The sequence below is a fragment of the Chiloscyllium punctatum genome, chromosome 5 (assembly GCF_047496795.1).
Source record: "Chiloscyllium punctatum isolate Juve2018m chromosome 5, sChiPun1.3, whole genome shotgun sequence".
Classification (NCBI taxonomy): domain Eukaryota; kingdom Metazoa; phylum Chordata; class Chondrichthyes; order Orectolobiformes; family Hemiscylliidae; genus Chiloscyllium; species Chiloscyllium punctatum.
The window spans coordinates 12,156,704-12,228,792 of NC_092743.1; positions in this window are offsets into that span (position 1 = coordinate 12,156,704).

Sequence of the window (72,089 nt, forward strand, 5' to 3'; positions counted from 1 at the left end):
TCAATGTTTCGGGCAAAAGCCCTTCCTCAGGAACCATCATAAAAGCCCTTCATCACTCCACTTCTGGAGTGTTATTGTAGCTGCCCCCATCCAGGCAAGCAGGGAGCATTCCATCACACTCATAGCTTGTATCTTGTAGACAGTGGACAAGCTTTGGGGAGGCAGGCATTCAATAGAATCCCTATAGTGTCGAAACAGGCCCTTTGGCCCAACAAGTCCACAGCAACCCTCCAAAGAGTAATCCACCCAGACCCATTCCCCGACTACTACACATTCCGGAACACTATGGGTCAACTTAGGATGGCTAATTCACCTAACCTGCACATCTTTGGACTGTGAGAGGAAACCAGAGCACCCAGAGAAAACCCACGCAAACATGGGGCGAATGCACAAACTCCACACAGAGTCACCTGAGGCTGGAATCGAACTCAGGTCCCTGGTGCTGTGAGGCAGCAGTGCTAACCACTGAGCCACTGCACCACATTAAAGGATAATAATGTGAAGAAAAGCTCAAAGAGTTGGGGGTGGCACATTCACATGGATAGATGATTGGTTGGCTAATTGGGTTTAAAGGAGCCTGTTTCTGATTGGCAAGATTTAATGAGTGATGTGCCTACTCCTGCTCCTAATTGTCATGTTTGTATGAAGATTTTTTGAATTAAAATTAGAGTTCCAGTGTTCTATGTGTCTTGTTTCATGGAGCCAGCATCATGATTAGAATGGTGGAGGAGTCAGAGTCGACAATCACATGTTGTTGAAGACCTCTATTGTTGTAGTGTGGTCCACGGGAACCTTTCAGATAAGGTAGGAGCCTACAAACTCCATCTTGATATCAGGAGTGGAATTCACAGTGACTGAGAACTCAAAAGGGATTTCAAAATAGTTTACAAGATACTGCTATACTTCATGACTAATATTGCTGTAGTCTGGGGTGAATCATAGAATCATCATAAAATTCCCTACAGAGTGGATGATGTGGAGGTGCCAGTGTGGGACTGGGTTAGACAAAGTTAAAAATCACACAACACCAGGTTACAGTCCAACAGGTTTATTTGGAAGAACTAGCTTTCAGAGTGTTGCTCCTTCATCAGGTAACTCGTGCGGCAGGATTATAACACATAGCCGGCCATTTGGCCCATCAAATCTATGCCACCACTCTGAAGAGTATCCCTGTAACCCTGCATTTCACATGACTAACCCACCTTGTCTGCACCTCCCAGGACACTATGGGCAATTTAACTTGGCCAATCCATCTAACCTGTGAGGCATCATTGCTAACCACTGAACCACTGTGCCATCCTGTGGCATGAAAGCACAGTGGTTAGCACTGTTGCCCCAAAGCACCAGGGGCATGAGTTCGATTCCAGCCTTGGGTGACCATCTGTGTAGAGTTTGCATATTCTCCCCCCTTGTCTGCATGGGTTTCCTCCGGGTGCATGGATTTCCTCCCACAGTCCAAAGTTGTTAGGTAGGTTGGCCTTGCGAAATTACTCATTGATGAAAGTGAGGATTGTAGATGCTGGAGATCAGAGTAGAGAGTGTGGTTCTGGAAAAGCACAACCGGTCAGGCAGCATCCGAAAAGCAGGAGAATCGAAGTTTCGAGTCCTTACCCGTGGTGTCCAGGGATGTGCAGGCTGAGTGGGTTAGCCACGAGAGATGTGGAGATATGGGGACAGGGTGGGATGCTATCTGGAGGATTAGTGCAGATACACTGGCCTCTCTCTTCACTGTAGAGATTCTGTCCACCACTACAAAATATGACTGTATGTCATTGCAATGTAGAATGATGAGTGATTGACATTGTGGGCACCTGCCCCGTGCTCATTGAGTAGAAGAGTTTGAACAAGTGATTGAAAAAGGGACAGACACTCTCCAGAAATACCATTTTTCTAAAGGGTGCCTGGAGGCAGGGATCGGTCCCTGACAATCACAGCAGTGCTATGGCACAGAAGAGAACATTTGGCTTACTATATCCACACCAGCTCTTGAAATAAGCATCGTTACTTGGTGTCCAAAAATCTCTTGCTTTTCTCCATGTCCTAGCACTTAATCTCCATTCACGTTATCATCTTGAAACCCTCTGAATACCTCAGTTGAACCAGCCTCCACCACATTTCCGTAACCTAACCACGCTGAGTGAAAATGTTTGTTGCTCCTTTTGCAAATCACTTTAAATCTGCGCCCTCCCATTCTTGTCCCTTTCATTAACAGGAGCAGTTTCTCCCTATTCACTCTATCCAGACTGCTGATGATTTTGAAAATCTCTTGAGTTCACTGATCACACACGATGAACAGACAGAGGGTGCAGAGGCCGTGCATCTTTACGGTGTGTGGGGACAGCCTTACGGTCAGAGGTCAAAGTGTTCGGGAACTCTTTCCTCCTGTGGTCTTCCTCCATCTGCCCTGGTCTGCCTTCCGTCTGACAAAGGCAGCAGCTTGCTGGAGACTAAGCACCCTTTAAGGAACATTATTTCTGGAGACTTTTTGGTCGCTTTGTCAATCACTTGTTGAAATCTTTCTGACCAACAAGTACGGGACAGACCCCCATGATGGCAATCGCTTATCACTTTGTTTTATAATAGCATACAGCCATGTTTGGTGATAGTGTATAAAACAGTATTTTGTATTGGCATACAGCTATGTTGTTTAATATTATACAAAGCAGTATTCAGTAATGGCAGAGAGCTATATTTTGTAAAAGCTGAATAAAACAGTATGTTTTTCATGGAGTAGAACAATATTTTGTAACATTGTGTAAATGCTATATTTTGGAATGGTTTAGAGCATTACGACAAGGCGTTGCTTGAAGGGAGAAAATGTGATGGATGGAGAAATCCTTTCCCATGCAGTTCACTCCAATATGCCCTGTCTCATTCTTAATGTTTAATCCAAGTTTCTATTTTGTGTTGACAACTTGAAATTCTATTAGTCCCACAGACCCTGCTAAATATCTGTGCGTTATTTCACAAAACATCTTTTTTCTCAATTGTCAAGTGACTCGTTATAAGTGTTTCTGTGAGAACTTGGTTTTTACTCAAGGTTAAGGTTATTTTCCCTTCTTCAATGTGTTTATACGCTGGCCCGCCTCACCCCTTCCTTATGCCTCTGTCTGAAAGCTTTCACAGCTCCTTTTGAGTGGAATGTTATTACGATGGAAGATGACTTATTTCATGATGATTTGGATACTTCACCTTGAGTTCCTCTGAGAGACAATTCTTGCCTTGAATTGAAAGCCCAATACAGTTACATTGGAATTGAACATGTCCTTGGAGAATATAAAGCAAATGAAATGTTGCATTCCTGTATGAAATGATGATATATATCTACAAAGACAGAAGTAGACTTCAGTCCATCAGGCCTGGTCCATCATTTAACAAGGTCATGGCTGAATTGTTTGTGCTTTGAATTCGACATTCCCATTTATCCCATTTAGTCCCTGATTTCCCTTACCTACCATGAATGTATCCACTTTTGCCTTAAAATATTTAAAAGGCACCACCTCCTTTGTCTTCTGAGACAGAATGTTCCGAAGTTGCATAAGCTGCCCTGAATTCAGGGTGTCACAAAGGGTTTTTACATGAGAAGTTAAGAGCGTAAAAGATAATGAGAGGATTTGGAGATGCCGGTGTTGGACTGGGGTGTACAAAGTTAAAAATCACACAACACCAGGTTATAGTCCAACAGGTTTAATTGGAAGCACTAGCTGTCGGAGCGCTGCTCCTTCACACCCTCGATAAAGGAGCAGTGCTCCGAAAGCTAGTGCTTCCAATTAAACCTGTTGGACTAAATCTTGGTGTTGTGTGATTTTTAACTTAATAATGAGTGGAGGTTGTCATGCAGATTTTTAAGCCTGCTCCCATATTCAATTAAATCATTTTATTTTTATACTAATACAATGGTGATGTACATAGCTACTGAAAGTTATACCATCAGTCATTCACGAATGACATTGGGGGTTTAATTACTCCAAATAGACCACAGTGATTCAAAACAGCTCACCACCACCTTCTTAAGGGCAGCTAAGGAAGGGCTTGTCCCTTGAACGAATAAACAAAAAATTCCAAGTCAGAATGGTAATTGGCTTGGAGGGGTATTTGAAAGTGGTGGTGTTCCCTGTATCGGCCCCTTCTCCTTCTAAATGTCATGTTTTGGAAGATGCTGTTTAACAAGCCTTGGTGAATTTCTCTCGATTTGATTTGATTTATTTATTGTCGCATCTATCTTGTTACAAAATGCAGCAACTCATGGTACATATGGTGTCGCCACACTTTGATGCCATCTTAAAGCACCGAAACATAAACCAAAACGTTGAATATAAAGGCAGAAGAATAAAGAGACACATTTCATCTTTACAGTCCTTCTTGTTAAGTGCCTAGCCATGAGCCTGGAGTGCTATGCTGCCAGAGCAGGAGTTGCTTGTAGATGGTACACAGTGCTGCTACTGGGCATGAATGCTGGAGGAAATAGATCCTGTTGGGTGTGGTGCCATGCAAGCGGGCTGCTCTGTCCTGGATGATGTCAAGCTTCTTGTGTGATGTTAGAGCTGCACCCATCCAGGCAAGTGGGGAATATTCCATCACACTCCTGATGTGTGCAAGGTCAGGCAGTGAGTAACTTATTGCACGATTCTTTGCCTCTGACATAGCTTATAGTCATAGAATTTATCTGGTTCATCCAGTTCAATTTCTGGCATCCTCAAAATGCAGATAGTGGAGGATTCAGTACTGGTACTGAATGTCAAGAGGCAATGCTGAGATCTTCTCTCGTTGGCAATGATCATTGTTTACTAGTTGTTTGGCACAAATGGTACTTGCCACTTTTCAGTAGAAATCTGGGTATTGTCCACAGCTTGTTGAACTTGAGAATGGATCGTTTCAGTATGTAAGGGGTAGGCCTTCCAACCCTCTGAGCTTGCTCCACCATGCAATCTGATCATGGCTGATCATCCAACTCAGTCCTCTGTGGCTGCTTTCTCCCCAGATCCTTGGTCCCTTCAGTGCTAAGAGCCATATTTTAGTCCTCCTTGGAATCATTCAATGTTTTGACTTCAAACGCCTTCTATGACAGAGAAATCCACAGGCTCACTGTTCCCTGGTTGAAGATATTTCTCCTCATCTCAATGCTTTATTGTTTATTCCATATCCTTGGGAGAAAGTGAGGACTGCAGATGCTGGAGATCAGAGCTGAAAATGTGTTGCTGGAAAAGCGCAGCAGGTCAGGCAGCATCCAAGGAACAGGAGAATCGACGTTTCGGGCATGAGCCCTTCTTCAGGAATGAGGAAGGTGTGCCAAGCAGGCTAAGATAAAAGGTAGGGAGAAGGGACTTGGGGGAGGAGCGTTGGAAATGCGATTGGTGGAAGGAGGTTAAGGTGAGGGTGATAAGCCGGAGTGGGGGTGGGGGCGGAGATGTCAGGAAGAAGATTGCAGGTTAGGAAGGTGGTGCTGAGTTCGAGGGTTGGGACTGAGACAAGGTGGGGGGGAAGGGAAATGAGGAAACTGGAGAAGTCTGAGTTCATCCCTTGTGGTTGGAGGGTTCCTAGGCAGAAGATGAGGCGCTCTTCCTCCAGCCGCCGTGTTGCTATGGTCTGGCGATGGAGGAGTCCAAGGACCTACATGGCCTTGGCAGAGGGGGAGGGGGAGTTGAAGTGTTGAGCCACAGGGCAGTTGGGTTGGTTGGTCCGGATGTCCCAGAGGTGTTCTCTGAAACATTCCGCAAGTAGGCGGCCTGTCTCCCCAATATAGAGGAGGCCACATCGGGTGCAGCGGATGCAGTAAATGATGTGTGTGGAGGTGCAGGTGAATTTGTGGTGGATATGAAAGGATCCCTTGGGGCCTTGGAGGGAAATAAGGGGGGAGGTATGGTCGCAAGTTTTGCATTTCTTGTGGTTGCAGGGGAAGGTGCCGGGAGTGGAGGTTGGGTTGATGGGGGGTGTGGACCTGACAAGGGAGTCACAGAGGGAGTGGTCTTTTCGGAACGCTGATAGGGGAGGGGAGGGAAATATATCCCTGATGGTGGGGTCTGTTTGGAGGTGGCGGAAATAACGGCGGATAATACGCTGTACTTGGAGGTTGGTGGGGTGGTAGGTTCTGTCCTGGTGGCGGTTGGAGGGGCGGGGCTCAAGGGCGGAGAAGTGGGAAGTGGAGGAGATGTGGTGGAGAGCATCGTCGACCACGTCTGGGGAAATTTGTGGTCTTTGAAGAAAGGGGCCATCTGGGTTGTTCGGTATTGGAACTGGTCCTCCTGGGAGCAGATGCAGCGGAGACGAAGGAATTGGGAATATGGGATGGCATTTTCACAGGGGGCAGAGTGTGTGGAGGTGTAGTCTAGGTAGCTGTGGGAGTCGGTCGGTTTATAGTAAATGTCCGCGTTGATTCGGTTGCCTTAGATGGAAATGGAGAGGTCTAGGAAGGGGAGGGAGGAGTCTGAGACTGTCCAGGTGAATTTGAGGTCAGGGTGGAAGGTGTTAGTAAAGTGGATGAACTGTTCAACCTCCTCGTGGGAGCACGAGGCAGCACCGATACAGTCATCGATGTAGCGGAGGAAAAGGTGGGGGGTGGTGCCAGTGTAGCTGCGGAAGATGGACTGTTCCACATATCTGACGAAGAGGCAGGCATAGCTGGGGCCCATGTGGGTGCCCATGGCTACTCCTTTGGTTTGGAGGAAGTGGGAGGATTGGAAAGAGAAGTTGTTCAGAGTGAGGACCAGTTCAGTCAGTCGAAGGATGGTGTCAGTGGAAGGGTACTGTGGAAGGGACCACTCCCTCCGTGACTCCCTCGTCAGGTACACACCCCCACCAACCTAACCTCCACTCCCGGCACCTTCCCCTGCAATTGCAAGAAATGCAAAAGTTGCGCCCATGCCTCCCCCCTTATTTCCCTCCAAGGCCCCAAGGGATCCTTCCATATCTGCCACAAATTCACCTGCACCTCCACACACATCATTTACTGCATCCGCTGCATCTGATGTGGCCTCCTCTATATTGGGGAGACAGGCCACCTACTTGCGGAACGTTTCAGAGAACACCTCTGGGACACCCGGACCAACCAACCCAACCACCCCGTGGCTCAACACTTCAACTCCCCCTCCCACTCCACCAAGGACATGCAGATCCTTGGACTCCTCCATCGCCAGACCATAGCAACACAACGGTTGGAGGAAGAGCACCTCATCTTCTGCTTAGGAACCCTCCAACCACAAGGGATGAACTCAGACTTCTCCAGTTTCCTAATTTCCCCTCCCCCCACCTTGTCTCAGTCCCAACCCTCGAACTCAGCACAACCTTCTTAACTTGCAATCTTCTTCCTGACGTCTCCATCCCCACCCCCTCTCTGGCCTATCACCCTCACCTTAATCTCCTTTCATCTATCGCATTTCCAATGCACCTCCCCCAAGTCCCTCCTCCCTACCTTTTATCTTAGCCTGCTTGGCACACTTTCCTCATTCCTGAAGAAGGGCTCATGCCCGAAATGTCGATTCTCCTGTTCCTTGGATGCTGCTTGACCTGCTGCGCTTTTCCAGCAACACATTTTCAGCTCTATTCCGTATCAATGCCTTACAACTCCTGTTCTATCCTGCTGGTGGGACATGACATTCCCATGGTTGGCCATGGTGTTGTCTGAGATATTGTCTGTAAGGTATGATTCAGTCATGTCCAGCAGTCCACTTCCTGAAGTCAATGACCAGCGCCTTCATTTTCATCATTCGACTTTTAATTCCATAGGTTTATGGACTCACCTTTCACCATCAGACATGACAGGATTTCAACCTGGATCTCCAAAATAGTATCTGGCCTCTGGATGACAAGTACAGTGATCAGACCACTATATCATCCTCTTCATCTTGGTCCAAATGCTACCTCCCTGTTGATTCCTGGAGGAATTTTGTATGTTTAGATGCAGCGTTACAAGAGACCAGCTTACCGCCCACCTTTTCAAGGACAATAAATGCTAACGCAGCCAGTTGAACCCACCTCCTGTGAGTTTGTTAAAAAATGAATTCACAATCATTTCTTGAGAATACAGACCTGTTAATTTTGCAAAATCCCCTCAGTCCAGGAATGAATTTGGTTAACCTTTGTTGCTTTTTCTCTATGGAAATGCTGCTTTGAAATCTGCCAATCCAACTCACCTTGACAACTGTGTAAACAACCACTGCTGAGCTATCAGTCTCTATGGCAAGTACATCTTTCTAAAGGCAATGAGGTGCTCGAGCTGATATAACATGTCTGTGTGACTCTATGACTCTATCTCCAGATATCCCATTAGCAACGATGTGATGTTCATCAGTTGCTCTGTTGTTGTAGTAATAGTTACATGCTCAGTGTTGTCTAGGCCACCCTCCATCTATGTTCAAAACAGTATTTAATTTTATTCATTCATAGAGTTTGGGCATCACTGGCTCAACTGGCACTCCATTTTACGCATCTAATCTCAGTGTGGTATGCATTAAACTTACTAGCACTGTATAAATGCTATACATACATTCGAGCACTGAATGCAATAAATGAACTGCCCTTTGTTTTCACCAGGACAACAATTCTAACTTTAACGAGTCATCTGGACACAGTGCTTTATTTTTTACATTGAATAAAGTGAGGTATCAATCAAATCTTCCAAACAAACTGAACAGATGACAGAATTCTCAATTGCATGCCCATTTATTAAATATTTAAAATAGATGACAGATGGCCGAGCAGATGTCACAAAGGACTTGATTATATTGAGCTCCAGAAAGTTTGCATTAAGCTGTGCAGTGGAATCTCAATATGAATGCATGGCTGACTTCCAAAACCCACTAGTGGATATAGCTCAGCAGTGGTTATTTACACAGTTGTCAAGGTGAGTGTCCGATACACAAAAAAGCAGGACAAATCCAATCCAAACAATTACTGCTCCATTGGTCTACTTTACAGATGTAAAGTGATGGAGGATGTCATCAATAGTGCAATCAAGCAACACCTGCTCTGCAATAACCTGCTCAGTGGCACCCAGTTTGGGTTGTGCCAGGGCCGCTCCTGACCTCATTAAACCTTGCTTCACCAGTGGATATCAGTTAAGAATCATCTTATCTCCAGGACATTTCTGCAAGAGTTCCTCGGGGTAGTTTCCTATTCCCAACTATCTTTATCAAAGCTTCATCAATGACCTTCCCTCCATCACAAGGTCAGAAGTGGGATGCTCAATATGCAACACCATTCACAACTACTCAGACACTGAAGCAGTCCACGCTTTAATGCAACAAGATCTGGACAATGTTCAGGTTTGGGCTGATAATTGTGAGTAACATTCTGACCCAGGCTCAGAATACTCCAGAGGACCATAGAGTGCTCTATTGTTAGAGAGAGAGAGAGAGATAACTAATGGTGGTTTAACCTGAGGGTTAGCACTCAGTTTTCATTGTAAACACCCCATGGCATTCTAATTTATGATGTGGGAGTAGAATTCAAACCTAGCATACGTACATCAGGACAGTAAGAAATTACAGAAGATTGTGTGCACAGCCCAGACCACTGCGGAAGCCAACCTCCCATCCATGGACTCCATTGACACTTATAGCTGCCGCCAACCTTATCAAAGACCCCTCCCAACCCAGGAATGGTCTCTGACAACCCCTTTCATCAGACAGAAGGTTCAGAAGCTTGAACATACGCACCAACAGGTTCAAGAAGAGCTTCTTCTCTGCTGTTATTAGACTGCTGAACAGACCTCTCTAATTTCAAATAATGTTGATCTTGCTTTGTGTCCTTCCTATGCAGTAGTAACTTTGTAGGCCTCATTCTGTCTAAACACCCTAGGATCTGTATGACCTTATTTGCTATGATCTGATTGCACTGCTCGCTGCGTTTGGGTATATGTGACTACAATAAATCAAATCAAATCAAAGTTTGTTTAAAAAAAATCTACTGGAAAATGTTTTTCTCTAGAGAATGGTTAGAATGTGTAAGTCTCTGACAAGAAGTAATTGAGTTGAGTCATAGAGATGTGTCTAAGGGCAAGATGTATTTAAGACCTACCCACCTCTGCCACTTCCTCTGGCAGCTCCTTCCAGATATGCACCACCTTCGATGTGAAAAACTCCCCCTCAGGTCCCTTTGAAATCTTTCACCTCTCACCTTAACTCACGCCCTCTAGTTTTGAACTCGCTTACCCCGGAGAAAAGATTTGAGGGCGGGGCTGAAGTTTAACTTGATTTTCTTTTGTTGACTGGCTTGATGTAATGTTTCAGATGGAGAGTAGAGATCACTGAGTTCCTTTCTGCTTAAAGCTCATCGTGATTAGAAACATGAACACTGCCTTTCTCTGCACATGGTGTCTGATCTACTGAGCGTGGAGGTTGTGGTAGTGACACTGAGGGACAGAAAGTGCTGGAGAGACTCACCAGGTCTGGCAGTATCTATGGAGAGAAAAGCAGAGTTCTGAGGAAGGGTCACTGGACTTAAGACATTGTCTCTCTGCAGAAAGTAACAGACATGCTGAGTTTCTCCAGCACTTTCTGTCTTTGGTGCATTAATGAATTGCTTTCCCATGTGATTTTTAGACTGCGAACATTTTTAGAACTTCTGTCATGTAATCCAACTCAAAAACAAAGATTTCTTCCCCTCCCTTCTGTTTTTTTTTTGCCAATTATCCTAAATGTGTGGCCCTTGGTTCCCAGGCCATTTGCCAGTGGAAACAGTTGCTTCTTATTTAATCCATCAAAACAGCTCATAATTTGGAACAGCTTGTTCCATTTATTACTGAATGGAACAGTAGACGAATTAGATGTATTATTTGAAAGTGTGCAGGCACGATTACAAAGCTTGAAGCAGGCTGATGTCTGTTTTGTGTGTTGTAAAAGTAGCAGGTTCTGACAGTTTCAGGGTGAAGAGTGGCATGAAACGGGGCTGGGACTTCGATACTCTTTGTCATTTTCCTCTTCAGGCTCCTGACCAGTGCCTTCCCTGCAGAGATGGGAAGAGTTGACCCAATTATTATCGCCCCAATCTGACCAGACTCACTGGGGTAGAGTGCTGAGAATCAAGTCCACACACCCCCCGCCCTACCCCACTTTTCCCTGACTCGCCACAAAACTTAAAGGTTTCATAAAATGTGCAAAGTTGCACAAATTACCTGATCTTCTGAGTCATGGGCCATGTTTCTGTACTGATCAAGAATCACTTTTTATTGCAAGTAATTAAAAAATGGCTGCAGGTAAATAATTAGAATGCAACTATATTAATTTAAAAATCTAATTCCGGCTATAAACTACACCTGACATGAGGAGAGAAAGACAAACGGGGTTAAGAGAAAAGGTTATGGCAGAGGGGGAAAGCTCCAAAGATGGCTCAGAAGTCTTTGTTCCCAAGTTCTGTTGTTAAGGTGATCTTTATGATTCTTCTGCTTGCATGTTGCATCAATCATCTTTCTCCAGATGCTTCCACTGGCTGGTAAGAGACACAAGGTGGTCTGTTCCCTTATAAAAATATCTCTGACCTATCAGTTAAGGGTCACAGCTTACAAAACAACAGTTGCCAAACAGTTTTTGACAGGAAGTTTTGACTGCAGAGAACAGAGAAACCACACCCGAGTTGGAGAGGAACTCTCTCTTTCTCTACAACCTGTTTCCACCTCCAAGCTGTTCAGTGGCCTGAGAACCAACCACAAAGGTTTTGACAGCCAAAAAAGGTCTCTGTTGTCAATAGCTGGTCACTAGTCTACAGACCAATTAAATTCTTGTTGCCAACAAAAACTGCATCTGTACACCACCTCAGTTCCAAACTGATTATAACTCAAGCTTCAAGTATTGCTTGTTCAAACCCACCTGGCTTGCAATACAGGCCAGGTCACTTGCTTTCAAAGATTAGTTACCCTTTCAAACACAGGTCTTAAAACAACTCTTTCTCATTTCAATCCACAGTTTTGAAAACACAAAATAAAGGAATTGTTCTTACAAGACCATTTGGGGGCGGCACAGTGGCTCAGTGGTTCTCAATGCTGCCTCACAGTGCCAGGGACCCGGGCTCGATTTCACCCTCGGGTGACTGTCTGTGTGGAGTTTGCACATTCTCCCCATGTCTGTGGGGGTTTCCTCCGGGTAGTCTGGTTTCTTTCCACAGTCCAAAGATGTGTGGATTGGCCATGCTGAATTGCCCATGGTGTCCAGGGGTGCATGGGCTAAGTGAGTTAGCCATGGGAAATGCAGGGTTACAGGGATAAGGTCGAGAGTGAGTGTGGGTGGGATGGTCTTCGGAGGGTTGGTGTGGACTCAATGGGTTAAATGACCTGCTTCCACACTGTAGGGATTCCATAAAGACTGAAAGTGAAGCTGAAGATATAGCTCATTTGAATCAAAGAATTCCATTATGTTGATGATGCCATGTTAGTCAGCTACATGGAAATGCGACTACAGTGACAGACTGTTTTATCCCATGCCTGTGGGTTGGCCCAGCTGACAACAGTCCATCTTCCGCAGTTACACTGGCACCACCCCCCACCTTTTCCTCCGCTACATCAATGACTGTATCGGCGCTGCCTTGTGCTCCCACGAGGAGGTTGAACAGCTCATTCACTTTACCAACACCTTCCACCCCGATCTCAAATTTACCTGGACCGTATCAGACTCCTCCCTCCCCTTCCTAGACCTCTCCATTTCTATCTGGGGCGACCGAATCAACACGGACATTTACTATAAACCGACCGACTCCCACAGCTACCTAGATTACACCTCCTCCCACCCTGGCCCCTGTAAAAACGCCATCCCATATTCCCAATTCCTTCGTCTCCGCCGCATCTGCTCCCAGGAGGACCAGTTCCAATATCGTAGAACCCAGATGGCCTCCTTCTTCAAATACCTCAATTTCCCCCCAGACGTGATCGACGATGCTCTCCACCGCATCTCCTCCACTTCCCCCTCCTCCGCCCTTGAGCCCCGCCCCTCCAATCGCCACCAGGACAGAACCCCACTGGTCCTCACCTACCACCCCACCAACCTCCATATACATCATATCATCCGTCGTCATTTCCGCCACCTCCAAACGGACCCCACCACCAGGGATATATTTCCCTCCCCTCCCCTATCAGCATTCCGAAAAGACCACTCCCTCCGTGACTCTCTTGTCAGGTCCACACCCCCCACCAACCCAACCTCCACTCCCGGCACCTTCCCCTGCAACCGCAAGAAATGCAAAACTTGCACACGCACCTCCCCCTTTACTTCTCTCCAAGGCCCCAAGGGATCCTTCCATATCCGTCACAAATTCACCTGCACCTCCACACACATCATTTACTGCATCCGCTGCACCTGATGTGGCCTCCTCTATATTGGGGAGACAGGCCACCTACTTGCGGAACGTTTCAGAGAACACCTCTGGGACACCTGGACCAACCAACCCAACCACCCCGTGACTCAACACTTCAACTCCCCCTCCCACTCCACCAAGGCCATGCCGGTCCTTGGACTCCTCCATCGCCAGACCATAGCAACACGACGGTTGGAGGAAGAGCGCCTCATCTTCTGCCTAGGAACCCTCCAACCACAAGGGATGAACTCAGACTTCTCCAGTTTCCACATTTCCCTTCCCCCCACCTTGTCTCAGTCCCAACCCTCGAACTCAGCACCACCTTCCTAACCTGCAATCTTCTTCCTGACCTCTCTGCCCCCACCCCCACTCCGCCTATCACCCTCACCTTGACCTCCTTCCACCTATCACATTTCCAATGCCCCTCCCCCAAGTCCCTCCTCCCTACCTTTTATCTTAGCCTGCTTGGCACACTTTCCTCATTCCTGAAGAAGGGCTGATGCCCGAAATGTCGATTTTCCTGCTCCTTGGATACTGCCTGACCTGCTGCGTTTTTCCAGCAACACATTTTCAGCTCTGATCTCCAGCATCTGCAGTCCCCACTTTCTGGATTAGTGGTGCTGGAAGAGCACAGCAGTTCAGGCAGTATCCGAGGATGCTGCCTGAACTGCTGTGCTCTTCCAGCACCACTAATCCAGTATTTGATTTTCAGCATCTGCAGTCATTGTTTTTACCTTGTTGATTTTAGTCCCCACTTTCTCCCAGTTGACAATAAGAAAACTATAGCTGACGTGAGATGAGCCATGATCGAATTATGAGCAGCGCAGCATCGAGGGGCTGAATTACCTTCTGCAGCTTCTGCTTTTTGCCTGGTTATGGGGCAGTGTCATGGAATCACAGAGCCACAGATGTGCACTGCACGGAAACAGACTCTTTGGTCCAACTCATGCTGACCAGATATCCGAAACTAATCTAGTCTCATTCCCCAGCATTTTGCCCATATCCCTCTAAACCTTCCTATTCATATACCCTTCCAGATGCCTTTTAAATGTTGTAATTGTACCAGCCTCCTCCATTTCCTCTGGCAGCTCATTCCATACACATACCACCCTCTGCCTGAAAAAGTTGCCCCTTAGATCCTTTTCAAATTTTTCCCCTCTCACTTTAACCCGATGCCCTCTTGTTTTGGACTCCCCCATCCCAGGGCAAAGACCTTGGCTGTTCACCCTATCCATGCCCCTCATGATTTTATAAACTTTTACGAGGTCACCCCTCAGCTTTTTCCCTCGAGTTTTTGAGATAATACTCTGCCTCAAATCCTGGTATTCTGTCTCTACAGCGACAACAGCCTGTTGTCTAATGCAGAACCCATTGTACACATATCTCAAAACAGCTTTTGGCTCACTCACAAAACATGCACCATAAACCATCAAGCTGACTGTTCAGACCCATGGATTATGAGACCTGGCTCCTCAGCACCTTTCCAAGTTATTCCCAAGAGAAACTGGACAACATTTATTTTTGATGTCTGGGTCTCATTCTCTTGAACTCATGGAAGGCACAAGGGTGACAAGTTTCCCCAAAGACAACGCCAGGCTTACAGTTAGGAAGCAGGGCTGCTTTCTCTGGATCAGATACCTGACACAGAATGCAAAATAGACATGTTCCCAAGGATATTCTGTGTTTTTTTTTGGTTATTCACTTGGGGGACATGGCATCACTGGCTTTGTCAGCATTTATTACCCGTCCCTTGTTGCCCTTGAGAAGGTGGTGGTGAGCTGCCTTCTTGAACCGCTGCAGTCCGTGTGCTATAGGTAGACCCACTGTTAGGGAGGAATTTCCAGGAATTTGACTCATGAAGAGTCATGGAGTCAAACAGCAGGCCCTTAGCCCACCAGGTCTATGCCGATCAACAAACACCAAACTACACTAATCCCACTTACTGCAGTTGGTCCCATAACCAATAATGCCTTGGCATTTTAAGTACTCTTCCAGATGTTCCTTAAATATTGCGAGAGTATTTCCTTCCACCACCTGTCAGACAGCATGTTCCATATTTCCCATATCTCATCTAAAACACTTGCTCCTCCCCTGTACTTTCTGCTCTTAGACACATTTGCCATGGGGGAAGAGGTTCTCACAATCTACTCTTCCGATGCCTCTCGTAATTCTGTAGACCGCAATCAGATTCCCCCACCCCTCAGTCTCTCTGTTCCAAGGAAGACAATCCAAGTCTATCCAGTCTCTCCTCATATCTGAGACTTTCCACCTCAGGCAGCATCCTGGTGAATCTCCTCCATAACTGCTCCAATACAATCACACCCTTTCAATAGTGTGGTGACCAGTACTACACACTGTACTCCATCTGTAGCCAAATCAATGTTTTATGAGGTTAGAACTAGACATCCTTGCTCCCATATTCTATGCCCTGGTTAATGAAGGCAAAAATCTTGTATGATTTTTTTTCACCACCCTATTGATCTGTGCTGACGTCTTCGGGAATCAAAGGATTTGTACACCAAGGTCCCTTGGTTCCTCAGTACTCCCTAGGGAGCCACCATTCATTGAGTAGGTCCTTTCCTTATTAGACCGACCAAAATGCATGACCTCACACTTATCAGGATTAAATTCCATCTGTCACTGCTGTGTCCGATTTCCCAGCTGATCGATATCAGACTGTAACCTGAGATCATCGTCCTCACTATCAACAACACCACCAATTGTCCTGTCATATAAAAACGTACTCATTTTACGTTCGACGTTCACATCCATGTCATCAAAGTGAATAATAAACAGTAAGGATACTAGCACCGATCCCTGTGGTACACTGCTAGTCACAGGCCTCCAATCAATAAACATCCCTCCACCATCACCCTTTGCCTCTTGTTTACAAACCAATTCTGGATCCAGTTTGCTAAATTGCCTTGGATGCTAACTTACCCTCGTCCTTCTAGAGGGTTGAGGTAGTTGGGTCAGAAGATGCTATTGAGGAGCTTGAGTCACTTGTTGCCCTGCGTCCTGTGGACAGTACACACTGCTGTGACTCTGCCTCACCAATGAAGGGGAGTGAATTTTGGAGTCTGTAGATGGGATGCCAATCAATTAGGCTCCTTTGCCCTGGCTGGGGTTGAGCTTCTTGAATGTGACTGCAGCTGCACTCATTAAGGCAGGCCAATGGGCGACCTCATAGAGGTTTATCAAATCGTGTTGGACATGGATAGGGTGGATAGACAAAGCTTTTTTTCCTAGAATGGGGGATGTCCGAAACTAGAGGGCATAGATTTAAGCTGAGGAGGGAAAGATTCAAAAAGGACCTGAGGGATAACATTTTCATGCAGACGGTGATGTGCAAATGGACTGAGCTGCCAGGGGAAATGGTGGAGGCGGAAACAATTACAACACTTCAAAGGCATCTGGATGGGTGCATGAATAGGAAGGAATTAGAGGGATATGGGCCAAATGGGATGAGGTCAGATTGGGATGTCTTTTTGGCATGGATGAGTTGGACTGAAGGGGGTGTTTCTGTGCTGTACATCTGTATGACTCTGAGAGAGTGGTATTTGATCACATTCCTGGTTTGTGCTTTCTAGCTATGGACAGGAGTTAGTGAGTCAGGAGGTGGGCTACTTGCTGAAGGAGTTTGAGTGTCCCACTTGCTCTTGTAGCCACATGGCTACATGGCTATTCCAGTTTGGTTTCAAGAAAATGAAAACTCGCAGGAAGTTGATAATACAAGTGGCTTTTCTTTTGGCCAGAATGCCTTGACTTGTTCTGAATTTAAGTTTTTTTTTCCCCTTTTGCCTCTTTGGCTGAAACTGTATTAGTGTATTTCCAAGGCTCACAATCACGGGAATATTTTTTTTCCCATATGTAATTCTCAACAGCAAATGCCAGCCAGTGATTACACCATAAGGGCTATTGTAGCTGAACATACATAGATGAAGAGCCAGAATATAATATATACACATTGTGTATTTATTTTCAAGCACAATTAATTGTTCTGATCTGGAAGGCCTTAGACACTAGTGAAAGCTAATCAAATCATCATTTTCAATGACTTCATCATTCAATATATCATAGAAGCACTACAGTGTAGAAGCAGGCCATTCAGCCCATTGAATCCACACTAACACTCTGAACAGCATCCCACCCAGATCCACCTCCCCTTATCCTATGACCCTCCATTTCCAACTGCTAATCCTGCTAAACTGCACATCTTTGGACTATGTGAGGAATCCAGAGCACTTGGAGCAAACTCATGCAGACACGGGGAGAATGTGCAAACTCCACACAGACAGTCGCCAGAGGATGCGATCAAACCACTGAGCCACCATTGGGTGATCATGGCTGATCATCCAACTTAATAGCCTGTTCCTATTCTTCCCCATAGCCTTTGATCCCATTCGCTCCAAATCCCCAGCTATATACCACTCCTTCTTGAAGTCAGACAATATTTTGGCCTCAACTGCTTTCTGCGGCAGTGAATTCTAAGGCTCCCCACTCGCTGGATGAAGAAATTTCTCCTCATCTCGGACCGAAATGGTTAACCCAGTCTCCCTAGACTGAGACTAGGAGAAAGTTAGTACTGCAGATGCTGGAGATCAGAGACAAAGAGTGTGGTGCTGGAAAAGCACAGCAGGTCAGGCAGCATCAGAGGAGCAGGAGAATTGACGTTTCAGGCATAATTCCTGATGTAGGGCTTATGTCCGAAATGTTGGTTCTCCTGCTCCTCGATGCTGTCTGACTGGCTATACTTTTCCAGCACCTCACTCTTTGTCTCTAGACTGAAACCCCTAATTCTGGTCTCCACCACTTTCGGGAACATCTTTCTTCCATCTAACCTGTATACTCCGATTAGAATATTACAGGTTTCTATGAGACCTTCCATCATTCTTCTGAATTCCAGGGAATGCAATCCGAACTGATTCTCCCTCTTCTCATTCATCAGTCTTGCCATCATTCCATGATAGAGTCCAGTACCTTCACAGTTGATGCATTATCTTCCAGATAAAAGAACAACTGAGTCAAGACCCAATTCAGGCATTCACAACTGATTCCCAATTCAGGCCTTCACAACTGATTCACAACTCAGGCACTCAGAGTGGAGATAGTACCCATTAGTCACATTGATGTTGCCTCCAGTGATAAATTGAGCAACATTTCTGCACTCAATACATGTCGAACAATTGCCAGCTTGAATTTTTCATATTTGTCTCAAAGTCTTGAGTGTAGAGGCTGACTTTCAGAAGCAAGGTGAGCCCCTCAACATGAGGTAAAATCATTAATCCACCCACAGGAGGCGCAATTGTCTCTTGTTCCTAACACATGCCTGCGATGTAATTAGTTATGATCAAATTTAACCTAGTGGTGCCATAAGTCATACAACACCACGTTAAAGTCAGGTCAGGCAGCATCCAAGGAGCAGGAGAGTTGATATTTCGGGCATAAGCACTTTATCTGATGAAGGGCTTATGCCTGAAACATCAACTCTCCTGCTCTTCAGATGCTGATGACATGCTGTGTTTTCCAGCACCACACATTTCGACTCTGATCTCCCGTATCTGACTTTCTCCAGGTTATAGACCAACAGGTTTATTTGAAATCATAAGCTTTCAGAGCACTGCTCCTCCAGGTGAACCAAAAGCTTGTGATTTGAAATAAACCTACTGGACTATAACTTGGTGTCACATGACTTTATCCATCCCAGTCCAACACTGACACCTACACATCCTGGTTAACCTAATGGTGGATAGGAAGAGCAGGACAGTTCAATGATGCATGGATTGAGGTAACTGATATTAGATATTGTCTTGGCAGAGGTAGCAGGAGAAAACCCTCCTGCTAAAAGCACATTGTTAAGGGTTAGATTTCTCCTGCAAAGATCACTGATTGTTCATAGGCAATACATTGGAACAACGTTTTGCATACTCAGATCTTTTGTTCCTGTTTAAGTTTGCTCCTTCTTTTTGGGGCATGGCTCCTTTTACAAAGTGTTTCTTATTTGCCAAATATATTTTTAACTATCAGCGTTCAGCCGAATTGTCACAAATTGGCAAAATGAAGCTTCTGATGTCATAAAATGCAGCCTACTGAGGAAATGCATTGCTGAGGGCAATTCAGGATACTCTGTGCGATGTGCCAAAGTTGTACTCAACGCAAGGGATGTTTGTTGAAAAAAAAAGGCATCCAATTTCGGAAATACAAGACTGGAAATTTAATGCTTTAAGTCAATAACACCAGAAGAATAACTTAGCTTGAGATTATGTAAATAAATGTTTGCATAAACATAATTTGTGTATCCTTATCACAGCTCCTTCAACAGCGCCTCCCAAACCCACAACCTTTACCAGCGAGAAGAATAAGGCAGCTGAGTAATGGGAACACCATCACTCTCAAGTACCCCTCTAAGGCATCCTGACTTGGAAATGTATTGATGCCCCTTCAGTGTCGCTGGGTCAAATTCCCTCCCAAAGAAAATTGTGGATTTACTACAGCATGTGGACGCTCTTTGATCTGCCCATAATTTATTGGTCTTCATGAGTCAGGAGTTGACCCCCAGCCAAGTGTTGCAGACACGGCGTGCTGTGGGACATACTAAAGCCTGGAGTAGTTGCCACCAAGACACAGTGGGGAAAGATCACCGTCTGAGGTCTTTCGGCCAAAGTTAAATGGGGATCCATTCAGTTATATGTAAATCCAACCTTGCACAGGGAAGGAATACTATATGTTTGTTTGTTGGATAGAGTCAAACTCCAATGTTTATTTGTTTTCTTCATATGCTACTGAACTGAACCCAAACTGCTTTAGTCACTAGCTATATATATTTTTAATGAATAAAATATATTTTTGAAGTAAAACAATGCATGGACTACAGCGGTTCAAGAAGGTAGCTCATCACCATCTTCCCCAAGGGCATTGGCGATGGACAGGCAGTGGTACCCACATCTCAGAAAAGAATAAGCACTTTGGTAGTGGGATAGCACACTAGTGCCACTTGCAGCCAGTTAAAGGGCTGAATTTTATTCAGGGTTGTGGGATTCTGAGATCAGGGTGGAACACAGCTGGCAAACATATTCGATTGGCATGGAGTGGTCTCAGTGTTTTGTTTTCCGGAGGTGTTCTCCTCCGAAAGAGACCCCTGTGGGCATGATATTCGATAAGGGAGGTTTAGAACATAGAACATAGAACATTACAGCACAGTACAGCCCCTTCAGCCCTCAACGTTGCACCGGCCTGCGAAATCATCTAACCTACATCATTCCATTTTCATCCATATATTTATCCAATGACTATTTAAATGCCCTTAAAGTTGATGAGTTTACTACTGTTGCAGGCAGTGCATTCCACGTCCCTACTACTCTCAAGGTAAAGAAACTACTCTGACATCTATCCTATATCTATCACCCCTCAGTTTAAAGCTATGTATCCTTGTGCTAGCCATCACCATCCAAAGAAATAGGCTCCCACTGTCCACCCTCTGATTATCTTGTATGTCTCAATTAAGTCACCTCTCAACCTTCTTCTCTCTAACGAAAACAGCCTCAAGTCCCTCAGCCTTCCCTCATAAGACCATCCCTCCATACCAGGCAACATCCTAGTAAATCTCCTCTGAACCCTTTTCAAAGCTTCCACATCCTTCCTATAATGCGGTGACCAGAATTGTACACAATACTCCAAGTGTAGCCACACAGAGTTTTGTACAGTTACAGCATGACCTCTTGGCTCCAAAACTCAATCCCTCTCCCTATAAAAGCTAACTGTATGCCTTCTTAACAACCCTATCAACCTGGGTGACAGCTTTCAGAGATCTATGTACAGGGACACCAAGATCTCTCTACTCATCTACGCTACCAAGAATCTTACCATTAGCCCAGTATTCTTTATTCCTGTTATTCCTTCCAAAGTCAATCACCTCATGCATTTCTGCATTACCCTCCATTTGCCATCTCTCAGCTCAGCTCTGCAGCTTATCGATGTTCCCCTGTAACCTGCGACATCTTTCAGCACTCTCCACAACTCTACCGACCTTAATGTCATCCACAAATTTACTCACCCATCCTTCTACACCCTCATCCAGGTCAGTTATAAAAATGACAAACATCAGTGGACCCAAAACAGATCTTTGTGGTACACCACAAGTAACTGAACTCCAGGATTAATACTTCCCATCAAACATCACCCTCTGTCTTCTTTCAGTTAGCCAAGTTCTGATCCAAACCGCTAAATCACCCTCAGTCCCATGCCTCTGTATTTTGTGCAATAGCCTACCGTGGGGAACCTTATCAAATGCCTTACTGAAATCCGTATACACCACATCAACTACTTTACCCTCATCCATCTGCTTGGTCACCTTCTCAAAGAACTCAATAAGGTTTGTGAGGCACGACCTACCCTTCACAAAACCGTGTTTACTATCCCTAATCAAAGTATTCCTCTTGAAGTGATTATAAATCCTATCTTTTATAATCCTGTCCAACACTTTACCCACAACTGAAGTAAGGCTCACTGGTCTATAATCACCAGAGTTGTATCGCCTCCCCTTATTGAACAAGGGGACAACAGTTGTTATCCTCCAGTCTTCTGGCACTATTCCTGTAGACAATGATGACATAAAGATCAAAGCCAAAGGCTCTGCAATCTCCTTCTTGTGTCTCAGTATTTTCCGCGACCTCATTGTCATTTTCCTGTATGAATACTGACTAAAAATATTCATATCATGCTTCTCCTATCTCCTCAGACTCCATGCCCAACTTTCCACTACTGTCCTTGATTGGCCCTAATCTACTCTCGTCATTCTTTTATTCATGACTTAGCTATAGAAAGCTTTAGGGTTTTCCTTGATCCTATCTGCCAATGACTTCTTATGTCCCCTCCTGGCTCCTCTTTGCTCTATGTTTAGGTCCTTCCTGGCTAACTTGTACCACTCAAGCGCCCTAACTAAGCCTTCACGTCTCATCCTAACATAATCTTTCTTCTTCTTCTTGACAAGAGATTCAACTTCTTTAATAAACCATGGCTCCTTCTCTCGACAACTACCTCCCTGCCTGAAAGGTATATATTTATCAAGGACCCGCAATAGCTAATCCTTGAATAAGCTTCACATTTCAATTGTGTTTCCTTCTCCATCCTAAGTCTTGCCAAATTGCATCATAATCACATTTCTCACAGCGATAACGTTTGCCCTGTAGTTTAGACCTATCCCTTTCCATTGTTAAGTAAACATAACCAAATTGCGGTCACCATCACCAAAGTGCTCACCTACCTCCAAAGCTAACACCTGGCCCGGTTCATTACCTAGTACCAAATCCAACGCAACCATGCCTCTTTTAGGCCTGTCTACATACTGTGGATTAGTGGTGCTGAAAGAGCACAGCAGTTCAGGCAGCATCCAAGTAGCTTCGAAATCGACGTTTCGGGCAAAAGCCCTTCTTCAGGAATAAAGGCAGTCAGCCTGGAGCATGGAGAGATAAGCTAGACGAGGGTGGGGGTGGGGAGAAAGTAGCATAGAGTACAATGGGTGAGTGGGGGAGGGGATGAAGGTGATAGGTCAGGGAGGAGAGGGTGGAGTGGATAGGTGGAAAAGGAGATAGGCAAGTAGGAAAAGTCCGGATAAGTCATGGGTTCAGTGCTGAGCTGGAAGTTTAGAACTAGGGTGAAGTGGAGGAAGGGGAAATGAGGAAACTGTTGAAGTCCACATTGATGCCCTGGGGTTGAAGTGTTCCGAGGCGGAAGATGAGGCGTTCTTCCTCCAGGCGTCTGGTGGTGAGGGAGCGGCGGTGAAGGAGGCCCAGGACCTCCATGTCCTCGGCAGAGTGGGAGGGGGAGTTGAAATGTGGGGCCACAGGGCGGTGTGGTTGATTGGTGCTGGTGTCCCAGAGATGTTCCCTAAAGCACTCTGCTAGGAGGCATCCAGTCTCCCCAATGTAGAGGAGACCGCATCGGGAGCAGCAGATACAATAAATGATATTAGTGGATGTGCAAGTAAAACTTTGATGGATGTATAAGGCTCCTTTTGAGCCTTGGACAGAGGTGAGGGAGGAGGTGTGGGCACAGGTTTTACAGTTCCTGCGGTGGCAGGGGAAAGTGCCAGACGGGAAGGTTGGTTGTAGGGGGGCGTGGGCCTGACCAGGTAGTCACGGAGGGAACGGTCTTTGCGGAAGGTGGAAAGGGGTGGGGAGGGAAATATATCCCTGGTGGTGGGGTCTTTTTGGAGGTGGCGGAAATGCCGGCAGATGATTTAGTTTATGCGAAGGTTGTTAGGGTGGGAGGTGAGCACCAGGAGCGTTCTGTCCTTGTTACGGTTGGAGGGGTGGGGTCTGAGGGCGGAGGTGCGGGATGTAGTCGAGATGCATTGGAGGGCATCTTTAACCATATGGGAAGGGAAATTGCGATCTCTAAAGAAGGAGGCCATCTGGTGTGTTCTGTGGTGGAACTGGTCCTCCTGGAAGCAGATCCGGCAGAGGCGGAGGAATTGGGAATACGGGATGGCATTTTTGCAAGAGGTAGGGTGGGAAGAGGTGTAATCCAGGTAGCTGTGGGTTTGTAAAAAATGTCAGTGTCAAGTCGGTCATCACTAATGGAGATGGAGAGGTCCATAGAGGAGAGGGAGGTGTCAGAGATGGTCCAGGTAAATTTAAGGTCAGGGTGGAATGTGTTGGTGAAGTTGATGAATTGCTCAACCTCCTCGCGGGAGCACGAGGTGACGCCAATGCAGTCATCAATGTAGCGGAGGAAGAGGTGGGGAGTGGTGCCGGTGTAATTACAGAAGATCAACTGCTCTACGTAGCCAACAAAGAGACAGGCATAGCTGGGGCCCATATGTGTGCCCATGGCTACCCCTTTGGTCTGGAGGAAGTGGGAGGATTCAAAGGAGAAATTGTTAAGGGTGAGGACCAGTTCAGCCAAACGAATGAGAGTGTCTGTAGAAGGGTACTGTTGGGGACGTCTGGAGAGGAAAAAACGGAGGGCTTGGAGGCCCTGGTCATGGCGGATGGAGGTGTAGAGGGATTGGATATCCATGGTGAAGATAAGGCATTGGGGGCCGGGGAAACGGAAGTCTTGGAGGAGGTGGAGGGTGTGGGTGGTGTCTCGAATGTATGTGGGGAGTTCCTGGACTAGGGGGGATAGGACAGTGTCGAGGTAGGTAGAGATGAGTTCAGTGGGGCAGGAGCATGCTGAGACAATGGGTCGGCCAGTGTGGTCAGGCTTGTGGATCTTGGGAAGGAGGTAGAACCGGGCAGTGCGGGGTTCCCGGACTATGAGGTTGGAAGCTGTGGGTGGGAGATCTCCTGAGGTGATGAGGTTCTGTATTGTCTGGGAGATGATGGTTTGGTGATGGGGGGATGGGGTCATGGTCGAGGGGGCAGTAGGAAGATACTGAGTCAGGAAACCCTTTTGCACACATTGGACAAAAACTTACCTATCTAAAGTACTCAAACTATAGTATTTACAGTCATTATTTGGAAAGTTAAAGACTCCATAACAACTATCCTGTTACTCCAGCTCCTATTGAGGATCATCTTTGCAATTCTTTCCTCTACATCCCTGGAACATATCGAAAACTCCCAATACAGTGACCTCCCCTTTCCTGTTTCTAACTTCAGCCCATATTACTTCAGTAGATGAGTCCTCAAATGTCCTTTCTGCCACCGTAATACTGTCCTTGACTGACAATGCCACACCTCCCCCTCTTTTACCATCTCCTCTGAACATCTAAACCCCAGAACCTGCAACAACCAGGCCTGTCCCTTCTCTACCCATATCTCCGAAATGGCCACAACACTGAAGACCTCAGGTACCAACCCATGCTGCAAATTCACCCACCTTAGTCCATATGCTCTTGCCGTGGACACACTTCAAACCAACTTCCTGCTGGCCGGTGCCATCTTGTGATCTTGAAACCTTATTTCTGACCTCATTCCTCTCAACTGCCTGGACACTGGAGCTACAATTCAGGTTCCCATCCCCTGCTGAATTAGTTTAAACCCTCTCGAAGAGTATTAGCAAATTTCCCTCCCAGAATATTGGTACCCCTCTGGATCAGGTATAGACCATCCTGTGTGTAGAGGTTCTACCTACCCCAGAATGAGTCCCAGTTATCTAGGGATCTGAATCCCTCCCTCCTGCACCATCCCTGTAGCCATGTTGTTCAACTCCTCTCTCTCCTTATTCCTCATCACGTGGCACGAGCAACAAACCAGAGATGACAACACTGTTTGTTCTAGCTCTAAACTTCCACCCAGTTCCCTGAATTTCTGCCTTAAATCCCCATTCCTTTTCCTACCAATGTCATTAGGGCCTATGTGAATCACAACTTGAGGCTGCTCCCCCTCCCCCTTGAGGATCCGGAAGACATCACAAACCTGAGAGACAATGCACCAACTGCGAGTCTCTCTCATTCCCATAGAATCTCCTGTCTGTCCCCCTAACTATGGAGTCCCTAATGACTAATGCGCTGCTCATCTCCCCCCTTCCCTTCTGAGCAACAGACAGACTCTGTGCCAGAGACCTGTGCCCCATTGCTTACCCCTGGTAAGTCATCCCCCTGAAGAGTATTTAAAACGGTATGCTTGTTATTGAGGGGAACAGCCATAGGGGATCGCTGCACTGCCTGCCAGTTCCCTATCTGTAACCCGTCTGCCTTTTTCTTATACCTGAGTTATGAATACCTCCCTGTAACCCCTTTCAATCACCCCCTCTGCCTCCCGAATGATCAGATGTTCACCCAGCTCCAGCTCCAGTTCCCTAACGCGATTTCCGAGGAGCTGGAGTTGGGTGCATTTCCGCAGATGATGTCACTGGGGACACTAGTGGTGACCCTTAACTCCCACATTCTGCAGGAGGAACATTCAACTGCCCCAATCTCCATCCCCACTATCCTAAATTCCCAAAGACACTATTGAAAAATTAATTAAAAGAAAGCTTATCCATCTTATTTTGGTTAGAGGAGGAGGATGGGTGGGAGATACTACCTAAGTTGTGTTTCAGGTAACGCAAACATTCAAATATATTACTTCACTTACTCAGCGGTCCCATGTCTGCTCCTGCTCAGCGTACACTCCGCCTATACACGCTGTGAGGCTGCAAGCTAGTCAGAGAGCAAGAGCGTTGGGCACTGCTAGAATGGGTCACAAACTGCGAGGGTCTCCTGATAATATGGAAGTGACTGAGTGAAAATTAAAATTCGGCATGGCCATGGGCACACTATCAGAAAGCCAAACCCTCAAGTGGTGATGGTTGAGGCTTCATGAGGATTGCATCTCACTCGTGCAGTTCTGTCTGTCGGGGCAGGAAGGTGTCAGTCCCAGTGAATATTAGCCCCCACCCCTATCCACAGATAACCACAAGGAGGCTACCATCTGAAGGCAATGATCTGCCCATGTGACCCAGCTCTTTTCCACTGTTGTCGAAATGCCAGTAGTCCCATTGCTTGGCTACACTTTGGCCTTTAATTATCTGACCGCCCCAGGGGAGAAAACATCTCCTCCATCTGCCGCTAGGGAATCTCACCAAACAACGGGACAGTGATCCAGAACCATCCCCCAGTGTACCCAGTTCCTTGCCTCTGGTCACACACTAACAAAATCCCACCCAATAAATCATCAGCAGATACTTTGCTACAAATTCTTGAGGGGGCCAATGGCCTAGACGCATTATTGGTGGACTGTTAATTCAGAGACACAGGTAATGTTCTGGGGAAAGGGTTTCAAATCTTGTCACAGCAGATGGTGGAGTTTGTTTTTTTTTTAAAAAATCAGTCTGGAATTAAGAGTCTAATGACGACCAAGAATTAATTGCCTGCTGTCCGGAAAACCAATCTGATTCACTAATGCCCTTCAGGGAAGGAAACTGCCATTCTCACTTGGTGTGGCCTCCATGTGGCTCTAAGCTGCCTTCTGGGGCAATTAGGGATGGCCAATGATACCTTAATCCCGTGGATGAATAAAATAATGCTGATTGAGAGGACAGATCGTAGTGCTTGCTAATGGCCTGAAATTGTCCCTGAGCAATTGGCAGGTTATGAGGTAGTTTTGAAAGGTGGCCATTGTATGCATGTAGCAAATCTGGCAATCTCTGAGCACATGGCCTGTTGTGTTAAGGCAGCAGTGACCAATAGGAGAGCAGATGGCTTTACATTAAGTGACATCAATCACATGGCTCTGTGCAGACTGACTTATTTCATGGTTGTCATTGCCAGGGTGTCTCCCAGCTTTACATGGAATGACCATCGTTCAATAAACTACTTTTTTTATAACAATGCATGTTTGATGTAGAGAGGAGCTAACAATGTAGAACTCCAAACTAATGGGTAGAGGGCATGAGTTTGATATTTTCCATATCAACCTGATTAGCAATGACATTACATAACTCTGGAGCCCGTGGGACGTAAACCAGGCCTTCCGGTCAAGAGATAGGACATTACCACTGGGCTACTGGAGTCACTTCAAAGCTGACAGTGACATGGACTATAACTGAAGCCTGCAGGGATATTCTCAAGGGAATTCTAAAGATGTGGCGTTGAATCCCACCATGACAGATGGTAAAATTTAAATTCAACAAAATCTGGAATGAACAAAATAAAAACTAATTTAATGGTGACTGTTATAGATTGTTATATAACTCATTGGGTAACTCTCTCGAGCTGTTCAGAGTGAGTTGGGCACTATAGGGAGTGTAGTGTATTGTTTCCTCTTTAACTCTATTTTGATTTAGTCCCTGCCCTCCCCTTCACTGTTTGATCTCGTAGCATTGATCTGTGATGAGCAGGGCATTGCTTGTCACTGGCCACTTGGGTGTTTCCTTTCTTTTGTTGGTGGGAAATGAATAAAGATTTATACACTTGTCGTTCGTCAATGTGTCCTACACCTGCACACACACACACAACATGGGTGCTGGGGAAAAATAAGCACTACCGCTGTGAGGTGGTAGTGTGGGGGCAAATCATTTAAAAATCATATAAACAGGAGATTTAGAATCTCCTCAGTAAAAGAAAAAGAATATTCAGGAGAAAAAAAAAATAAGCTCATTGGGTTCCAATTTGTCCATTTCATAAGCATGTTCTCAACACCGGTCCAACCAACAGTGTGATAATGTCCAAGTAATCTGCTCTTTGTCTCTCTTGTTGATTGTAAGAAGGAGAAGCATTCACTCGGACTACTCTTTGTGTTTTGTCATTGGATAGTTTACAAATATCAGAGAGTATTGGTTGACAATGCCATTGTGGAGATATATTGAAGAATGTTATCTCTAGCTGGGTGTGAATAATACAGATTGAACCATGTAACAAACTGTATTCTCCACTGTCAGCTAGTGGCAGCTGTTCATTACGCTTCCCGTGAAATTTTATGGTCTAATGAGATAATTTCCACAAACTAACTCACTGGGGAACCTGCTACACTGTCAAACATTCAAACTTCCTTCACTTTCTGAACATAATCACTATTCTATTCTTCACCATTACAAAATAATAACATTTCAGACACCCTGTTAATGAACCTGCTTAAATAAAATCAAACTGTGATTGTTATGTGGCAAAACGTAATAGGTTTTAAAGGCTTTATGCCTTGTTGCTATTGTATTTCAACCAGGCACCCTCACTCCAAAGCACTAAATGGATCATTTAACTTTGTAATCCGTAATAAACTAAATAGCGCTTTGAACTGTATTGAATTTTCTGCATTGAAACAGGTCATTAGATCCACACTGCTGTTACACTCCACATAAGCCCTCTCCTATGTCTTACCATCTAACTTGACTGCATGTCTTCTTCTGTCTGCTAGGTTTCCTTGACTACATCTCTCAACCACTCTGTGATAGCAAGATCCATGTTCTGACCATTCTGGTAGGTGAACGAAGGAAATCTAATCTAATTCAGACACTACAGGGGATTGTCATGGTAGATGTAATGCAGAAGTTTTCCCTTGTGGGGCAATTTAGAGCTCATAGTTTTAGGTTAATGGACTGCAGATTTAAAACAGAGATGAGAAAGAATTACTTCTTCCAAAGGGTCGTGAATCCGTGGAGTTCATGACCCCAAAGTGCATTGGATGTCAGGACACTTTCAGGAGAAGATGGGAGATTGGACCAGATTAGCAGGCCCAACCAGGGAGAACTGGCTGACAATTATGAACAGGGGAGCACTGGCTGACAGATATAGACAGGAATGTCAGGGGTTCTGTTCACTCTGAGAGCTGGCTCTGATGGAGTTGGATCAGTGTCAAGGTCTCTCCATGTGTAAATAAAGGGGGACTGGGTGATGGGATACCAGCCTCTCTGAAGTTATTTCAGGTTTGACGGTTATGGAGAGCCGGCAGAAAAGTGGAGTTAAGGCCAAGCTGAGATGAGCCATGTTTGCATTGATTATCGAAGCAGACTCGAGGGGCTGAGTGGCCTACTCCTGCTCCTAGTCCTTATTTTCTTATGTTCTGAGTAGATGATGTATCAGGTTCAGTAGTGATTGTTTTATATCAGTGAGCACCACTTCAGGTCTCACTGGTAAGTGGAAACCTCTCGGCATCTAAGACCATAAGAGCATAAGATACTGGAGCAGAATGAGGCCATTCAGTCTATCGAGTCTGCTTCACCATTCGATCATGGCTGGTATGTTTCTGAACCTCATTGTCCTGCCTCCTCCCTGTAACCCTGATCCTTTTACCAATCAAGAACCTATCCATCTCTGTCTTAAACACGCTCAGCGAATTGGCCTCTACAGCCTTCTATGTCAATGAGTTCCACAGAGTCACCACCCTCTGGCTGAAGAAATCCCTCGTCCTCTTGGTTTTAAAGGGTCCTGCCTTCACTCTGAGGCTGCGCCCTCGGTTCTCGCCTCTCCTATTAGTGAAAACATCTTCTCCATGTCCACTCTATCCAAGACTCTCAGTATTCTCTAAGTTTCAATCAAAACCTCCCCCATCCTCCGAAACTCTATTGATTACTGACAGAGGGTCCACACCACTCCTCATATGGCCAGCTCTTCAACTCCAGGAGCATTCTTGTAAACCTCCTCTGCATCCACTCCAACACCAGCACAATTTTTCTTTGGATACGGGTCTCAAACTGCTCACAATCTTCCAAAATGGGATCTGACCAGAGTCTTATACAACCCTAGCTGGCCATCTCTGCTCTGGTATTCTAGCCCTCCTGAAATGAATGCTAACATCGCATTTGCCTTCCTAGCTGCCATCTGAACCTACATATCAACCTTAAGAGAATTCTGAACTTGGACCAAACTCCCACTGTGCTTCATATTTCTAAAGTCTTTTCTTGTTTCGTAAATAATCTCTGCTGCTATTCTTCCGACTATTTCAACTGCCGCTTCTTTGCCCATGTTCCTATCCTGTCCAATATCCTTTTGAGGCCCCACCCCTTCCTCAACACTACCTGTCCCTCCATATACCTTTGTGTCATCTGCAAAATTGGCAACAATACCCTCAGTTTCTTCATCCAGATTGTTAATGTATGATGTGAATAGTTGTGGTTCTAATACAGGCCCCTGTGGAACTCCACTAGTCACCGGTTGCCATCCTAACAAGGACCCCTTTATCCCTACTCTCTGCTTCTGTCAGTCAGCCAATCCTCTCTCCCTGCCAGTACCTTGCCCCTAATACCGCAGGCTCTTATTTTATTTAGCAGTCTCCTATGTGGGCACCTTGTCAAAGACCTTCTGAAAATCTCCACAGATCATGTCCACTGGTTCTCCTTTGTCTAACTTGCTTGTTCCCTCCTCAAAGAATTCTAACAGATTGTGGGCGGCACGGTGGCACAGTGGTTAGCACTGCTGCCTCACAGCGCCTAAGACCCGGGTTCAATTCCCGCCTCAGGCGACTGACTGTGTGGAGTTTGCACATTCTCCCCGTGTCTGCGTGGGTTTCTTCCGGGTGCTCCGGTTTCCTCCCACAGTCCAAAGATGTGCAGGCCAGGTGAATTGGCCATGCTAAATTGCCCGTAGTGTTAGGTAAGGGGTAAATGTAGACGTAGGGGTATGGGTGGGTTACGCTTCGGCGAGGCGGTGTGGACTTGTTGGACCGAAGGGCCTGTTTCCACACTGTAAGTAATCTAATCTAATTTGTCAGGCAAGACCTTCCCTTGATGAAGCCATGCTGACTCAGCCCTATTTTACCCTGCACTTCCAAGTGTCTAACCACTTTGACAAATTTAAAGCTCATTCACTTTATCAGATCGTTCTCGCAGGTTCCACCAACTTTTAACAAATACAGCCAGTCGTTCTTCAGAGAATCTGACAGGTGTGTGTAAAATTTTTATTTTTCACACTTTGCCCAGTGCCTCCAGATCATAAGATGGAGATCAGAATGGTCCACAGTTTAACCAAGGTGCTATATAAATTCAGCTTAAATTTGGAAACAATCTCATTGGACATGCACGTGAGAAGGAGTGACCCCTACCCAGGGCAGGTGTATCTTTGCAGGGCTCAGGGGGAAGCACTGGGGTTTGGGACTGGAGTGAGAGTTTTTTTGCAAGGGCTGTAATGGACTGAATGACCTCCTTCCATGATTCTCTGACTCAAAGTTTGTTTTTAGGATAAGGGTGGCAGATTTGAAACAGAGATAAGGTCGAATGAGCTCTGTCAAAGGGGCACAATTCTGTGGAATACACTATACCAGAGTACAGTGGGCACTGGCAGATTGAGTAAATTTAAGGAGGAGACCGACATGTTTTAATTTAGTTGAAGGGTTATGGAGAGAGGGCAGGAAAGTGGAGTTGAGGCTGAGGTGAGATCAGCCATGATCATATTGAATGGTGGAGCAGGTTCGAGGGGCTGAATGGCCTTCTCCTGCTCTGAATTCATATGTTTGAAAGCTTTGTCATTCCTTCACAACCAATCTTCACTCAGAAATCATTAATTATATTAAAATGGTACTCTGTTGTAGAGTTTTGGTGTTCACCCTGAAGGTACTTCTGTCTCTGGAAACTGGGATCGAATCCAAGTGGACAGATGTGTCCGCTCAGATCCTTTACATGGTGGTTAATCCTGCTGGGTGAAAATGTTCTAATTAGCCTTAGCTTCCTGGTCCACGAGGACACTGTATGATTGGAGTCCAAGTAGAGGGCCAGAGGTGGTCACACCTTAATTGGAATCACACTTTATGAATTGAAGAGCCAAGCTGCGGGATCTGTTTGATCAGCTCAACCAGAACTGCACGTCTCTCTCACTGCCGATTGTAGACAGCAATCCATTAAATATCTAAAAGAGCAGGGTAATACCTTGTAATTAATTTCCAAACTAAGATTTACACAGAGAGGCCATTTTGCTGCAGTTGTTCTTGTTGCTAATGTTTTTAAAAGATGAAGATGGATCATCATTGCATTTTTTGAATGGGAGAGGCTATGACAGAAAGCCTTTGAAGGGTGACAGTGTTGTGGAATTGGGGAATGAGCAGCTTTGCTCACTGTTTGGTAAGGTTACAATCGACCCTAAGAGAACTCTTAGCAATGTGCTTTTCCTTGTGGACAAGCTTGATATTGGACTGTGTTTTATTCTCTCCCCTGGGACAGGTTTGGAGCTGGTGAGAGTACTTAATCAGGTGTGAGATGGGGTAGGGACCTCAGCTAGGAGGGACCAGGCTTTGGGAATAGTGGGATGATGGGAGAGGGCCCATTCCTCAAAGGTTCTGCTGCCATTACTTATCTGGGGGTATAGCATTGAGTACAGGAGTTGAGAGGTCATGTTGTGGCTGTACAGGACATTGGTTATGTCACTGTTGGAATATTGAGTGCAATTCTGGTCTCCTTCCTATTGGAAAGATGTTGTGAAGCTTGGAAGGGCTCAGAAAAGATTGACAAGGATGTTGCCAGGGTTGGAGGATTTGAGCAGGCTGGGGGAGAGGTTGAACAGGCTGGGGCTGTTTTCCTTGGAGCATCAGAGGTTGAGGGGTGACCTTATAGAGGTTTACAAAATTATGAGGGGCATGGATAGGATAAATAGACAAAGTCTTTTCCCTGGGGTTGGGGAGTCCAGAACTAGAGGGCATAGGCTTAGGGAGAGAGAGGAAAGATATAAAAGAGACCTAAGGGGCAACCTTTTCATGCAGAGGGTTGTGCGTGTATGGAATGAGCTGCCAGAGGATGTGGTGGAGGCTGGTACAATTGCAACATTTAAGAAGCATTTGGATGGGTATATGAATAGGAAGGGTTTGGAGGGGGTATATGAATAGGAAGGGTTTGGAGGGATATGGGCCAGGTGCTGGCAGGTGGGACTAGATTCGGTTGGGATATCTGGTCGGCATGGACGAGTTGGACCAAAGGGTCTGTTTCCATGCTGTACATCTCTATGACTCTATGACTCTGTCTCACCCTCCAATCAGTCCCTGGATCTCCAGTGGCTGCTATTCCAACAGCAGCCACCATTGGTCCTGTGGCAGTGCTGAGCAAAGGAGTTGTCAATTTGGCTCAGATCTTCAGTGTCCACAGTTTGTGGTTTTATTGTCGTGTTACTCCCTGCCACCTCTCTTGTCCATCTTGAAGAAGTTCTGCTCCTCTCTCCGACAGGATTACCATTCTAATCTTACTTCTTGTTCATCATCAATACTTTTGTTGTTATTCCTTGTATTTGACCATAAGACCAGTAGATATTAAGGCATTAAGATATTAAGATATTCGGTCCATCGAGTCTCCTCCACTATTTGATTTTGGCTGATATGTTTCTCAACCCTATTCTCCTGCCTTGTCCCTGAAACCCTTGATCCCTGTACTAATCAAGAACCTGTCTATCTCTGTCTTAAAGGAGAAAGTGAGGGCTGCAGATGCTGGAGATCAGAGCTGAAAATGTGTTGCTGGAAAAGCGCAGCAGGTCAGGCAGCATCCAAGGAGCAGGAGAATCGATGTTTCGGTCTTGAGCCCTTCTTCAGGATTCCTGAAGAAGGGCTCATGCCCGAAACGTCAATTCTCCTGCTCCTTGGATGCTGCCTGACCTGCTGCGCTTTTCCAGCAACACATTTTCAGTTTTTATCTCTGTCTTAAGTATATTAATGACTTGGCCTTCTTAGCTCTGTGCAGCATTGACGTCCACAGATTCATCACACCCCTGACTCCTAATCTCAGTTCTAAAGGGATCACCCTACAGCCTGAGATCTTGGGTCCTAGTGTGGCAAGGAATTTGCCAAAACTTGCTTCCACAACCATGTCTCAATGCTGAGTAACTGACTCCAGCTCAGATTCACTCCACATGGATTCTGACTAAAGATTCATCCTTCATGTTCTGAATCCACCCAGCATCATAGGTATTTCCGTGGTGTATACTGCTCATCTGACAGCCATATTTAGAGCTGTGTGATCCTCTAGGCACCCTGATCATGACATCAGGGAACCGGATTTGTTTCCAGTCTTAGGCGACTGTGTGGATTTTGCACATTCTTCCTGTGTCTGTGTGGATTTCCTCCGGGTGCTCCGGTTTCCTCCCACAGTCCAAAGATGTGCAGGTCAGGTGGATTGGCCATGCTAAATTGGCTACAGTGTTCAAGAATGTGTAGGCTCGGTGGATTAGCCATGGGAATTGCAGGTTACAGGGATTGGGTGAGGGGGTGTGGGGGGTGGGGGGGGGGGGGGGATGGGTCTGTGGGGATGCTCTTTGGAGGGTCGATGTGGACCTGATGGGCTGAATGGCTGGCTTCCATACCGTAGGGATTCTATGAAGTGTGCACTCTCAGCCACTCTCTTCATCAGCACTGCCTCACACTGGCTGAGAGCTGCACTGCACCCCAGTCCCATTTCATCCTCTCGCTCACTTGACATTCTAATAAGAAAGATTTTCTCTTCCTTTCAGCCATTAGGCAACAGTTCAGATGATAAGTCACTGGACCTTAAATATTGACTGTTTTCTCTCCATAGATGCTGCCAGACCTGCTGAGTTTCTCCAGCAATTTGTGTTCCCAACAGCCTCTGATTGTCCAGCTACTTTTAGTGGGTAGGACCTCCGGTGGAACGCCTGGTAGTGCCCACTCAACACGGCAAAGAGGTGTGGGATGGAGGTGTGCAAATGATGCAAATCACAGGGGACCATGCCATTTTGGAAGGGGAGGGCAGTGGGTGCTGGCTGTAGACATAGTGTGCCGTCTCTCAAGTGGTAACCAGTCAGAGCACAGAGTCATATCATTGTAGTGATTGTAATGAGGTCGGCCAAGGGGACCTCATAGAAAATGTGTTCTCTGTTAGTGTGGTCCAATCAGGGAGCCCTGGCTGGCAGATATAAACAGGAAGGTCAGAGGTTCTGTTCACTCTGAGAGCTGGCTCTGAGGAAGCTGGATCAGTGTCAAGGGCTCTCCACGTGTAAATAAAGGGGGAACTTGGTGACAGGGTACCAGCCTCTGTGGAATTATTTCCACTGGGACTCAAAACTTTAACTCTATATCTCTTCCCATGGATGCTACCAGACCTACTGAGTTTCTCCAGTACTTTCTGTCTTTGTTTGACCTTGATATCTCTCCATGGTCCTGTCTCTCAACCTCCTGACTGGCTTGTCAAACAGCAAAATTATTTAGTTGCCTTCGTTGTGTGTTGGGTTAGGTGGCATCTAAGACCTTTACAATTTCAGGGATGTTCCCTAGAAGCAGTTAGTTATGATTCTTGAAGTGAAAGGGATCAAAGGAGAAGCAGGAACAGGGTGTTACGCTAGATGGTAAACCATGATTATATTGGATGGTAATGTCGGTTTGAGTGGCTCTGTGATTTACCCCTGCTCCTTTTTGTGTGTTTCTAATGTCACACTTTGTGTCTGAGATTTGGCCAATCCTAGAAAATGTATTTTCCACTCGTTCCTGGGAATGTGGTGCCGTTGGCAAGGCCAGCGTTCATGACCCACCTCTAACTGCCTTCGAGAAGGGATGGTGGGTGACAGGAAGAGAACATGTCCACATTGAGCTGCAGTTCACAGACCACCCACTAGGGGTTCAGCCTGTTCGAGAGACCTGCTTTCACAGACCTGTGAGTCATTTTCCAGCATTGTATGTGGAGGTAGTCAAAAGCCATGCACATGAGGGTGGAAAATTTGGCTCATAACGTTTTAAGTGACCTTTCTTAGCTGTGTAACTTACCACTCTAAATGTTTGCACTGGTTTGGTCTGTCACTAAAATTTTCTGAGCATCCCCTGTTTCCATGAAAAAAACATATCTACCAGCCATAGATGGACAGACAGCAATGCAATGTCATGGAGGAAGTTAGCAACTTTGGAACAGGGATAAGCTTGGTCTGCCATTTAATGAGACCATAGGTGATCTGCAGCTTAACTGTATCCATGAGCTTTAATGGCATTGTCTCACCAAACATCAGTCTTCAAACTTTCAACTCCCTCCCACTCTACCTACCTCATGGCATTGTGTGCACCACCTTCCCAGCGTGGCCAGCAATGCCTGTAGGGTCTTGTGGCACATTAGTAGTGTCCTACCTCTGAGCCAAGAAAATGAATTTAAGTCCCACTTGCTCAAGAGATATGTAATAACATTAAAAATATCCCAGCCAGTGACACTCGTGGCACCAAATGAAAAACAAACTCAACAGGAAGTCTCTACATTCTCCTTTGACATTCAGTGGCATTTGCATCACTCACTCTCCCACTATCAACATCCTGGGAGTTATCATTGACCAGATACTCAACTGCACTACCCAAGAGCTGGTCAGAGGCTAGGAATACTGCGGCGAGTAACTCACCTCCTGACTCCCCAAAGCCTCGCTTCTATCTGCAAAGCACAAGTCAGAAGTGTGTTGGACTATTCCCCACTTACCTGGATCGGTGCAGCTCCAATAAAACATGAAGACCTTAACACCATCCAGGACAAAGCAGCCTGTTTGATTGGCACCACGTCCGCAACCATCCACTCCCTCTACCATCAACGCTCAATAGCTGCAGTGTGTGCTATGTGTTAAGATGCACTGTAAAGTTTCATGAAGGCTCCCTAGACAGTACCTTCTAAGCCCACGAGCTCTTCTGTCGAGAAGGACAAGAGCAACAGGACTATGGGCATACCTGCAAGTTACTTTCTAAACCACTGACGATCGCAATTTAGAAATGTATCATTGTTCCTTCAGTCTCATTGGGTCATACACCTGGAATTGCCTCCATAGTGACATTGTGGCTCTACCTACAGAACATGGACTGCAGTGGTTCAAAGAAGGAGCTCATCGCCACTTCTTTGAGGGCAACTAGGGACGGGAATAAATACTGACCCTTGCAGTGACACCAATGTACAGCAAGACAAAATAAAAGCAGATAATTTGGTTTATTATCACTTTGTTGTTTATGGGAATTTTCTATGTACAAACTGGTTGCAGAGATGACACCAGTTTCTCTGGCTACAAAAGATTTCAGTCTCAATGTTTAGAAATGTCTGCTCCATGCATCAAGCTCAGGCTCCCAGTGCTTTTTCCAGCTCTGATTATTTTACCCTCAGTCCACAGCCAGGCTTAACCAATCAAGCATTGCAAGAAATAGTAATCGGTCACAGGACTAAGGTAGTTAAGCACAGATCCATTGAACATCACCATGACTACATTTCAAAAGTATTTCATTGGCTGTAAAACTGTTGTATGGCTGCGAAAAGTATGATATAATTCGTTTCCTTTGTCTTTTCATGGCTTGTGAGTATCCCAGCAAGGTCAGAATTTATTTTTGCCCGTCTTTACTTGTCCCTTGAACTGAGCAGCCATTCAGAGTGTGGTTAAAAGTTAAACAATGTGCTGTGGGTCTGCAGTCATACCGGCTAAGAATGGCAGATTGCAGAGCATCGGAAGCTGAAGGGTGAATGTATAGAAGTTTATAAGGGGCATGGATAGGGTGAACATGGTCTTTTTCCAAGGTAAAAACAATGACTGCAGATGCTGAAAACCAAATACTGGATTAGTGGTGCTGGAAGAGCACAGCAGTTCAGGCAGCATCCAACGAGCAGCGAAATCGATGTTTCGGACAAAAGCCCTTCATCAGGTTTTTCCAGGTTAGGGGAAGTCCAAAAATAGAGAGCATATATTTAAGGTGAGAGGGGCAAGATTTAAAAGGGACCTAAGGGGCAACCTTTTCAGGCAGAGGGTGGTACGTGTATGGAAGGAGCTGCCAGAGGATGTGGTGGAGGCTGGTACAATTACAACATTTAAAAGGCATCTGGATGGGTATATGAATAGGAAGGGTTTGGAGGGATATGGGGCAAATGCTGGCAAATGGGAGGAGATTAATTTAGGATATCCAGTCAGCACAGCCGAATTGGATGGAAGGGTTTGTTTCCAATGCTGAACAGCTCTATGACTCCATTTCCTCCTCTAAAGGATGTTAGTGAACCCAGATGAATTTTTGCAACAATTGACAGTGTTTACATGGTCACCAGACAAATATGAGATTTTATTTCCAGATGTTTAAACTGAGTTCAGATTCCAGTGTGTACCAGGGTGGGATCGAACTCATGTCCTCACAGCATTAGCTCTGGGTCCAAAAGGAAAAGAAAAGAAAAGGAAAAGCACACTGATGCATGAGGTATACTGGTTCAACTCATTTTCTTCAAACTGGAGCTCCAGTATGACGAGTATGGCATCAAGGAGTCCTGGGAAAAGTCGAATCAATGGGTATCGGGGCAAACACTCTGCTGGTTAGAGTCATACCTGGCACAAAGGAAGATGGTTATGGTTGTGGAAGGTCAGTCACCTCATCTCCAGGACATCTCTGCAGGAGTCCCTCAGGGTAATGTCCTAGGCCCAACAATCTTCAGCTGCTTCATCAACGACCTGTCATGTGGTCAGAGGTGGGGATGTTCACTGACAATTGCATATTGTTTAGCACCATTTGTGGCTCCTCAGATACTGAAACAGTCAGTGCTCAAATGCAACAAGATCTGGCTTGGGCTGACAAGTGGCAAGTAACATCTGTGCCACACAAATGCTAGACAATGAAGATCACCAATAAGAGACACTCTAACCACTGCCCCTTGATATTCAACGGTATCACCATCACTGAATCCCCCACTGTCAACATCCTTGCGGTTACCATTGACAGAAACTCAATTGGACTCACCACATAAATGCACTGGCTACAAGAGCATGTCAGAGACGAGGGTTTCTGCAGCAGGTAACCCACCTTCCAACATCCCAAAGTCTATCTACCATCTACAAGGCACAAGTCAGGAGTATAATGGAATACTCCCCACTTGCCTGGATGGCTGCAGCTCCAACAACACTCAAGAAGCTTGACATCATCCAGCACAAAGCAACCCACTTGATTGGCACCACATTTACAAACATTCAATCCCTCCACCAGCAGCAGTCAATAGTAGCAGGGTGCATTATCTACAAGATGAACTGCAGAAATTCACCAAGTATCCTTAGACAGCACCTTCTAAACCCACAACCACTTCTATTGAGAAGGACAAGGGCAGCAGGTACTTGGGAACACCACCACCTGCAAGATCCCCTCCAACGCACTCACCTCCCTGAATTGGAAACATACTGCCATTCCTTCCCAGTCATTGGGTCAGAATCCTGGAATTCCCTCCCTGTCGGCATTGTGGATCAACCCACAGCAAGTGGACTGCAGTGATTCAAGAAGGCAGCTCGCCACCACCTTCCCAAGGGCAAGTAGAGATGGGCTATCAATGCTGGCCAGCCAATGACACCCAAGTCCCACAAACAAGTAAAAAAAAATGTTGATCTCCAAGTGTTACAACTTTATTTCTGGATTTTCTGTTCATATTATTGATCGAATGACATTACCACTCTGCACAAATTCCCCATTCCCCAACAATTGCAAGCATTTATTCTGTTCGGGTTAGGAATGGCAAGGCCTGTATCTAACCCTGGATGTTATGTCCGTTAGAGTTTCAGATTAAATCAAAGGGAAAGGTGTTTTTTTTTTAAAATTTAAAAAAATTAATGACAAGAAATGCCGTGAGAACATGCCTTCTAGAGATGGAGCTTGATGTTTGACAACATGAAACAATTTTGTTTGAAATACGGTCTGTTTTGTTCACAAGTAATAATACCTGTAGGGGAAATAAATTGAATTGGACAAGAGTGGAAGAAGGATAGGAAATGGAGAACAGCTTTTAAGTGACCAATGTTGCCATACCTAGTCGTTAAGGACCACCAAGCACTTTTTTAAATTTTATCTTCAAAATGTGATGCCTGCAACACAATTTCATGTCTGCTTGCTGTGTTCAGACCTCACTCTGTTTAAGCCAGTCACTAAGATTGATAAAAGAATGGAAGTATGTGTGAAGAGTACCACAGGAATTACAAAAGATGAATGACACATCAGGTCACCTTCCTTCCTGCCTTTAGTGTGATCAATCTTCTAGAGGCTGAGGCTGGAGATACTTGAGGGTTCTTGTGCCTTGGTCCAAACTGAGTATTGTACGTGAGTTTCCCACAAGATGTTACAGGTTTTTAACGCACGGGGTGGTTCTTTTCCAGGCTATTTACTGTCCTACAAACTCATGCTCACCTCTGTTTGTGTTTTTATAGGTGTGTTGATTATTTTTCCTCAGTTCAGCAGCTTTTATTACATTTATGCTCCCACTCACCTCTGCTCAGTTATCGCCTCACGATTCACTCCCAAATATGTCAGTTTTGAAATTCTGTTCCTGGCTTTGACCTGCACCTGCTCCCTCCTCCCTACCTCTGCTACCTCCTTTGACCCCACCAATCTCCAAGCTCTCTGTCAGTTCTGGCTTCTTTCCTGAGCACATCATGTTTGAAACGGTGTACATTGTTACCCTGAACTTTCTGCTCGGCCCAGGTAATGTTTTGGGGAACCTGTGCTCGAATCGCACCACGGCAGATGCTGAAGTTCGAATTTAAAAAGTAAAATCTGAAATTAAGACTAATGATGACCATGCAACCATTGTTGATTATTAAGGAAAAAAAAACATTTGGTTTGCTAACATCCTTTAGAAAAGGAAACTACTGTCCTGGCCTACGTGACTCCAGACCCACAGTGGCGTGGCTGACTCTTTACTGCCCTCTGAGCAATTAGGGATGAGCAATAAATGCTGACCTAAGCAATAATGCCTTCATCCCATGTATGAATAAAAAAAAAAGCCTTTTATTGTCTGTGTCAGTAACAAAGTGACTCAGTTTCAATTTTGTTTTGAAAACGCTACTTAGAGAGATTATACAGTCGGATCTGGGATATTAATATTAAAGACACGATAGGAATGAAAGTTATTGTAAATAGATGGACAATTTCCTCCGAGAAAGCAGAACACCCATCTATACACTAGCTCCAACCAAAAAATAAGCTTGGTTATGCTTTCCAATGCATCAAGTAGCTGAAGTACAAGAGAAAGGGACTTTTAGACAGAACCATATTGAGTTACTGAGAGTTTTCACCATTGAACCAGGCCTTTTGGCCCATCTGGCCTGTGCTAACACTCATACTTCCCTCTTCCCATTCCTCTTTGTCTCATCCAATCATCATATTCCTTTCTTCAGCACATGCTTATCCAGTTTCTCTTTGAAGGCATCTGTACTATTGACCACAATTCCTCCACATGACAGTGAGGTCTAACCACTCTTTGAGTGAAGAGGTTTCTCCTAGTTTTCCTGTTCGATCTATTTTCTCTTGATGGCCATGAGGTTTCGACATCCCCAGAGTGAAAGCGTTTTCAGATTGCCGACCCTACCTGAGCATCATGCAAGGCTCTCTATGAGGTGACTTACTCCTAGCTCAGTCCCTCTCAACCCCAGTCAGCAGTCCCCTATCTCCCCGGCATTGTGGCATATTTTGCAGTTCCTGTTTGTCATCAGGAGCTGGTGGATTACTGGTTACGTTGCTTCTTTTACTAATCCAGAAACTTAGGTTAATGGTCTGTGGAACTGGGAATGGGAGGGTGCAATATTTAATTATTAATTTGAAATATCATGAAGCATGGAATATGTACCTAGTCTCAGTAATGGTGGCCGTAAGAGCATAAGAAATAGGAACAGGAGTAGGACATTCGGTCACTCAGGCCTGTTCCACCAATCAATGGGATCATGGCTGATCCAATGCTCCTCACATCCACTTTTCTACCCTTTTCCCATAACCCTGGATTCCCTAATTAATCAAACTGTCTCAGCCTTAAATGTACACAAGGACTCTACTTCCACAGCTCTCTGTGGCAACGAGTTCCAAAGACTTACAGCTCTCTGAGAAATTAAATTCCTGCTAATTTCAGTCTTAAATTAGTGCTCCTTTATTCTTAGACTATGCTCTCTGCTCCTGGACTCACCCACGAGGGGAAACATCCTCCCAGCTTTGACCCTGTCAAGTCCCTTAAGCATCTGCGATGCTTCAATGAGATCATCTCTACAGGAAGTAGATTCCCACCTGTTTAATGTTTGCTCATAAGACAATCCCTCCATACTGGGGATCATCCCAATGAACCTTCCCTGAACTGCCTCCAACGGAGTATAATCTTCCCATAAGTAGAGGGACCAATTTGCTCAAATATCCAAAATCGACTCACCTGAATTAAAGTACTGCAGACGCTGGAAATCAGAAACAAAACCTGAATAGTTTGGAGAAGCTCAGCAGATCTGGCAGCATCATTGGAGAGAAACAGAGTTAATGTTTCAAAGTCTGGTATGACTCTTCTTCAGAACTGACAGGGTTCTGGGAAAGAGGTTGTTCTCTCTTTTGGCTGATAGGTGACTCCAGATCGACAACAATCTGATTGACTCTGAGCTGCCCCCTGGAACAGCTGAGCAAGTCAATCAATTCGAGGGTGATGAGGGATAAGCACCAACTACAGGCCTTGCCTGGGGACCCCAGCCATCGAGGAAATATAGTAAAGGCTGAACACTTTCCAAATCATCTAAGAAATACATTTAGCTAAATCGGAAACTCACCAAATTTACACCCAATTTAAAATAACTGAAATGTGGAAAATAGGAGCAGCAGTAGACCATTTGGCCCTTCTACTCTGCCTTTTAAAATGATCATGGCTGATCATCCAACTCAGTGCCCTGTTCTCACTTTCTCCGCATAACCTTTGATCCTCTTGGCCCTAAAAAACTATATCTAACTCTTTTTTTTTGAAAACATTCCATGTTTTAGCCTCAACCACTTTCTATGCAGAGATTTCCAGACTCCCACCACTCTCTGGGTGAAGACCTGAGACACTGATCCAGATATAACACCGATAGGGGCTATAAAGGTCTCCCATCACCTTCTTGGTAGCTGTTACTTAGCAATTCCAAAGAAGAACTACGCTCAACTTTAAGCTGTTTTTCTCTCTCCATAGGTACTGCTGAGCTTTCCAACATCGACGGAGTTTTACTTTCATTGCAACAGCTTTGCAGTTGATTCGGACTGAAGTGGGCTTTCTCTTTGATGAGCTGCAATGTGAGTCATTCTCATGGCAGTACTTCGAGATACTGGAACAGATTAGTCAGGCTCCAAGCAGAACTAATGGCTCCGGACATTGATTTAACCGTGTTTACAGCAAAATGACTCTTGGGACAAATCCTAGACTTGGTTTCTAGCGTGGAAACGGAGAGAGAGAAAACCGTTTAAGCGAGTTCCCGTAACAGGCCAAAACTTGCTGTCAAAAAATTGTCAAGGTTGATTGTGTTCATATTATTTATTGGCAAATGGTAAGTAATTTCACGTGAAGAGCAAATATTGGTTGAATTTGTGTATCCTTTTGTTGTCAAGTGCCAACACTTTGTATTTAACTTTGTGAAAAAGGCTTTTCTTTTCCCTTGGGTTAACATTTTTTTAATCACTTACTGTGTTTGCCAATTGAAATAATTGCACAGAGGCTGGTATCCCATCCCAAGTCACCCTTTCTTTACATGTGTACAGTAGATGGGCTCTGATCAGCTAGCTCAGAGCCAGGCCCTAGACTGAAGAGACTCTCTGAATCTCTCGCCAACACCAAAATACCTCCAGAGAGGTCAGTGTCCCGTCATCAAGTCACCCTGTATTTACACATGTATAGTACATGTCACTGACCCAGCTCTGAGTGTGAGCAGAACCCCAACCCTCCTGTTTATTTTTTTCCCCTAACATTACCCCCTAACTGCGGTGGTGCTTATATTTTCCCCACCACCCATGTTGTGTGTGTGTAGGTGTGAGAAACAGTGAAAGACACAAGGTGTACAAATCTTTATTTATTTTACTCCTGTACTTTTCTTGTTTGTTCTTTAATTTCTCTTTTTTAAAAACCCACATTGTGTGTATGTAGGTGTCAGACGCAGTGAAGAACAACAAGTGTGCAAATCTTTGTAATGTCCAGTTAGCCAGAGCTCCCTGATTGGGGCAGGTTAACAGCCGCAATCAAGGATTTCATAGTCAATGAGATCCACCTACCCCTCTTTCCAATCGCTATACCAGTCAAAGTTGTCACAGAACGTTAAGCTCTAATATTGCGAGTGTAAGGTCCTTTTCAATAATTCAGCAAACTCTCTGGCCTTGAGAATGAGCAGTTACAAATGTGGAGCCTTGGAAATCCAGTCTTTGGACACTTTCTGGAGAGATCCTAATATGACAAATGTCAATATTTTTAGTGAAAAGATAAAATGCAGTACTTATTCTGACATGATCCATGGGGAGAGCAACAGACTTAATGTTCCAGGTTGATGACTTATCAGATTTTCACTCTTGCTTTCGCCTGACATTTTTCACTTTTTCTTACTTCTCCTTTGTCTTTTCCTCTTTCTATTTGCCTTAATTCAATCTTTCTTTCCTGCTCTTTATTTTTCTTGCCAAAGCTGATTTAATATTGATTATAACTCATTTAACACAGCTTCCTTTCTCCTTTCACAGTTTATTCTCAATCTTTCATTCTCACTGGTTATGTTTATCTGTGCAGCAAGTCTTGAATCCCTGGACAAGCTCCACACAATCCTTTAAATTATGCCGTGCACATGCTTGTGTTAAAAAGTAAACATTAGCGGAGTTCCATTACATTATTAGCCTTTGCACTGGACAGAAACAAATAGCGGGAACATCATGTTCTGACTTGGAACTGTTGTGTTAACTGTATTATCCTCTATCTAAGGTAATCAGAGGGTTAGATCGGGTGGACAGTGAGAGCCTTTTTCCTCGGTTGGCAATGGCTAGCATGAGGGAACATAGCTTTAAATTGAGGGGTGATAGATATAGGACAGATGCCAGAGGTTGTTTCTTTACTCAGAGAGTAGTAGGGGCGTGAACGCACTAGCTGTAACAGTAATAGACTCGCCAACTTTAAGATCATTGAAATGGTAATTGGATAAGCATATGAAAGAGAATGGAATAGTGTAGGTTAGATAGGTGTCAGATTGGTTCCATAGGTTGGTGTAACATCGAGGGTCAAAGGGCATGTAATGCGCTGTGTTGTTCTATGTTCTATGTTCGATATCTCTTGACCTCAGCTTCCTGTAGTGATTGGAACAAGGTGGATCTCATTGACTGTGAGATCATTGAAGGGTGTTGTTAAGCCGGGCCAATCGGGAAGCCCTGGTTGTCCAATATAAACAGTGCACTCCCTCTTCCGGGGTTACGTTAGAGCCCGGGTGTCCTTGGAGAAGGAGTCGTTCAGGGAGAGGTGGGCGCCGCAGGGAGTGGAGTGCATCATTTCTCCCTCCAACTCTATTTTGATTTAGTCCCTACCCTCCCCTTCACTGTTTTGCTCACACAGCATTGCCCTGTGGTTTGAAGGGCAGTGCTTGTCACTGGCCACTTGGGTGTCTTTCCTATCTTCCTGGTGGTGGAATTGAATAAAGATTCGTGCACTTTGTGTCTTTTCACTGTGTCTCACACCTGCACACACACACCATGGGTGCTGGGGAATAAAAATAAGCACTACCGCACTTAGGCGGTAGTGTGGGGGTTAAAAAAAAAAAGAAAGAAAAAAAAAAGAAAAAAAAAGATATAAACAGGCTTCTAGCACGCGGGTGTCCACTGACACCCTGGAGAAAAAAAAGAAATAAATTGGTGTCCTCTCACATCTGCACACAAAAGAAAAAAAAAGAAAAAAAAAGAAAGGAAAAAAAAAGAAAAAAAAAAGAAAGAAAAAGAAAGAAAAAGAAAGAAAAAGAAAGAAAAAAAAAGAGGAAAAAAGAAAAAAAACGAAAAAAAAAACAAAAAGAAAAAAAAAAAAATAAACAGTGCACTCCCTCTTCCGGGGTTACGTTAGAGCCCGGGTGTCCTTGGAGAAGGAGTCGTTCAGGGAGAGGTGGGCGCCGCAGGGAGTGGAGTGCATCATTTCTCCCTCCAACTCTATTTTGATTTAGTCCCTACCCTCCCCTTCACTGTTTTGCTCACACAGCATTGCCCTGTGGTTTGAAGGGCAGTGCTTGTCACTGGCCACTTGGGTGTTTTTCATATCTTCCTGGTGGTGGAAATTGAATAAAGATTCGTACACTTTGTGTCTTTCACTGTGTCTCACACCTGCACACACACACCATGGGTGCTGGGGAAAAAAATAAGCACTACCGCACTTAGGCGGTAGTGTGGGGGTTAATTTAAAAAAAAAAGATTTTAAAAAAAAAGAAAAAAAAAGAATAAAAAGAAAGAAAAAAAAAGAAAAAAAAAAAACTTAATGTTCCAGGCAGTGGGCTGTTTGGGCTGTTAGGGCTGACTGCTTGCCCGCCTGCCCCTCTAAAAGAAAAGAAAAAAAATAAATAAATAAACAGTGCACTCCCTCTTCCGGGGTTACGTTAGAGCCCGGGTGTCCTTGGAGAAGGAGTCGTTCAGGGAGAGGTGGGCGCCGCAGGGAGTGGAGTGCATCATTTCTCCCTCCAACTCTATTTTGATTTGATCCCTACCCTCCCCTTCACTGTTTTGCTCACACAGCATTGCCCTGTGGTTTGAAGGGCAGTGCTTGTCACTGGCCACCCGGGTGTTTTTCCTATCTTCCTGGTGGTGGAAATTGAATAAAGATTTGTGCACTTTGTGTCTTTTCACTGTGTCTCACACCTGCACACACACACACCATGGGTGCAGGGGAAAAAATAAGCACTACCGCACTTAGGCGGTAGTGTGGGGGTTAAATTTTAAAAAAGAAAAAAAAAGAAAAAAAAAGAAACAAACTATAAACAGTGCACTCCCTCTTCCGGGGTTACGTTAGAGCCCGGGTGTCCTTGGAGAAGGAGTCGTTCAGGGAGAGGTGGGCGCCGCAGGGAGTGGAGTGTATCATTTCCCCGTCCAACTCTATTTTGATTTAGTCCCTACCCTCCCCTTCACTGTTTTGGTCACACAGCATTGCCCTTTGATGTGAAGGGCAGTGCTTGTCACTGGCCACCTGGGTGTTTTTCATATCTTCCTGGTGGTGGAAATTGAATAAAGATTCGTGCACTTTGTGTCCTTCACTGTGTTTCACACCTGCACACACATACCATGGGTGCTGGGGAAAAAAAATAAGCACTACCGCAGTTAGGCGGTAGTGTGGGGGGTTCAACAAAAAAGAAGAAAAAAAAAGAAAAAAGAGAGAAAAGAAAAAAAAAATAAACAGTGCACTCCCTCTTCCGGGGTTACGTTAGAGCCCGGGTGTCCTTCGAGAAGGAGTACGCGGTGTCCACCAACACCCTGGAGTTGTTCAGGGAGAGGTGGGCGCCGCAGGGAGTGGAGTGCATTATTTCCCCGTCCAACTCTATTTTGATTTAGTCTCTACCCTCCCCTTCACTGTTTTGATCACACAGCATTGCCCTTTGATGTTAAGGGCAGTGCTTGTCACTGGCCACTCGGGTATTTTTCATATCTTCCTGGTGGTGGCAATTGAATAAAGATTCGTGCACTTTGTGTCTTTCACTGTGTTTCACACCTGCACACACATACCATGGGTGCTGGGGAAAAAAATAAGCACTTCTGCAGTTAGGCGGTAGTGTGGGGGTGAAAGGAGAGATAAACAGGACCTGGGGCCCGGGTATCCTTGGAGAAGGAGCACGCGGTGTCCACCAACACCCTGGAGTTGTGACTGGCCACTCAAGTGTTTCCTTCCTTTTGGAGATTGGATCAGTGTGTGACTGTGACTGTGTATGTGCAAGGACTCTCCCTGTTGCTGTTTGGGGCCTGCCTCACTGCTGCTGCCTGGGACTTGCCTTGGGGCCCCTCCCCAGGACCTCCATCACTGCTGCTGTTGCCTGAGGCCCACACAAAAAAAAAGTGCACTCACTGGCCACTTGGGTGTTTCCCTATCTTCCTGGTGGTGGAAATTGAATAAAGATTCGTGCACTTTACTCAGAGAGTAAAGGGTTCAGACAGAGCAGTGGAGGGATACAGGATAGCCAGAAGGGACCTGAAGAAAGGGATTAGGAGAGCTAAGAGAGGGCATGAAAAATCCTTGGCGGATAGGATCAAGGATAACCCCAAGGCATTTTATGCGTATGTGAGAAACCTGAGAATGACGAGAACGAGGGTAGGCCCAATCAAGGACAGTAGTGGGAGATTGTGTATTGAGTCAGAAGAGATAGGAGAGGTCTTGAACAAGTACTTCTCTTCAGTATTTACGAACGAGAGGGACTGTATTGTTGAAGAGGAGAGTGTGAAACGGACTGGTAAGCTAGAAGAGATACTTGTTAGGAAGGAAGATGTGTTGGACATTTTGAACAACTTGAGGATGGACAAGTCCCCCGGGCCTGATGGGATATATCCTAGGATTATGTGGGAAGCAAGAGAGGAAATTGCAGAGCCGTTGGCAATGATCTTTTCGTCTTCACTGTCAACGGGGGTGGTACCAGGGGACTGGAGAGTAGCGAATGTTGTGCCCCTGTTCAAAAAAGGGAATAGGGATAACCCCGGGAATTACAGGCCAGTTAGTCTTACTTCTGTGGTAGGCAAAGTAATGGAAAGGGTACTGAGGGATAGGATTTATGAGTATCTGGAAAGACACTGCTTGATTAGGGACAGCCAGCACGGATTTGTGAAGGGTAGGTCTTGCCTTACAAGTCTTATTGAATTCTTCGAGGAGGTGACCAAGCATGTGGATGAGGGTAGAGCAGTGGATGTAGTGTACATGGATTTTAGTAAGGCGTTTGATAAGGTTCCCCATGGTAGGCTTATGCGGAAAGTCAGGAGGCATGGGATAGTGGGAAATTTGGCCAATTGAATAGAAAACTGGCTAACCGGTCGAAGTCAGAGAGTGGTGGTAGATGGTAAATATTCAGCCTGGAGCCCAGTTACAAGTGGAGTTCTGCAGGGATCAGTTCTGGGTCCTCTGCTGTTTGTAATTTTTATTAATGACTTGGATAAGGGAGTCGAAGTGTGGGTCAGTAAATTTGCAGATGATACGAAGATAGGTGGAGTTGTGGACAGTGAGGAGGGCATTTGTCATTTGCAAAGGGACTTAGATATGATGCAGAGCTGGGCTGAGGAGTGGCAGATGGAGTTCAACCCTGCCAAGTGTAAGGTTGTCCATTTTGGAAGAACAAATAAGAATGCGGAATACAGGGTTAATGGTAGAGTTCTTAGTCAGGTGGAGGAACAGAGGGATCTTGGGGTCTATGTACATAGATCTTTGAAAGTTGCCACTCAGGTGGATAGAGTTTGTAAGAAGGCCTATGGTGTATTATCGTTCATTAGCAGAGGGATTGAATTCAAGAGTCCTGAAGTGATGTTGCAGCTGTACGGGACTTTGGTTAGGCCACATTTGGAGTACTGTGTGCAGTTCTGGTTGCCTCACTTTAGGAAAGATGTGGAAGCTTTGGAGAGGGTGCAGAGAAGATTTACCAGGACGTTGCCTGGAATGGAGAATAGGTCGTACGAGGATAGGTTGAGAGTTCTTGGCCTTTTCTCGTTGGAACGGCGAAGGATGAGGGGTGACTTGATAGAGGTTTATAAGATGATCAGAGGAATAGATAGAGTAGACAGTCAGAAACTTTTTCCCCGGGTACAACAGAGTGTTACAAGGGGACATAAATTTAAGGTGAAGGGTGGAAGGTATAGGGGAGATGTCAGGGGTGGGTTCTTTACCCAGAGAGTGGTGGGGGCATGGAATGCGCTGCCCGTGGGAGTGGTAGAGTCAGAATCATTGGCGATCTTTAAGCGGTATTTGGATAGGTACATGGATGGGTGCTTAATCTAGGATAGAAGTACGGCACAACATCGTGGGCCGAAGGGCCTGTTCTGTGCTGTATTGTTCTATGTTCTATGTTCTATGTTCTTTGTGTCTTTCACTGTGTCTCACACCTACACACACACACACACACACACACACACACACACACCATGGGTGCTGGGGAAAAAATAAGCACTACCGCGGTTAGGCAGTAGTGTGAGGGTTAAAGAAAATAAAAAGCAAAAAAAGGAAAAAAAAAGAAAAAAAATAAACAAAAAAAAAGAAAAAATAATAAACAGTGCACTCACTGGCCACTCGGGTGTTTTTCATATCTTCCTGGTGGTGGCAATTGAATAAAGATTCGTGCACTTTGTGTCTTTCACTGTGTCTCACACCTGCACACACACACCATGGGGGCTGGGGAAAAAATAAACACTACCGCAGTTAGGCGGGAGTGTGGGGGTTTAAAAAAAAATAAAAGGATTGGTAAGGGCTCTGCTTGTCACTGGCCACTCAGGTGTTTCCTTCCTTCCTGGTGGTGGGAATTGAATAAAGATTTGTACACCTGTTGTGTTTCACTGTGTCTCACATCTACACACACACACACACACAACATGAAAAAAAAATCAGGAGATTTACAGAAAAAAGTATATAACCAGGAGATTTAGAGTCTCCTCTGTTTAGGGTACTGACTCTGTAAAAGATAAAATGAGGAAAAACATAAAAAGACATTCAACATGGGTGTTGGAGAAAATATAAGCACTACTGCAGTTAAACAGTATTGGGGGGAAAATATTCTGTTTAAAAAAAAAGGAAAAAACATACAAAGAATGGATTTAGAATCTTCTCAGTTCAGCAGCCTGACTCTGAGCTAACTGGCCACTGTCAGTATACTGTGCACAAAAAGAAGAAAAAAAAATAAAAATAAACAGGGTATTCAACATGGGTGCTGGGGAAAATATAAGCATTGCTGCAGTTAGGTGGTAGTGGGGGAGGGGGGCGGGTGGGGGCTGAGGGGAAATAAATAAATAGAAGTTTTCAAAAAGAAAAAAATATATATATATATAACAGGAGATTTAGAATCTCCTCAGTTTAAGGGACTGACTCTGAGCTGGCTGGGCCAGTCAGTGTGTTCCTGCTGCTGTTGGTTCCTATGTTTTGGAGAAGGAGGATTTTATTTTTCTTTCCCCTTGTTTAGGGAAGACATTTGTTCTTTTGGTTTTCTTTTTTTTTGGAAAAAATAAAAAGTATAAGCAGGGGGATTTAGAATGTCCTCAGTAAGATCTGATAATCCTCAACTCTACTTTCTTGCCTTATCCTCATAAACTGACTCTGAGCTGGCTGGCCACAGGCTGTGTACTGTGCACAATAAAGGGGGCCTTGGTGACAGGATATCGGCATCTGTGCAGTTATTTCACTTCCTCACCAACAGCGTTGTAGGTAGCCATTTGCCAGAAAGACAGCAGTTCAAAAAGGCTGTTCACCATCTTCTGAAGGGCAATGAAGGATAAAGTAATAGGGATATTAAAGGGCTGATGTAGGAGCTAATCTGAAGCACTGCCTATTCAGATATAAGACAGGCTCTAGCTGCACTATCAGAAGCACAGGCAGACAGTTGAGTATGGCCCAGTCTGCTGATGGCGATACATGTGGCTACTCTACCTCTTATTGGTGATGGTTAATATGCTGAAGTTCTAATGTAACTTGTGGATCATTACTGAGAGATAATAAGCTGTATTCTATTATCGAGGACAAACTAACCTTTTGCTGAGACGTATTATTGGTTCACCCTCCACCACAGACATGGAAACATCAAAAATAGGAACAGGAATAGGCCATTCTGCCCTTCAAGCTTGTTCTACCATTCAACATGATCATGACTGATTATCCAAGTGAATGCCCTGTGACTGGTTACTCCTCATACTCTTTCATTTCTTTCAACCAAAGAACTATATTGAGCTCCTTCTTGATGCTGTACAGCTATTTATAAGAGTGTAGGAAGGAGACAGCATTCATCCTCAAACACAGGTTGGGATCCTGGCGTCATTAGGTTGCTGCTGGGTGTGGAGGGATTTTCTGATTGGAAGAGGTTGAGTGTGTTGGACGTATATGCATTGTACTTTAGAAGAATAAAATGCCAACCTTTTTTGAAGCATGAAAGATTCTTAGGTGGCTTGACAGGGTGGATGTGGTGAGATTGTTTCTGCTTGTGGAGGTGTGTAAGACCAGAATACAGGGTTGCACATGTAAGACTGAGATGAGGAGGAATTTCAGAGAGTTATGAATCTGTAGAATTCTTTGCCGCCAATAGCTGGGTCTTCAAGTATGTTTAAGGCTGAGATTGATACATTACTAATCTTTAAAGAATTAAGAGTTATGGGGTAAGTTAGGAAAGTGGAGTTGAGGATGATCAGATCTCACTGAATGGTGGGAGTGGACTTGATGGGCTGAATGGCCTAGTTCTGCCACTATGTCTATGTCTTAAGATCTCACATCCAATTGTAACATATTGACAATGATGAATTTCCCATCACTGTTATAACAGAGTGGGTCTTACCAGTGACATCAGTGATGGATTGGTTAGCTCAATTGGCTGTATGTTTGGTTCCCTGACCAAGACTGACACCAGCAGTGAGGGTTCAATTCTCATGCTGTCTGATGTCACTATCAAGTACTGCCTTTTGAACCTGTCCCTTTGCTTGACATGTGGCAATCCTCAGGTTAAACCACCCCCAGCCAACTCTCCTGCAATGAGAGAGGTCCCCTATGGACCTCTGGATCAAGGCTGACTTCACTAGCCAGTGATGCTCACATCTATGAGGCCCTGATGTAAGATGTGTTGAAACAAATGCCTCATTGTTGCTTTTTTAATTGCTGATATAATGAAGTTTGCTTGTACCAACCATTTTTGCCTTTTTTGCCACAAATGGATGACAGCTGTGGATGGAAATGGGCACCTATTCGACAAAGGCTGCTCTGTCATTGCCATAAACTCTCCTAGCGTGTGGTGAGCGATGGGCAGCAGACACGGCAGGAACACATCCAAGCAGGTTATGAACCTCACAGAGAGGATATTTGACTACACTTTTCTTTATTCATAATGTTGCTTAGTTCCCCAGCGGCCTGGGAACAGGGCACATCCAAATTCCAGCTTCCAAGGAATGCTCTCTCCAGCTTGCTGGCTAACCTCAGTGTTTGGGTTTCAGCTCCAACTTCAGATAATCCCGAGCCTTTGGGTCTGCATCTGAAATCCAAACGGTCTCCTCCCAAGGCTTGAGTTACAATGGGATCCATTTTACTGTAGGGGTTAACATCTGTGCAGCTGTCTGGACTACTCAGCTCAAGAGTAATATTTCTTTTGGGTGTTCCATTGCTTTTGTAATTCACATATACCAAAAGGTACGAGCAGATGTACATTCAGCAGCACACTGTAAACCTTATATAGTTTCTATAGTATTTTGATGTTTAAAGAATTGGAGCCAAATCTTGGAAAACTAATGTACTAATGGCATGTACCGTTGTTAATTCACAAGGTAACCATTCAGAGGATTAAGAAATTAAGAACATTGAGAGATCAGGCACTCCAGAATTTGATATTGGGTTTGTTCTACCTTATTTGTTTCAAACCACTAACTTTGCTTCCCTTGTACTTTATGAGATTGATATAAATATTAACTGACCATTAAACTCCACACAGAAATTAGATTGTGACTTAACACCATAATTCTCACAATAATAGAATTCCAGTTGACCTCAGTGGCCCAGAAGAGAAGCAATTTAAAACTGTTTTCTCCAATCCTTGCATGTCCTTTATTCTTTGAAAACAAAGTATTTTTACATTTCCAACTGTCTCATGTTTTCTTCTCTCTCTCTCTCTCTCATACACTCCATTCTTTCTGTACTTAACATGTTTTCATTCACTCTCTAGCTAGGTTAGCATTACTGCCCATCTCCAGTTAAGAGTCACCCACTGTGCTGTGGGTCAAGAGTCACATGTAGGCCAGACCATGTAAGGATGGCAGCTTCCTCCTCTGAAGAGCATTAGTAAACTGGATTTTTTTTTTCTAACCATCAACAATAATTTCACGGTCATCATTAGAGTCTAAATTCCAGATTTTTATTGAGTTCAAATCCACAACCTGCTGTGGTGTGATTTGAATGGAGAAAGAAGTCTTTGTTGTTAGGTATTTGGGGGTGGCATGGTGGCTCAGTGGTTAGCACTGCTGCTTCACAGTGCCAGGGACCCCGGTTGGATTCCAGCCTCGGGCAACTGTCCGTGTGGAGTATGCACATTCTCCCCGTGTCTGCGTGGGTTTCCTCCAGGTGCTTCGGATTCCTTCCACAGTCACAGAGATGTGCAGGTTAGGTGAATTGGTCGTGCTAAATTGTCCATAGCGTTAGGTGCATTATTCAGGAGTAAGTGTAAGGAAATGGGTCTGGGTGGGTTACTCTTCCGGGACGGGGGAGGTGGGGGGAGGTCAGTGTGGACTCATTGGGCTGAAGGGCTTGTTTCCATACTGTAGGTAATTTAAAGAGATCTGATAACATGTCATGATGGGAGGGAGGGAACTGAAGGCTACTGTCTGACCCGCATCTCTGAAGCCTCTGTCTCCTCCCACACGCTGGTGACGCACTGGCCTCCTTCCTGCACCGATTTGCCTGTAACTAGCCATCCGATGATGATAATTGGCTGAAGTCACAGAGCTGCCAATGGGAAAACACCCCACTCCTTGCTGGCATTGGGTACTGTTGGTCCTAAATCAGTGTGGTGACCAGATAAATACCTGACAGATGCATTCCTGATGAAGGGCTTATGCCTGAAACATTGACTCTCCTGCTCCTCGGATGCTGCCTGACCTGCTGTGCTTTTCCAGCACCACATAATGGCCATCATGTGCAGGACAAATATGGTATCCAAGATTCCATGCAGAGACTACACAAAACACTATATAGGAGAAACAGGCAGACAACCAGCAATTTGCATTCATGACCATCACTTAGCTACTAAACACAACAAGCAGCTAACCTCAGTATCTAGGAGAAAGTGAGGACTGCAAATGCTGGAGACCAGAGTTGAAAAATGTGGTGCTGGAAAAACACAGCAGGCCAGGCAACACCCGAGGAGCAGGAGAGTCAATGTTTCAGGCATAAGCCCTTCATCAGGAATGCATCTGTCACGTATTTATCTGGTCACCACACTGATTTAGGACCAACAGTACCCAATGCCAGCAAGGAGTGGGGTGTTTTCCCATTGGCAGCTCTGTGACTTCAGCCAATTATCATCATTGGATGGCTAGTTAAAGGCAAATCGGTGCAGGAAGGAGGCCAGTGCGTCACCAGCGTGTGGGAGGAGACAGAGGCTTCAGAGATGCGGGTCAGACAGTAGCCTTCAGTTCCCTCCCTCCCATCATGACATGTTATCAGATCTCTTTAGATTACCTACAGTATGGAAACAAGCCCTTCAGCCCAATACTGACCAAGTCCACACTGACCTCCCCCCACCTCCCCCGTCCCGGAAGAGTAACCCACCCAGACCCATTTCCTTACACTTACTCCTGAATAATGCACCTAACACTATGGACAATTTCGGGAAATGTCGCTTCTCCTGTTCCTCGGATGCTGCCTGGCCTGCTGTGTTTTTCCAGCACCACATTTTTCAACCTCAGTACCTATGCAGACAGATGACAAGGACCATAAATTTGACTGGAACAACCCAACAATGATAGGACAAGCCAAAACAGAGGACAGCCAGAGAATTTTGACTCTGATCTCCAGCATCTGCAGTCCCCACTTTCGCTTAATTTAATTGAGCCTTCTTCACAGCAGTGACAAAGTTTTCCTTGGAAAAATTCCAAAGAAAGGTCAAGATTGAAGCAGATTTTCCGAAGGCCACACAGCCATTTTGTTAGTGTAGATGAGAGTTCCACATTAGGATCTGATGGATTCCCAATATTCCTCTATGTTTGGAGCCCTCCAAGACTCTCCATAAAAACTGGAGAGTTTGATGGTTTCAATGAAATTGAGTAAAATGGTTATACAGGGAAATATTAGGCTATTAAATACATCATCTACCCGCTGAGGGATTAATTAACTCACCCTAATTGTACCCGCACACCTCTCCCTTATACATCTCAAAGACCATACAATTTCTCCAGGAACTTGCCTGACCCCCATTCACCATTCACTATCAAACTTACGCCCAAAGTGCCCACACCTTCTCCCCAAGTCCCTGCCATCACCCGATCTGACCTCCCCCTGAACCCCCACCACTCTGAAACGGTCAGCAGACTGAGCCCTCCTCCCTCTCCACCCCATAGCATCATATCCAACAGGATCTGTTACTCTTGACATGTATTCCCATCCCTGCCCCCTCCAAACCAATCCAAGGTGACTGCACCTTTAAATTTTGGAACATAGAGTCACAGACTCATACAGCATGGAAAAAGACCCTTCAGTCCAACCAGTCCATGCTGAACATAATCCCAAACTAAACTTAGTCCCACCTGCCTGCATTTGGTCCATATTTTTCCAAACATTTCTTAATAATGTACTTATCCAAATGTCTTTTGTTGTAACTGTACCCATATCCACAGGATGGACGTTCTTTCTACCCATGAACCATGCTCTGTGTGAAAACATTGCCTCTCATATCTTTTTAAAATCTTTCTCATCTCCCCTTAAAAATATGCCCCCTAGACCTTCCATCTCCCATCCGAGGGAAAAGATACCTGCCATTCACCTTATCTTCAATGTCTGTGCGAATCTTGTTTACACAAAGTTCAAAAGGGCTACAACACACTGCAGCACCAGCAACCTAGGAAGAGCAGAAGAAGAATATTTCTACAAAGTCTTTGCCAAGAACTGATATCCCGTAACTTCAATCAGCAGATGCCTGGCAGGCAAACAACATGACAAGGACATGCCACGACCTATCGCACTAGCCATGCTACCCTAACATAAAAAAACACCTTGGAACTGACAACCAGACTCCTCCAACCGCTGGGATCCATGACAACCCATAAACCGACAGCCATGCTCAGACAACAACTCACCAGGACAAAAGGCCCAATACCCAGCATGTGCCGGACAAATGTGGTATCTAAGATTCCATGCAGAGACTGCACAAAACACTATACAGGACAAATAGGCAGACAACTAGCAATCCACATTCATGAACATCAACCTGCCACTAAACACAATGACCAGCTGTCGTCAGTACCTATGCAGACAGACAACAGGAACCATAAGTTTGACTGGAACAACCCAACAATGATAGGACAAGCCAAACAGAGGACAGCCAGAGAACTTCCAGAAGCTTGGTACTCAACCACAGACTACATCCACAAGCACATTGACCTGGACCCAATTGACCGATCACTGCGCCAACAACCCGAACTGGTAACTGGAAGCAGCGGGAACAAAACCAAATACCAATCGACACAGCACATTGGCAATTCACAGCAGGATCCACACCACTGAGGATATCATGTGGAAGGGGGATGGAACATCTACCAACCAAAGTCCCAGCTCGGCAAACATACCCACAACAACTGCGTTCACCTTATCGATACTCCTTAGTATTTTACAAACCTCTATAAGGTCGCCTCTCAACCGCCTACACTCAAGTGAAAAAAGTCCTGGGCAAAAGTGAGGACTGCAGATGCTGGAAACCAGAGTCTAGATTAGAGTGGTGCTGGAAAAGCACAGCAGTTCAGGCAGCATCCGAGGAGCAGGAAAATCGATGTTTCGGGCAAAAGCCCTTCATTAGGAATAGAGGCAGACAGCCTGAAGGGTGGAGAGATAAATGAGAGGGGAGTGGGGGTGGGGACTCATTTATCTCTCCACCCTACAAGCACTCTGCCTCTATTACTGATGAAGGGCTTTTGCCCGAAACGTCGATTTTTCTGCTCCTTGGATGCTGCCTGACCTGCTGTGCTTTTCCAGCACCACTCCGATCTGAAAAAATTCCCAGCTTATCTAGCCTCTCCTTATAACTCAAACCTGTCATTCCCAGCAACATCTTGGTAAACCTTTCTGAACCCACTCCAGCTTAATAATATCCTTCCTATAACGGGGCAACTGACCGTTCATCTGCCACAAACTAATCTATACCGTGTCAAAAGGGAGACCTGAGTGGAATCGCCAGTCAGTAATGTCAAGACCCCTTCTCTCCCAAAATAGAAGGGCTGGTGTGGCAATCTGTGGGAAAATGTGCCCCATTAAACTCTGCTTCTCTCTCCACAGTTGCTGCCAGATCTGCTGAGTTTCTGTTTTTATTTCACAACAGATGCAATGCAGGCTGTGTTTTGTCATCAAACACGGAGCAAAGAAGGAGGACATTCAGCCCATCAAGTCAATGTTGGCTCCGTGGAAAAATGCCGCCTCTTCCATTTTATCACCGCAGTCCCAGATGTTTACATGCTTCAAGGGCTCATGCAATTCCTGTTTGAACTTGATGATCATTTTAACTTCCACCCTTCTCACCACTCTCTAAATAAAAGCTCTCTTCCCTGCACTAAACCCCCACCCCCCACCCCACCTCTCTGGGTTCAGTACACAATGCAAGTTGGGTGTCAGTTAGTAGGTTATTGATGGGTCTGGCCGCACCAACACAATGTCCACTGCACATGAGCAAAAGGTGGTAGAAGAGGGTGGTAGTTGGCCTGGTTGCTATTACCCTGCTTTTTGGTGACAGGACATACCTGGGCAGTTGAGATGTTGATGGATAAATGCCAATGCTGTAACCCCACTGGAACAGTTTGGCTGGAATAGTGTGGCATAGTCTGGAACACAAGGATAGAACAGAATATCCTTTCTGTCCTCCAGAAGCACAGGAGGAGTCAAACGCATTTACAATGGCTCGTTTAATGGTGCAATCTTAGTACAAGAACCTATGGACAAATCCTACAGGGTAAAAAGAAAATGCATTTACAGAGTAAAAAGAATATAGAATACTGAAACAGTGAAAAAGTCCATGAATGATAATAAGTGGCTAGCAGGCTTCAGATCTGGTCTGTGATTGCAGGTCCCACAGCACAAGGTCATAAAACCGCCATGGACCAACCTCCAGCCAGGACTCACTCTGCCACACCTCCAGGAATTGGCTGTCAGCTCCACTGTCACAAAGGCACTCAGCCCACGCTCATTCTGCTACCGGACACAGCCCGTGCTAACTTCCCTGTGGGATTGGGCCTGTGTTCACTCCACTGTGGGACTCGGTCTGTGCTCACTCCACTGTGGGACAGGGCCCATGCTCCCTCCACTGTGGGACTGGGTCTATGCTCACTCCACTATGAGACCGGCCTGTGCTTCCTCAACTGTGGGACAGGGCCCGTGCTCACTCCACTGTGGGACTGTGTCAGTGCTCACTCCCCTGTGGGACTGGGTCTGTGCTCGCTGCACTGTGGGACTAGGCCTGTGCTCACTCCACTGTGGGACAGGACCCATGCACACTCCATTGTGGGACTGGGTCTGTGCTCACTTCACTGTGGGACTGGGCCCGTGATCCCTCCACTGTGGGATTGGGTCGGTGCTCACTCTCCTGTGAGACTGGGCCTGTGCTCACTCCCCAGTGGGACCGGGTCTGTGCTCATCCCACTGTGGGACCGGGCCCGGGCTTAATCCACTGTGGGACTGGGTCTGTACTCACTCCCCTTTGGGACTGGGTCTGTGCTCACTTCATTGTGGGTGTGGGCTCGTGCTTACTCCACTGTGGGACAGGGTCTGTGCTCACTCTGCTGTGAGACTGGGTCTGTGCTCAATCTACTGTGGGACTGGGCCCATGCTCACTCCACAATGGGACAGGCCTGTGTTCACTCTACTATGGGACTTGGTCTGTGCTCACTCTACTGTGATATTGGAACTGTACTCACCCCAATGTGGGACTGGGCTGGTGCTCACTCCACTGTGGGACTGGGCCTGTGTTCACTCTACTGTGGGACTGGGCTAGTGCTCACTCGCCTGTGGGACTGGGTCTGTGCTTACCCCACTGTGGGACTGGGTCTGTGCTCACTCCACTGTGGGACTGGGTCTGTGCTTATTCCACTGTGGGACTGGGTCTGTGCTCACTCCACTGTGGGACTGGGCCTGTGATCACTCCACTGTGGGACTGGGCCTGTGTTCACTCCACTGTGGGACTGGGTCTGTGTTCACTTTCATGTGGGATTCGGCCTGTGCTCACTCCACTGTGGGACTGGGCCTCTGTTTACTCCACTCTGGGACTGGGTCTGTGTTCACTTTCCTGTGGGACTGGGCTTGTGCTCACTCCACTGTGGGACTGGGTCTGTGCTTACTCTACTTTGGGACAGGGTCTGTGCTCACTCTATTGTGGGCCTGGAACTGTGCTCACTCCACTGTGGGACTTGGTCTGTGCTCACTTCCCTGTGGGACTGGGCCCGTGATCACTCCACTGTGGGACTGGAACCGTACTCATCCCAATCTGGTACTGGGCCCATGCTTGCTCCACTGTGGGACTGCGTCTGTGCTCACTCTACTGTGGGACTGGGCCCATGCTTACTCCACTGGGGGACTGGGCCTCTGCTCTCTCCACTGTGGGATTGGGTCTGTGCTCACTCCACTGTGGGACTGGGTCTGAGCTCACTCCACTGTGGGACTTGGTTTGTACTCGCTCCACTGTGGGACTGGGCCTGTGATCACTCTACTGTGGGACCGGGCCTGTGTTTACTCCATTGTGGGACTGAGACTGTGCCTACTCTACTGTGGGACTGGGTCTGTGCTCACTCCCCTGTGGGACTGGGTCTGTGCTCGCTCCACTGCGGTACTGGGCCCGTGCTCACTCCACTGTGGGACTGTGCCCTGCTCACGCCACTGTGGGACTGGGCCTGTGATCACCCAACCGTGGGACTTAGTCTGTGCTCACTCCACTGTGGGACTGAGCCATTGCTGACTCCACTGTGGGACTTGGTTTGTGCTAACTCTACTGTGCGACTGGGCCTGTGCTGACTCCACTGTGGAAGTGGGTCTGTGCTTATTCCACTGTGGGACTGGGCCTGTGTTCATTCCACTGTGCGAGTGGGCCTGTGCTCACTCCACTGTGGGACTGGGCTGTGCTCACTCTACTGTGGGACTGGGTATTTGCGCACTCCACTGTGGGTCTGGGTCGGTACTCATTGCGCATTGGACTCGGTCTGTGCTCGCTCGCCTGTGGAAGTGGGGCCATGCTCACGCCAGTTTGGGACTGGGCTCTGCTCTCTCCACTGTGGGACTGAACTTGTGCTCACTCCACTGTGGCACTGGGCCTGTGCTCACTCCACTGTGGGACTGGGCTTTTGCTCACTCCACTGTGGGCCTGGGCCTGTGTTCACTCTACTTTGGGACTGGGCCTGTGCTCACTCCACTGTGGGTCTCGGCCTGTGCTCACTCCACTGTGGGCCTGGGTCAGTACTGATTGTGCAGTCGGACTCTGTGCTCACTCTACTGTGGGAGTGGGATTTTGTTCACTCTCCTGTGGGACTGTGCCTGTGCTCACTCCACTGTGGGCCTGGGCCTGTGTGCACTCTACTATACGACAGGGCCTCTGCTCACTGCACTGTGGGACTGGGCCTGTGTTCACTCTACTTTGGGACTGGGCCTGTGCTCACTCTACTGTGGGTCTTGGCCTGTGCTCACTCCACTGTGGGACTCAGCCCGTGTTCACTGCGCAGTGGGTCTCGGCCCATACTTGCTCCTTTTCACTGTGAGAATCGGTGAAAGCAGCAGTCAGTACCATATACAGAATGGACCATAACAATTCACCTTCTAAACCTTCAACCTCTTCTACCTCGAACGACAAGGACAGCAGATACATGAATACACCACCACCTTAATGTCCCCGTCTGTTCCTTCAGTGTCGCTGGGTTAAATCCCTGGACCTCCCTCCCTAATATCATTATGTGTCAACTTATAGCAGCACATGGACTACAGTGATTCAAGAAGGCAGCTCACCACCATCTTCCCAAGACCAGCTGGATACAGGCAATGACTGCTGGTCTAGTCAGCAATGCTCACATCCAATGAATGAACTTTTAAAAACAAAATACCTCAGGTTTCTTGGAATTGATATTAATCGAAATTATCATTGTATATTACTGTCAAAAAACATTTTATCAACTCTGAACAAACTTGAAAATGAGGAAAAACCTTTTTATAGTCAGCCAAGTCTTTAACGGTTACCTGAAACTACTTCAGTGTAAATCTTTTCGACATGCAAATTCTTTTGAAGCTTCTAAAATAGCAACAGAAATAGGTCATTTACCCTCTTGGGTCTGTTGTGTCATTCCATTAGATCATGCCTCTTCCAAACTTCAATTCCATTTCTGAGACTTTGTTCCATATCCCGGCACAACAGAAGTATATCGATCACAGTCATGAAAGTTTCAACGGATTTAGCAGCAAGACTTTTAGGGAGAAGAGTTTTGGAATAGAACTATCCTTTAAACTCTGCTAGCTTTCACAAAAACAGTGCAAGTACTTTCTATGAATAATGAACATTACAAAGTACAATTAATTGCAATATAATAGTTACATTGGAACAGTTTGAGAACTAACTGGGCACTCAGTTTCAATCCCAGGAGCAACATTTTTTGCATAAGGCCACTTGCCTTACCCCTCTATGTCTGGAACTCACCCCAACTTGCCATTAGGCCCTAGGTTATTTCTGGCTTGGCCAGGAACCATGGCGATAGATCCCCAGTTACCAAGGTGACAAGGACAGGGAAGATCTCCTTGCTGTCTCCCAGTGCTTCCCTGAGCGCCTTAGTCAATAATTTGGCCCCCAGACACACCAGGGATGCTGTTGTCAAGGAGTAGCACAGGGCCCCTGGGCCATCATCAGAGCCTCTGGAGGATTCCTGAGAGGACCCTGTCTACTGGTTGATCCTAAGGGTGGCATCCTTATGGAGAAGGAGTCAGCTGGTGCCTATGAACAAGGGACTGTAATTGTATCCAGCTCTGCTCAGCATCAGTGGCGACATTGAGGGGTTTGGTTGAAACCTTGGAGTTGATGGATATTTGGTGACATACAAATGTAGAAACATAGAAAATAGGAGCAGGGGATTAGTCCATTCAGCCCTTCAAGCCTGCTTCCCCTATTGAAAAGGCACATGGCTGATTGTCTTACTACCCTGTTCCCGCTTTCTCCCCATACCCTTTGATTCCTTAGCCCGAAGAACTATATGTAACGTCTTCTTGAAAACATTCAATATTCTGGTCTCGATTGCTTTCTGTGACAGAGAATTCCACTGGCTCTCCACGCTTTGGGTGAGGACATTTCTCCTCATCTCAGTCCTGAGTGACCCGTATCCTTAAACCGTGAGCCCCTGGTTCTGGACTCCCCAGTCATTGGTGACATCCTTCCTGTGTTTGCCAGGTCTAGCCCTGTTAAAATTTTACAGGTTTCTTCACTAGAGAGAAAATAAGGAACATCCCAGAGTTAGCTGTAAATCGAAATTGAAAGGGATGGCAGAACTCAAGAAAACTACAATGTATACTCTATAATCTTCTGGATTTAATATTGAATTTAACACCTTCAAACTGAGAACCCCACTCCCATTCCTTCCTTTCTTTAGCTTTACATATCACATTCTCTGTCACCATGTCCTCTCTCCCCTCTCCCCTCCCCCAGTGGGTCTGTCTGTTCTTTCCAGTCTGGCAGTTAGATACACCATCGTTTTGCCATTCTCACATTCTTATCACTTAATCTGAACAATCAACATCTTTTCTCCCCCAGCAATCTAACCCCCATGCTCTCCCCGCCCCCAACTATTACAGAAATACTGCCCCCTCCACACTTCGTGTCAGCTCTGATGAAGTCATTGAGACTCGAAACATTAGCTTGCTCTCTCTCTATGCATGCTGTCTGACCCACTGTGATCTCCAGGATTTGTTGTTTTCAGTGCAAAATTACAATTACACTGAGTAAGTTGTTGGAACTATGGATTGACAAATTCCTGATGGATTTCATTTTAAAATACGAAAAGAAGTGAACAGTGAAATAGTTGATGTGCTGGGTTTAATTTTCCAAAACTCATTGGATTCAAGGAATGTCCCTTTTACAATGGAAAATAGCTAATGTAACTTCTTTCTGTGGAAAGTGAGGGGGCACAAAGCAGGAAACCACGGGTCAGTTAGCTTAATGTCTGCTATTGGGAAAATGTTAGAAGCTATTATTAAAGATGTTATAACAGGGTACTTAGATAAGCTCAAGGTAATCTGGAAGGGTTGACATGGTCTTGTTAAAGGGAAATCGCATTTAACTAATTTATTGGCATCCTTTGAAAATGCCTTGTGGTAGCTGGACTGTAAATCCAGAGACTGGATTAGTGGTGCTGGAAGAGCACAGCAGTTCAGGCAGCATCCAACGAGTAGCGAAATCAACGTTTTGGGCAAAAGCCCTTCATCAGGAATAAAGGCAGAGAGCCTGAAGCGTGGAGAGATAAGCTAGAGGAGGGTGGGGGTGGGGAGAGAGTAGCATAGAGTACAATGGGTGAGTGGGGGAGGGGATGAAGGTGATAGGTCAAGGAGGAGAGGGTGGAGTGGATAGGTGGAAAAGAAGATAGGCAGGTCGGACAAGTCAGAGAGCCAGATAATGTTCTGCGGACCTGGGTTCGAATCCTACTATGGCACATGGTGGAATTTAAATTCAATTTTAAAAATCTGATATTAAGTGTCTCATGATGATGATGAATCCTTTGTCAACTGTCAGAACAACCCACTAATGTTCACTAATGCCTTTTAGGGAAAGAAATTTACCTGGTCTGGCCTACATGTGACTCCAGACCCATAGCAATGTCGTTGACTCTTAACTGTCCTCTTGGCAATTAGGGATGGGCAATAAATGCTGCCTAGCCAGCAACACCCTCATGCTGTGAATGAATAACAAAAAAACTAACCTGTGCTCTAAATAAAGGCAAACCAGTGGATGTATTGTACTTAGATTTCCAGGAGGCATTTCGTGAGGTGCCACATTGAAGGTTATGGCAAGAAGTAGAAGATCATGGTGTTGGGGATAAGACATTGGCACAAACAGAAGATTGGCTGGCCATCAGGATTTTTCAGACTGGCAGGATGTCACGGGCAGTGTACCACAGGGACTGGGTGGCAAGGTGAATCAGCACTGCTGCCTCGCAGTCCCAGGAACCTGGGTTCCATTCCAGCCTCAGGGTGACAGTCTGTCTGGAGTTTGCACATTCTCCCCGTGTCTATGTGGGGTTGCTCAGGCTGCTCTGGTTTCCTCCCACCTCCCACAGGTCAGGTGAATTGGCCATGCTAAATTGCCCACAGTGGTAAAAACAATGACTGCAGATGCTGGAAACCAGATTCTGGATTAGTGGTGCTGGAAGAGCACAGCAGTTCAGGCAGCATCCGAGGAACAACAAAATCGACGTTTCGGGCAAAAGCCCTTCATCAGGAATAAAGGCAGTGAGCCTGAAGCGTGGAGAGATAAGCTAGAGGAGGGTGGGGGTGGGGAGAAAGTAGCATAGAGTACAATGGGTGAGTGGGGGAGGGGATGAAGGTGATAGGTCAGGGAGGAGAGGGTGGAGTGGATAGGTGGAAAAGGAGATAGGCAGGTAGGACAAGTCTAGACAAGTCATGGGGACAGTTCCTGAGCTGGAAGTTTGGAACTAGAGTGAGGTGGGGGAAGGGGAAATGAGGAAACTGTTGAAGTCCACATTGATGCCCTGGGGTTGAAGTGTTCCGAGGCAGAAGATGAGGCGTTCTTCCTCCAGGCGTCTGGTGGTGAGGGAGCGGCGGTGAAGGAGGCCCAGGACCTCCATGTCCTCGGCAGAGTGGGAGGGGGAGTTGAAATGTTGGGCCACGGGGCGGTTTGGTTGATTGAGGCGGGTGTCCCGGAGATGTTCCCTAAACCACTCTGTTAGGAGGCGCCTAGTCTCCCCAACCTCACCATCAAGCCAGCGGATAAAGGGGGCGCAGTGGTAGTCTAGCGCACTGACCTCTACACCGTTGAAGCCAAACACCAACTCGAGGACACCTCTTCCTACTGCCCCCTCGATCATGACACCACCCCCCATCACCAAACCATCATCTCCCAGACCATACAGAACCTCATCACCTCAGGAGATCTCCCACCCACAGCTTCCAACCTCATAGTCCGGGAACCCCGCACTGCCCGGTTCTACCTCCTACCCAAGATCCACAAGCCTGACCACCCTGGCCGACCCATTGTCTCAGCATGCTCCTGCCCCACTGAACTCATCTCTACCTACCTCGACACTGTCCTATCCCCCCTAGTCCAGAAACCCCCCACATACGTTCAAGACACCACCCATGCCCTCCACCTCCTCCAAGACTTCCGTTTCCCCGGCCCCCAACGCCTCATCTTCACCATGGATATCCAATCCCTCTCCACCTCTATCCGCCATGACCAGGGCCTCCAAGCCCTCCGTTTTTTCCTCTCCAGATGTCCCCAACAGTACCCTTCCACAGACACTCTCATTCGTTTGGCCGAACTGGTCCTCACCCTTAACAATTTCTCCTTTGAATCCTCCCACTTCCTCCAGACCAAAGGGGTAGCCATGGGCACACGTATGGGCCCCAGCTATGCCTGTCTCTTTGTTGGCTACGTAGAGCAGTTGATCTTCCGTAATTACACCAGCACCACTCCCCACCTCTTCCTCCGCTACATTGAAGACTGCATTGGCGCCACCTTGTGCTCCTGCGAGGAGGTTGAGCAATTCATCAACTTCACCAACACATTCCACCCTGACCTTAAATTTACCTGGACCATCTCTGACACCTCCCTCCCTTTCCTGGACCTCTCCATCTCCATTAGTGATGACCGACTTGACACTGACATTTTTTACAAACCCACCGACTCCCACAGCTACCTGGATTACACCTCTTCCCACCCTACCACTTGCAAAAATGCCATCCTGTATTCCCAATTCCTCCGCCTCTGCCGGATCTGCTCCCAGGAGGACCAGTTCCACCACAGATCACACCAGATGGCCTCCTTCTTTAGAGACCGCAATTTCTCTTCCCATATGGTTAAAGATGCCCTCCAACGCATCTCATCTACATCCCGCACCTTCCCCCTCAGACCCCATCCTTCCAACCATAACAAGGACAGAACGGCCCTGGTGCTCACCTTCCACCCTACCAACCTTCGCATAAATCAAATCATCCACCGACATTTCCGCCACCTCCAAAAAGACCCCACCACCAGGGATATATTTCCCTCCCCACCCCTTTCCGCCTTCTGCAAAGACCGTTCCCTCCTTGACTACCTGGTCAGGTCCACGCCCCCCTACAACCCACCCTCCCATCCTGGCACCTTCCCCTGCCACTGCAGGAACTGTAAAACCTGTGCCCACACCTCGTCCCTCACCTCTATCCAAGGCCCTAAAGGAGCCTTCCATATCCATCAAAGTTTTACTTGCACATCCACTAATATCATTTATTGTATCCGTTGCTCCCTATGCGGCCTCCTCTACATTGGGGAGACTGGGCGCCTCCTAGCAGAGCGTTTTAGGGAACATCTCCGGGACACCCGCCCCAATCAACCACACTGCCCCGTGGCCCAACATTTCAACTCCCCCTCCCACTCTGCCGAGGACATGGAGGTCCTGGGCCTCCTTCACCGCTGCTCCCTCACCATCAGACGCCTGGAGGAAGAACGCCTCATCTTCCACTTCGGAACACTTCAACCCCAGGGCATCAATGTGGACTTCAACAGTTTCCTCATTTCCCCTTCCCCCACCTCACCCTAGTTCAAACTTCCAGCTCTGCACTGTCCCCATGACCTGTCCGCACTTGTCGTACCTGCCTATCTCCTTTTCCACCTATCCACTCCACCCTCTCCTCCCTGACCTATCACCTTCATCCCCTCCCCCACTCACCTATTGTACTCTATGCTACTCTCTCCCCACCCCCACCCTCCTCTAGCTTATCTCTCCATGCTTCAGGCTCTCTGCCTTTATTCCTGATGAAGGGCTTTTGCCCGAAATGTCGATTTCACTGCTCCTTGGGTGCTGCCTGAACTGCTGTGCTCTTCCAGCACCACTAATCCAGAAATTGCCCATAGTTTTAGGTGCAGGGGTAAATGTAGGGAAAATGAATCTGGGTTACTCATCAGAGGGTTAGTGTGGACTTGTTGGGCCAAACGATCTGTTTCCACATTATAGAGATTCTTATCTAATCTTGCTAGTGCTGCAGCCTCAACATTTTATAACTTATACGAACAAGTTTCATGAAGGGATTGAAGGTATGGTAGCTGAATTCGCTGATGACACAAAAATAGGAAGGATAGTGAGTTGCGAAGAGGACATAACGTGCCCACGAAGAGACATAGATGAGAAGATGAGTAGGCAAAGATCTGTCAGATGGCGTACAATATTGGGAATGAAATATTCCATTTTGGCAGAAAGAAGGCAGCATGATTAGTATGTGATTAATTTAGAAGTACAGTAAATAATCAGAAAAGTTTTTAGAATGTTATGTCTTATTGAAAAAGAAAATTTAATGTAAGACTATGGAAACTATGCCTCAGTTAAATTGGTCTTAGGGTCATAGAGATGTACAGCATGGAAACAGACCTTTCGGTCCAACCCATCCATGCCGACCAGATTTCCCAACCCAATCTAGTCCCACCTGCCAGCACCCGGCCCAAATCCCTCCAAACCCTTCCTATTCATATACCTCTTAAATGTTGCAATTGTACCAGCCTCCACCACTTCCTCTGGCAGCTCATTCCATACACGTACCACCCTCTCTGTGAAAAGGTTTCCCCTTAGGTCTCTTTTATATCTTTCCCCTCTCACCTAAATCTATGCCTTCTAGTTCTGGACTCCCCAAACCCCAGGGAAAAGACCTCATCTATTTACCCTATCCATGACCCTCATAATTTTGTAAACCTGTATAAGGTCACCCCTCAACCTCCGACATTCCAGGGAAAACAGCCCCAGCCTGTTCAGCCTCTCCCTATACCTCAAATCCTCCAACACTGGCAACATCCTTGTAAATCTTTTTTGAACCCTTTCACATTTCACGACATCTTTCCAATAGGAAGGAGACCAGAATTGCTCGCAATATTCCAACAGTGGCCTAACCAACTGGTGAGACAGTATCTGGAATATTCAGTACATATTGATCACCATTCCTAGGGAAAAATGCTAATGTATTCATATCATTTCAGAGGTTTGCTGGACTAATACCTGGAATGAAAGGATTGCAGTTTAGCAAAGTCTTGATAGGCCAGCCCTGTGTCCGTTGGAGTTTAGAAGAGTCAAAGGTTACTTCATTGAAACATATAAGATCGTGAAGGGAGTGCGATCTGGTGGATGTGGAAACAATGTTTTCTCTTATGGGGTTAATTTAACACGAAGGGGTCATAGTTTAACAATAAAAGGTTGGCCATTTGAGACACAGATGAGAACTTTCTTTCTCTCAGAGGCTTGTGAGGATTTGGAATTCCCTTCCTCAAAAGGCAGTGGCTACAGAATCTTTACGGGCATGGGGGGGGCGACGTTTGTGTTTACCAAGGAGATCAAAGATTACTGGGGCTATGTGGAGTTGCTGTTAAAATCAGATCAGCCATGGTCTATTGAATGATGGGGCAGGCCTGAAGGCCTGAGTGACCTCCTCTTGTTCCCTCTTCGTATGATCGTGTCTCTATGACCCAAGGACTGCAGCATTTCAAGAAGATATCTCACCACCACCTCACCAGGGCAATCAGCGATGGACAGTAAATACTGGCCTAGTCAGCGATGCCCACATTTGTGAACAAATCTAAAAATGGATAGAACCATGGTGTCTTTTGTGTCCAAATGAGAGGACCTGATTTAAGGCCACACTCTAAGGAAAACAATGCAACACTTCCTCATTATTACAATGTACAGGTCAGTCTAGAAACAGGTGCCTGGAGCAGGACATGGTACTGAAAGCTTCAAGTGAGAAAGAGGTACAGCTGACAACCATACCATGAGAGGATTAAACATCTCCTGCAAGTATCTAGGGACTATTGATGGTCCAGCCTCTTTTGGGGCAGGTTTCAGTGACTGATGTTGGGACAATAATAGTTTTAAACATGTATTCAACTCACCTAACAGTGGGTAAGGTATCCGAAAGGTTTGGGTAGTAAGTGAAGCTGCCTGCTTCGTGCCACTACAATGCAGTGTGTGTTGGCTACTATTAGCAAGCTGCCATCAGGAAAAAATGACATTCTACCTCTGACATAAGCGAGCGCTGAATGTGTCCAATCTTCAGTGCTGGTGTATTGTAGATTGGAGACCATAATTCTCAACTGATTTATTATTTAATTAATAAATCAGGTTTGCAGACCATATGTCCCAAAGGTTGGTATCATGTCAAGCAGCATAACGATACAGGGTAAACCCCTCTGCTAATTTAAACCTACAATACCGAAAAGATTCATCCCATGTTGTAATCTGTTAAAATTCAGGAGGCAAAGAACTATCCCAGAGGTAAATACTTACAGTAAAAATTAACAACTTTGTTTCTTCAAGTTTAACAGAGAATATTAACAAAACAACTCTTGACAACTCCTTTCTCTTAAACCTACCTTTTAAATCCCACTCGACAATTCTGGTTGACAAAAACATCCCGACTATGATTTATAGAAAAATTAATCATGTTTCAAAACCAGACAGCTTTGCTGAGTTTCCTGTGTAGGTTTTTCTTTGTAGATTCTCTGTCCAGGTCTGTTTCCATATTCTGTTGTACCAACTTCTTCCGCAGCCAGGTCCCTTTATGAGAGATCTGAAACTCGCAGCCTACATCGATTGGTCTTTTGGCAGTTCTCTTTGCCGTTCTGACCAACTGTTCAAAATGTCTGATATTTATATCCCAAATCATCAGATCATTTCATTGGTTTTAATATTATCAAAATACTAAATTCAAGATGATTAGAGTTTGGTATCTCGGGGCACAATTTAAACTGATTGCCCAAATTTGAAATTTGTTTTTGTCTCAGAGCAATCTAGCTGTTCGACTAAATGTTATGTTTTTACCTTGTTCGGAACACTTTGTGTCGTTTGTTAATAATAATAACTATGTTTTTCAATGTGCAGGGGATTCTGGTTTAACATCTCATCTGGCAGCCAATACCTTGAAAATGGTGCAGCCATTATTCCACACTGCACAGGAATATCCAAACGGATTGTTGCACTGAAATCTCTGGACAGGGCTTGAGCCCACAGCTTTCTGACCCAGAGGTGAGAATTCTAGTCAGTGAGCCAAGATTGACAACCTAATTGAGCAGGCATTGGACTGAATTATTCAAATATTTGGCCCATTAGACACAAGTCTGAAATATTCCTCAGACTGAAGGAGTTCAATAAGATATACAAAAGCGAGTGAGCAGTTAATCCTTTGTGGAAAATGTTGATAAACAAACACATCGAATTTCATTTGTAGGGGGTTCATAAATATTTTAACAGTTGGGACAAAGAACCGTGGGGTTGCCGACAGATTGGCCAAATGTCTACCCATAGATTACATTAGCCAGTGACCACCCCTGGACCCCAGCCCCCTGCCGATGGCTAGTGGAAGAGAGGTTACATCCTGCCCTTTGTCAGCAATAATTTGACGTGAGCTGACACACACAATGCTGCCTCTTCTCGTAGATCCTCCTTATGTTTTATTCACCAGCTCTCATTGTAAAGGTCACTTCCCCACCTCGCCAAGAAAAATGTCAAGTCAGATAAATAAATGATATACTCCACTGGAGTGGCAAAAGGAGAATGGTAATTCAGGGGTAATTCGCAGGCTGCTCAGCACACAATTTAAAAATAATGTTTTTGGAGCAGGAGTTTACACTTTGATTGTGTAAACAGAAATCAGGGGTTGGAATCCATGAATGCTTATTTGGCTAAAATGCTGCTCTATCT